The sequence below is a fragment of the Eublepharis macularius genome, chromosome 16 (assembly GCF_028583425.1).
Source record: "Eublepharis macularius isolate TG4126 chromosome 16, MPM_Emac_v1.0, whole genome shotgun sequence".
Taxonomy (NCBI): domain Eukaryota; kingdom Metazoa; phylum Chordata; class Lepidosauria; order Squamata; family Eublepharidae; genus Eublepharis; species Eublepharis macularius.
The window spans coordinates 9,564,844-9,636,482 of record NC_072805.1 but is presented as its reverse complement, the minus strand read 5'-3'; the positions used below and the strand labels follow the sequence as shown (position 1 = coordinate 9,636,482).

The following is a 71,639-nucleotide window of genomic DNA, read 5'->3' as shown; positions in this document are numbered from 1 at the left end:
CTTTCGAGAACCACAGCTTGAGCAGGTGGCACGATGCATCTGACAAAGAGAGCTGTGGTTCTCAAAAGCTGATGATGCATCTGATGAAGAGAGCTGTGGTTCTCGAAAGCTGATCATGCATCTGACAAAGAGAGCTGTGTTTCTCGAAAGCTGACAATGCATCTGATGAAGAGAGCTGTGGTTCTCAAAAGCTGATCATGCATCTGATGAAGAGAGCTGTGGTTCTCAAAATCTGATGATGCATCTGACAAAGAGAGCTGTGGCTCTTGAAAGCTTATGCTACAATAAAGTTGGTTAGTCTTAAAGGTGCTACTGGACTCTTTACTATTTTGCTACTACAGCTAACTTCTCTGGATCAATTGCTTATATAACCCCCTACACAATTTCTTGACAGCTCTTGATTTGTTATATATATGATTAAGAAATAAAAAGTAAAAAGTGCACTTTTGAAACTGTCCTGTTACTGATTTCCAGATGATGTTGCTCATTAAGGCATCACCCCACTGTGATCCTTGCAAATATCCTTCATGAAGGGGGAATTTATCCAGCATTCCTCCTTGGTAATTGATTCTTAAGTGCCCAGATATCATCTGAGATCTGTGTTTCATGAAGGATATAATATTTTACCCAACAAGTGCCCACAAATAATGGCCTGAGAAAGAATGTACTAAGAGTCAAGGGAGTTCTTGCCATTTTATGCCAGTGTCAACAATGCCATCAATGGTCTGGAAGGATGCTTTTGCCTTGAACCAGTTATTTACAGCTGTTTTGTTGTGCCAGGTTTTGCTCTCAGGCCCACCTGTGTACATGTTGCGCAGGTCCTGTGACATCCACTGTTTTGTTCTAGAAGTGCACCTGTGTAAACAAGAACACAACTCTCTGCCCAGAATTATCAAGAACATGGGGGACAAATGTAGGTCACACTCTTATGAAGGCCCACCTGGAAACAGGTCCCACTGAAATGGGGTTGCCAACTAGACTAACAAATGCAGGATTGGTGGGAATTCAGCTGCTGTGGTCTCTTCTCGCATCAAGGTGCACTAGGCTCAGGTGGCATCCCATGTGCTTGCTTTGTGAACTACCCTGATTTCTGAGAAAACGGGCTTGATCCAGAGTCTTTCTACATGAGACCTCTTACACGAGGATGCTCAAGTGAAGGGAGATGCAATGTTAGCTGGGAGACGTAGTTTAAAAAGACAGAGCCAAAGGCTCTGTCAATTTCCCCTCTCTTCAGAGAAGGCAAAGATTGCTGCTTAGAGGGTTTGTTAATTTTAGCTTTGCCTCCCCAAAGGCTCTGCAAATTTCACCTCCCCAAAGAGGAGGCGAAGAAAAAATTAACAAACCCTCTGAGCAGCTATCTTTGCTGGCTCTGTAGAGAGGAGAAATTGTTTTTTAATCTACACTTCCCAGTTAATATTGCATCTCCCTTCACTTGAGTGTTCTCATGTAAGAGGTCTCATTCAGAGAGACTCTTAGTTAAAGTACAGAGAAGGTTAAAGAAGTGCACTGAGTCTAGATTGCATTTAGCATTGATTCTTCTTGGACTAAAATAGGAAGGTACACAATTGAGTTACCACCCAAGACACATGTACCTGGCTAGGGCAGAAGATGATTTCAAACGAGGCTTTTTAAGTACATCTCTGCCTTGAGCTATTGATATTAATCCTGCTATATAAAAGGCTAACTATGTTCCAGACAACTCACTTTCTACCCTGGTGCGCCACCAGAGGGTGCTGCCATAGAGGGAAGCCCAGAAGAGGCAGTCTGTCCCTCCAGGGAGCATGTGGTGGTGGAAACCCCAGGCTGGAATCAGGTGTGGAGCAGGTGGCAGTGCCCTCCCCTTGCCTTCACCCAGCTGGGATCAGGAGTGGAACAGGGGGCAATGCCTTTTCCCCCACCTTCACCCAACTGGGATCAGGACCAGAGCAGGTGGCAATTCCCACCCACCACCCAGCCGGGATCAGGCGTGGAGCAGGGGGCGATGCCCACCCCCACCTTCATGCAGCTGGGATCAGGATTGGAATAGGTGGTGATTCCCACCACCGGTCATCACCCAGATGGGATCAGGAGCGGAGCAGGTGGCAATGCTCGCCCCTCGACTTCACCCAACTGAGATCAGTCATGGAGGAGGAGGCAATGCCTGCCTGCCTGCCCTCCCCTGCCTGCCCTCCCCTCTATATTTAGCCTGTTGTATTTTTTCCCACAATGGGCTTTGTTACTAGTTGATTATATTTATTAACTATTGTCATATTATTGCATTGTCTAGAATTACTGTGTAATAACTATGCTTGACCACATGGCCGAAACATGTTTGGTCAGGGTCGCCTAAGGTTCTTGTTTGGATGGGGGGGGTGTTACATGATTTTAATCTGAATTGAGGCTATATTTAGGCCTGTAATACTTTTTACGTGATCCTGTAATAAATACGTGTATTTGTGTATATTGATATATTTATTTATGTTCTATATTTAGTAATTTTAATATTTGGCCCATGGATTGGTTCTTAATTCAATTTTGTTTGGGTTATGTTCCCTCCCACCCACCCTCTTTTTGTCCTTTTCCAGTTGAAGTATGGCCCACTGGTTTTAATGGGAAAGGTATAAACAAATGCTCAACTACCCAACTGAAATAAAGAGCCCTTAATTCTGACCCTGTGAATAATCCTTCAGCAAAATCCAAAGGCCAGTCATGCCCAGTTTTTGTGATCCTTTCACATCAACAGCACCGACAATCTCTTTAGGGCCAATTGCCTCTAGTAAAGGTTAGTCCACGGTAGATCACAACCGGAATCATGAAGTGCACAAATGAAAACGTTATCTTCATCTGATAATCTCTCAATTTCAGAAGAAATACAATTTCAAAAGGAATTTTGTTCTTCCTTAGGCAAAACAGTTTTTCTTATTCCAAGAGAAGCTTAGAGTTTTGAGGTGGGTAGCCACGGTACCCTGTCACAGCAAAACAAAACTGGAGTCCAGTGGCACCTTAGAGACTAACAAAATTTATTCCAACATGAACTTCTGTGAGACACACACTTCTTCAAATACATAGAGTGTTCATGTGTTCAGCATATGTATTTATACTCAAAGCTGCAGAAGACAGAAAGGGGAGAATTACAAAGAAAGGCCAGTTGAAAACAATATCCAGTCTACCAGATATGAAACTGGCTTCTTTTTGTACTCTCTCTCTCTCTCTCTCTCTCTCTCTCTCACACACACACACACACACACACACACACACACACACACACTGTTGCCTGCAATTTGGCATATAAATACTTCACCTTTACATATTAACGCTTCTGTTATATTTTGAAGAGTTTTGGTTACACTAATACATTTCTCAAAGTGCAGGGTGGGGGTCACATTCTCATACAGGACTATTTAAATTGTGAAAATAGTGTGGAGGGAAGAGTTAGCCCCCCCCTTTCTTCAGCACTACAACCTTGAACCAAATTGTGTGCCACTGCTGCTTGTAAGCATTTTAAAAACTGTGGGAGATGCAAACATCAATCTCCTGCCATCTTAGTTGAGTCCCAGGTTCGGCTCACTTTAAGCCGAAGTTGTTAAACAACAGAGAAAATCATAAACACTATCATAATTGAGTTGTAGAGACAAAGAGTTAATTCTTGAAGAATTCATTCCTTGTCTGTTTGGTGAGTGTGGATGGGGGTGGGTGGGGGATCACTAACCATCCCTGGCTCTTCTGGCTCAGAAGTAAAGAGCCCCCCCCGCATCACTACAGGCATTTTGGAAACAGTTTCTGCCGGATCAGTACTACGGGACCCGTCTTTGCTAAGCCATGTTTGCTTAAGTTGCAAAGCTAAAGTAAATTTGTTTAAAGCATGTGCTGTCGAACTGTGGTTATAAAAGTTGTTTTTTAAATTCCCCCTCCCTTTTCTTCTGCTTTTCAAGCATTTTTTCTAGTAAAAAGTAGAACATATGTTATTTGGGATTAATAAATTTTTCTCCTTTCCTGGCTTCAATACCTTGCAAGTTTAGGTTTTAATAATCTTTTTAGAGTCTTCAAATCGCTCACTGTACATCACCTCAGTGTCTCTTACAACAGTTCAATACTTTTACCAGCATATTGAAAAGTGTAGGTTTTGCTTCTGGGTTTTGGGTTCAGAAGATTAGAACTTAATTAAAGAGGAACTAACTACCCCTTCAGTTTCCAGTTATGAAGTCTGGTTTGGTGTAAAAAAAAACACTGTCTTTTGGAAACTTGCCAGTGGAACACTGACTGATTCAGTGGCATGACCTGTGCAGCTTGGCTGGTTGGTAAACAAGCTTGTCAGTTACATTTCTGGTCCCACCATGCATCCCACCTGGGATAACCAAAAGTTACAAAATTCAGCCAGCAAGAAGAATTTGAAGTTGATGCACCTTCCTCCTCAACCTGAGTTGACAACATTCACTGTGTTCACCGGACCAGAGCGTGTCAGCCCAACGGTCCTCTTCTCCCCACAGGGCCAAAACATTTAGCAAAGGCTAATTCAGCTAGTGCCATAGGAGACCAATAACTCTCAAGGAAGTTTTTTTTTTCTTTGTACCAAACTAAGTTGCAGAACAAGCCCAGGATTTCTTGTTTGCTCCCATTGGCAAGGATAAAATTGCATGCTCAGAGCCATGCTCCATTCACACATGCTAGGAGATCTAGAGGGAACACAATGGCATGGTTGATTCTATGGCACGCGGGTGTCATCAGCTGGCAAGTCAGGTCCTGCTTAAGAGCATCAGCTTCCCAGGCCTGAGTGCAGTTCAGTCATTTGTGATGTGTAGGTTCGAGGTGCCACTTCCTGGACTGGGACCCCAAGGAGGCTCAGGCCTTCTGCTGGACATGGTGGTGTATTTGGGGGGACGAGAGTGAGACCTCTGACGGCCTGCAGTAGCAAGAGGCTGAGCTGATTCAGATACAGTCAGTGGGAAGCGTTCTGAGGTCAGAGTTTTTTCAGATAACATTTGAACATATTATTAGTTTCCCAAAGCCGACTTGGGAAACCGCACACACCTCCCTGAGAAACCTACATGCATCCCTTGGGCTGTCAAGGTCTCAGGACATTCCTAAAATATTGCCATGATGAAATGAAAAGGATGTGTTTCTCTTTTGTTGTTGTTTTTTTACTTACATGATGTCATGCAACTGCCCTTTATAAAGCTGCTGCAAAAATTGTAGGGATCCCATCTGAGGATTCAAACTCTGAAGTAAAGGGAGCTACGCAGGGAGGGGAAAAGAGAAAGTGTCAAGTTTCAGGGTCCTGCCAACAGCCACTAAGGAAGGAGCACCATGTCCCGGGCCTCTCAGTGTGGCTTCCTGGAGTTTATGCTGTTTGCAATGTGCAGCTGGGAGGGAATTGCTGCTTTTCCAAATGCCTCGCCTCTGCTCAGCCCCAACTGGGGGAACACGGACAGCATGCTGCACCTGTACACATCCTCGACACGGAACAGTTTCCACCTGCAAATCCACTCCAGTGGTCTTGTGGATGGAAGTCCTCACCAAACAGCATATAGTAAGTAACAAGGGAGCTGGTGGGGAGCTTTCCAGGGTTACTATCAGCTCTGAACAGCATGGAGAAACACTGGCACATTTCCCTCTTCCTCTTTCATAATGCCAGAACTTTGGATCAACCAGCAGAAGCGTTAGGAAAGGGAAAGGAATGCATGACAGAATTTTGGAATTTTCTGTCACCCTTTTGGGTGGCTCAAGCCCTTTCCAGAGGACAAAACTCATGTACATCAAGGGTAGCAGCCAGCTCCTTGTTCATTCATTTGAAGGTCTGCAGAGAACTTCTGCACTTACAACAGTTTGCATGTTGGGCTGTCTCAGCAATTTTGCTTTTTCAGGGTTCTCAGTTCTGCAGAGAACTCTTAAATGTGAACAATGCTGCAGAGATTACCACTCCAGTGTGTGTTCATTCTACATCTATTGCTATTTGAAAAGCACTGTAGATAGCTTTAAAGAGGGTTAGACTATTCATTTGCTTTATTATTTTAGTTCTTGAAATCATGAACTGTTTTTACCTAAAGAAACAAAAACATTTATTAAGATTAGGGTGGCCAACAGCTACTAGCAATGACAAATGAGAGTCTCGCTACACGAGAAACCTCAGAGCATGTTCATCAAGTGTAGGGAGAGGCAATGTTAGCCAGAAAGCGTAGTTTAAAAAGATAGAGCCAGGGGAAATCATTCCTCAGAAGGTTTGTTAATTTCATCTTTGTCTCCCTGAAGGCTTTGTTAATTTCATCTCTCCAGTTTAAAACTGTGTGGGATGACAACCAGAGAGCAACGAGGAATGGAAACAGGCTGGAGCTGCCTTCCAGAGGTAGGCTTGGACCTGGAGAGGTTATAATGGACTGAAGTTTCCCTTCTGGCATTTCACAGCCCCTTCACACAGCTCCAGGGTATAGAAAAGCCTTTGCCTTACTGCCAGCTCTGTCTTTTTAAACTACCCTTCCCGGCTAACATTGCGTCTCCTGACACGTTTTTCATGTCTCATGTAGAGAGACTCTCCATGGAACCTTTATTGAGGAGAAAATATACCTGTGATTAATGGAGGCAGGTCTTGCTGATTCTGGACATTCAAGAGGGAGCTGGTTGGTCACTGCTGCAAAGCAAATACTGTCTATATGAACCTTGGTCTGATCTGCTAGAGCTTTATATATTCTTATGTGCTCTGGTTACTAGGGAATTAATGAAGCAGAACAAATGAAGCTCAATCTGCTCATTTAAGAATAATTGTAAAAATCATATTACCTGTCAATGTCCCACCCAAAACAATGGAACTTGGTCCAGAGTAAACAGGTTCAGAACTATGGGAAATAAAAACCTGAGAGCCAAGCTACAAGTGACGAATTACACTTGCCTGGCAAGTAAACATGATCAAGTGGAGAGCAAGTGAATGGCAAGTGAACAGGGAGGAATACACGTGAGTCTGTTCACTTGCCAGGCAAGTGTAATTCGTCACATGTATCTTGGCTCTCAGTTCTCACTCACACTTTTTTTAGAAACGATTTGCTCATTGCTAGGACTTGGTCTGCGTGGTTTAGAGTGCTGTGCCATTTGGGGAGAAATCCTAAGCAGGTCTACTTATAAGTAAGTCCCATGTCATTCAGAAGGGTTTATTCCCAGGAAAGTGTCCTCAGCCTTAGCACCGCAGGATTTCGGTACCTTTCAGTGTTTAGTAGTAGCAAAGGGAATCTGGCTATTTATCATGCAAAGGTGACCTGCTGGAATTTTCTGCACAACTCTGACAGGTACAGCCTTCTCTCCTTGTGGCTGGGATTATGAACAAACTCCTCATTTTCTATTTGCCAAGAACAAGCAGTTCCAGCATGCTCATGGTCCATGGAAGATCCATTCTCAAGTTTAGGCTTGACAGAGATGACAAAGAGCACAAAGCCGGCTTATTTGTTAGAGGGGCTTTATATAGCATCTTAAAGGTCCAGGGGATGATAAATACTGTCCTATATTAAAGGGCTGTTGCAAAGGACCACAACGAGAAAATGGACGTGAACACTATATAAATGCCAAGTATTATTATCCTTGCAAAAACCATAGCAATAATGCCCATTTTACAGATGGGGAAAACTAGTGTAACTTGCTGTAAAGCAGTCAGCAAGAATTAGAATCTCTAGTTAGAATTTTTATGGAGTGTTCATTGTTCCAGACTTCTGTCTGTAAAAAACAAGAAATGTATTGTGAATATTACTTGCCCATATTTGATATTCTGTCGCTAAGAGAAAATGGAAACTAGTTGGTTAACATTAAGGACGCGAGTCAAATAGCTAAAACATTTTCAAAGTCCCAACAGCCTCAACTGTGACTTTAAAAAGTGTTTAATGTTAGCCACATTGTGCTTTAAAAATGAATTGCAGGTGGCACGGTCTCCCCTTTTGTCGAGTGAGTCAATGGTACAATCTGCATCACTGGAGTCACTTTGATGCAGGATATGGCCATTTGCCTCAGCACCCCATCTGTTTTTCATCACAGCATGAAGAAGGGTTAAAAAGATTATTCAAGGCCACATACAAGCATGGCTTTATCCAGAATATAAAATACCATGCTTGGGAGAATTATCTAATATTTCAGAATGATTTCTTGATTTTTTAAAAAGTTCCTAAAAAGGTTGGCATTTGTACAGGACGGAAGTGCCATGTGACCACAAACTTAACAGTACAGTCCTAAACAGAGTTATGTCCTTCTAAGCCATTGACATTAATGGATACAAAAGGGTTTAACTCTTTTTAGGATTGCACTAAAATGCTTCTGGGGGTTGTGAAGCTTTGCTTGTCTCTATGTCTTGTTGCAGAATTTAGGTGTGTGTGTTTTAAAATTTGTAACAAAGCATACCATCAACTATCCAGAGAACAGGGACTTGTCTAGAATTCCACCGTGTGCACTTTGTGGATTTAAATTGTGTGCCTACATGAATCCTGCAGGTATAAGTAGGGTTGCTATCAACCTGGAGAAAAGAATCCTGTCCTTTAAGAGAGGCTTAATGTGTGGAAATTGGCAGCCAAAGCTTTTCGTGGCATGGAAATAAGTAACAGTGCATGCTAAATAACATCCCATTAAACCTCTAGTAAAGAGAGAGTGCAATTTTTCTCCAGGTAGTTGGCAACCCAAGGCTAGCAAACGAGACAGCAATCCAAAACATGTTGGGAGAGATGGCACAGCTATGGTGCAAGCCAGCTTTTGACCCATGTTCTTCGTAGACTGCATTCAGATGTGCTGTTTAACCAGTGTTAAATAAAAATGTGTGCAAACTAGCTTTGTGAGCATGCTTGAAACTTTCCTCTTCTGCCTTCCCTTCTCATGAGAAGCAGAACAAAGAATCGTGGCTTAAATCTAACTCCAGTTATTGCAATGTATGAATGCAGGCAGGTGGCTTAATTTGGAGTCACTCTTCCTTCCACTTACCAGGATTTAATCTTAAGGGGTGGGGAAGGAGAAGCCTGATGTGACCCCCACCCCACCCAAGAGATCATGCATATCTTTATTTAACAGTCATTCAATTAGATATCTGATGCAGCCTTCTTTTCTTTATTTATTTCCTGTCAGGCTATGGATGACAGGATATAGTAGACAGATCCCTGGTCCATTTGCAGTAAGACACAGGTACTTAGTCAAATGGATTTTATTCAGATATCAGATCATTTCTATATTCAGGTCCATAGGTCTACTTAGGAGCCAGACAAGCATCTAAGCAGCTTGAGTAGAAAATTGATAGGAATGACAACATGGGAAAAATAGATCTCTTTTCTAGTTCACTTTTCCTCCCCAAAAACTATTTTTCCTCCTCAAAACTATCTTTTGCCACTCTTCCTTTGTGAGAACATTTTACATATTTGTGATATCACGATGCGTTGCTAGGAAGAAAGACATATAGTCTGAGAGAAAGTACAAGGTCGCAAACAGATAACCACCTGTGAAAGCCGGAGAAACAATTAGAGCACTAGCAAAAGGAAATTGAGTTACATCAGGATCATGTTTACAATAACTGGATTAAGCATCAGAATCAGAATTAAAATTGGCATGGATGAATGGGTACAGACATACATGACATTCTGCCTCCCTAAAGATAGCCCTTCCTCCTAAGGGCCTGGTTTGTCAGGATAGCGTCTATGGAAGCTAGAAATAAGTCTAGGTGCATTCATGTGGGATTTCTCTACCCATTCTTTGTACGAATCATCAAAGTCCTTCCACCTGACCAGGTAAAAGAGTTTGTTGTGTTTAATCTTGGAGTCTAGAATCTCTTCCACTTCATAGTGAATATCTCCATCCACTAACATGGGGTGAGGGGGTCCCTTTTCAGGATGCCAATGATCTCAGGTGGGGGGGAGCCCTCTTTAAAAGACTGAAGTAGAATACAGGATGGATTTGTTTTAAGTTCTTTGGAAGTTCAATGTCTACAGTCACATTATTTATTACTTTCTTTACAGCGAAAGGACCTAGGTATTTCCATCCAAGTTTCTTATTAGGTTGTTCCCCTTTTATGTTCTTGGTAGAGATGTATACAAAATCTCCTGGCTTCAGCTCCCACTGCTCTGAGTGATTTCTATCAGCAAACTTTTTGTAATCCTCTTTGGCTTTGTCCAAGGTCTTTTGAATGATTCCCCATTGGGAAATTAATTTAGTCCACCATTCCTCCAGGTCTCCTCCCTGTGCAGATTCAGGGGCTGTAGCGAAAGGCAGAGTGTTTCCTTCATATCCATGTACTATTTTAAATGGTGTAGCTCCTGTTGAGGAATGTACAGAGTTGTTATACGCATATTCGGCGAAATCAAGAAAATCCAACCAATCATCTTGTTGGTAGTTAATGTAGCACCTTAAGAAATGTTCAAGCACCTGATTTGTGCGTTCGGATTGTCCATCAGATTGTGGATGGCAGGCGAAGCTAAGCCCTTGTTCAATTCCCGCGAGTTGAAGAAGCTCCCGCCAGAAGTTGGCAACGAACTGTGGACCCGTCAGAGATCACCTTATTAGGAAACGAATGCAATTTCACTATATGCTTCAGGAACAGGCTGGCTAGTTTCTTGGCTGTAGGTATTGTAGTACAAGGAATAAAATGAGCCTGTTTTGAAAAGAGATCCACCACTACTAGAATGACTGTGTGTCCTTTGGAGGGGGGAAGATCAGTAATAAAGTCCATTGAAATTACAGCCCACGGTCTAGGGGGAGTTTCTAATGGTTGTAATAGTCCAGGGGGCTTCCCCCTCCTTGATTTTCCCATTATACACACTGGGCAGGAGGATATGTATTGAGATATGTCCTTTCTCATTGCTGGCCATCAAAACTGTCTTTGTACTAAGTGTAACGTTTTTAGATATCCAAAATGTCCAGCAGTTTTTGCATCATGACATTGGTGCAAGATTTCCTTTCTTAAGCTGATTGGGATATAAAGTTTGCTTCCCCTGTACCAGTGGCCATCCTCCGCCTGTTTTAATTCAGCTTTGGGCACATTTTCCCCCTCCTTTGCAGTTTCTGCTTTTACTCTCCCCACTCTGAGAGATCAGGTTTCGGGTTGCTTTGCATTTTTGCTGCCTGGCTACGTGTTGTCACTGCTCCTCCCAATTGAGCTGGTGAAAAAACTGTATCAATTATCTCCTCCCTCTGGCTGTCATGTTGGGGCATGAATGAAAGGGCATCCGCTAAGAAGTTCAATTGACCCGGGAGGTATTTCAACGTGAAGTTGAATTTGGAGAAGAATTCCACGCACCTTCAATGGTTGGCATTCAGTTTCTGGGGGGTGCATAGCACCTCTAAATGTTTGTGATCAGTCCATACTTCAAAAGGCACTTTAGCACCCTCTAGCCAATGCCTCCAGGTTTCAAGGGCTAGTTTCACTGCAAAAGATTCTTTCTCCCACACTCTCCAATTGCATTCAGTCTCAGAGAATTTCTTGGAAATGTATGCACAGGGGTGCAATTTTCCCTCATCATTTAGCTGTAAGACCACCCCACCCACTGCCATGTAGCTCGCATCTACTTGCACTACAAATTTTCGGTTCTCATCAGGGTGCTGTAGAACCGGTTCAGAAACAAACAACTTTTTAAGGTTCTCAAAAGCCTCTTGGCAGTCTGCCGTCCAATTCAACTTAGCACTAAGTTTTTTCCCTTGTAGCCCTTTTCCCTTTGTTATTAATAAGTCTGTCAAGGGGAGGGAGATTTGAGCAAAGTTCTTTATGAAGGAGCTGTAAAAATTAGCAAACCCTAGAAATGACTGCAATTGTCTCCTTGTTCTGGGGGGCCTCCCACCCCACTACAGCCTGGATTTTCACCGGGTCCATTTTCAGTCCTTGGTGAGAGACTCGGTACCCCAAAAAATCCAGCTCCTCTTTATGAAATTCACATTTAGACAATTTCACTGGCAGTTTGTGTTTCTTCAGAGAGGTCCGTACCTTTCTGACCAATTCTACACGCAATTCTTTATCAGAAGAATAAATCAACACGTCATCAAATTAAACAACTACACCTATGTACAGGTACTCATGTAGTACCTCATTGATTAAGTTCATGAACACACCTGGCGCCCCCTGTAGCCCAAAAGGCATGACAAGGTACTCGAACTGGCCTAGGGGTGTATTGAATGCAGTTTTCCATTCATCCCCCTCCCTTATCCTCACTCGGAAATAAGCATCTTTTAAGTCCAGTTTTGAAAAAATTCTCCCTTGCGCCACTACACTGAGCAAGTCTCTAATCAAAGGAATAGGGTATGCATTTGACATCAAGACAGCATTTATTCCTCAGTAGTCTGTACACAGTCTTAAACCCCCCCCCCATCTTTCTTTTTTCGAAACAACATTGGCGCCACATAGGCGGAGCTAGTGGGGCGGATGAATCCCCGTTCTAAATTTTTATCAATGAACTCCCTCAGTTCCCTCCTCTTGGCTGGGCTCATTGAATACAATTTACCTTTAGGCAACTTTTCCCCCAGAATAAGTTCAATAGCACAGTCCATTTTTCTATTGGGGGGGGGGTAGCTCATCCACTTCTTTTTCATCAAACACTTGTTTTAAATCTTGATACTTAGAATAAATGACTCCTCTTCTGTGGTTAACAGTACAGTTTCTAACGGGGAGGGTGCCTCCTTTCCCTACACTTTAGTCCATGCATGCTTTGCACAACGATCACCTTTAAAGACCACCATCCGAGTGGACCATTTGATGTTAGGATCATGATCCTATAGCCATCGACTTCCCAGAACAAAGGGGTATTTGGCTACATCACTCACTATATATGTCTGATTCTCCCAATGATCTCCCATGCCCGTAATAGTAAGTGCTGTTTGATGCTGCACAGGGTGCATACTAGACCCATCCATTTGTTCAAATACTATAGGGTCTTTAAGTTTGGCTGTTTCTAAGCCTAATCCACTAACCAAAGCTGGTGTTATTAAATCCCGTGAACATCCAGATTCTATTAACACTTGCACCCGCACATGAGTCCCTCTTTCTGGATTTAGCAATGTTACTGGCATAAACAGTATGGCCCCTCTGTCTCTCACCTTTGAGGTTGTGGGGGTTTTAGAGACCTGCCGTCAGGACCCTTTTATGGCAGGTCTGCTTTGTTTCCCACCAGTGGGGTGAGACTTTCTTCGACTTCCGTTGGTGTGGGTGTTTCATTAACTTCGGGGTTCTCTTTGGCATCCAAACTGGTCTCCGATTTCCCCCGTTTAGGACGCGATTTCCAGTTTGGCGGTTTGGGGGGATCTGTGGGTTTAGGTACACTTTGGCGTCCCCCCCCCCCGTACCGGCCTGACAGGGCATTGTGCAGCAAAATGTCCTCTGCCTCCACAGTTTAGACATAGTCCTTGCCTCCATAATGCTTCTATCCCCGAGGTGGAGGTAGGGGCTTTTGGACCCAGCGCAGCCTATCCTCTGTCTGTAGCAGTTGGCCTCCGCACCCCCGCCTGCTGCTGCATTCTCACCAGTTTTACTATTTGTTCTATTTTCGACCTCGCAGGCCAATTGGATCCAATCTAGTAGAGTTTGTGGATCATCCTGCATTAATACTCTATCCAGTAAGTCCGCATTTAATCCATTACGGAAAAGTTCAATTTTTATTTCTTCATGATATCCCGGTACTTTGCTGGCTAGTTGCCTAAATTCAACAGCATACTCTCTGACGGCCCTCAATCCCTGCTTGATGGTTCTAACCTTTGTTCTGGCCCTTTCCCCATCCAACGGGTCATCAAATTGAGCTTTGAGCGCATTTGCAAAAGCGTTTAAATCATGTAGCTTGGGTGCTCCCATGTTGTACAGAGTTATGTACCATTCTGCTGCTGCTCCTACTATTCGGGACCCCAAGTGACTCACCCAACTTTGCTCCAAAGGAAATAAATGTCCCCAGTCGTGGAAAAATTCCATGGCTTGTACCAAAAAGAACCCAAGGTTTCTGTGGTTCCCATCAAACGTGGCTTCCAATTTGAACCATCCTTGCGGCAATCTCGGTGCAAGAGCTCCTGCTCCTTGGCCTCCCATTGCCTGTTGAATCGGAGCCCCCCCCAAAGGGGGGGTGGTTGCAAATGTCCGTGTACCACATAAGATATCTGGAAGGCTCCATTTGCTCCCAAGTTCATTGGAGCCATTTGTGGAACCCCTCCATATTGCGGTTGCACCACATGTGCAAAATCCCTTGGAGCCACTTGCGGAATCCCTCCATATTGTGGCTGAAAAACTTGTGCCTGGATTCCTTGGGCTCCCGGCAGGATATTCACTGGGGGATCCCCTCCTTGTACCTATCCCGTCTGTATCCCTGGAGGAACATTTACCTGAGGACCCCCCGCTTAGGTACGTCCTCCTTGAATTCCTGCCCCCACTGGGACAATGACGGGGGATCTTTGTGGTTGGCCTGGTTGGGGCATCCTCATCCCACTGGTTGCAACCGATACTCCTGTGCTGGCTTGCACTTGAACAGGTGGGCTCCTTGACACTCTCATCCCCATTGTGGTACTGGACGCCCCCGCACCTCTCCCGATCGGAGGTATGGTTAAAGATTGCGGAGCCCCCTTGCTTGGGTTCCCCCTTGTTGAATCCTCACTCCCCCTTGGGGTGGTGAAGTGAAGCTTATAGGTACAGTTGGCAGAGGCTGGCTCCATGAGTTTGTTGGCACTCTCATCCTCATTGTAGTACTTGGTGCCCCGGCGCCACTTGAGATCAGGGGAATGGACGATGATTGTGCTCTCCCATATGGTACAGCTTCAACTCCCTGGGGCAGTGTGCTTGGTGCTATTACTAGCAGGGAACAGGGGAGAATACTCCTTCCCTCGGTTCCTGTTACTCCTTGCGCGGAAATGAGAACTCTTTGGTCATCTGTGAACTGCTTGGGAGTCAGCAAATCCGCCCCTCTCCTTCCCCACAGTACAGTCCATGCAAGGTCCCCCATGGCAAGATAGGGGGCCATTCTGACTCCTCGTTTGTTCCAGTTATCGACCTTGCCGGTGCCTCTGGTGTGCTTACATTTCCTCATTCATTGAGGAGGTGCCATTTCCATTCCTGTTGTCTCCTCACAGCCCGAGTGAATTCCTCTCGAGTTGGATGTATCCCATAGCTCTCAATCTGCAGCGTCTGGCCCCCGACAGGGTTTCCTGGCCCAGCTGCTCCTGCTAAGTCGCTTGATTCTAGGGGCCCCGCTTCGTCCTCGACGGAGTAACATCCCCCCCAGCATATCTGTTTTCAGGGGTTAATCCATGGTCCCCTGGCCTTTGTACATCTGGCAACACCAATTGTGTTGCTTTATCCTGCAGCTCCGGTAACCATGGCGTCTGGCCCCAATCCTGGTGTGTTGGTCCGTCCGCAGCCCCCAGCTCACAGGTATCCAAAGGATCTGTTCCTTGGTTGATAGCTTTCCCTGGATATTCCACGGTGTTACCAGGGGATAATCCAGGGTCCCCTGTATTTTTACACACACACCCAACACCTATTGTGTTGTCGCCTCCTGTAGCATAGGTAGCTGTGGCTTCTGGCCCCATTCCTGGTTGCTTGGCCCTACCACAGCTCCCATTTCCCACCGATTTAGTGGGTAAACTGTAGATCCACCACCCTCTGCAGCGCTACTACAGGGTAATCCAGGGTCCCCCAATAGTTGTAATCCTTCTGAAGTCTATTGTAGGAAGTGGGACCCTTCAGCCCCTTCCATTTGCAGTGGCCTCAAGCTCCATCCCGCATAGTTTGCTGAAGCGGTGGCCATCCTTGCCGTCACCTCTCCAACATAAGTTTCAAGTTCAAGGGAATGCCAAAAGAATATCGTTCCCTGGTGTTGTATCCCTCCTTCTGCCATTGTGGATCTGCAAGGGTTCCACTCACGCATGGTTGGAAGATGCCATTGATAGTAGGTAGACCCAGCTTTGGGTATTGCTCCCAATTCCGAATACATCGGGAGAGTTCCCACTGCGTTCAGTCCCCTCATGGCAGAAATGTTCTGGTCCATAACAAAGTCCAAATGGGTGTGGCTCACAGGTACCAGCTCCCCAGAAGTCCCTTCCAAGGTTGCACCCGGTCCCAGTTGATTTGAGGGCTGATAGCCCCAGGTCTGGCTCTGACGATGAAAAGACGGTAGCCATTGTCCCAGGGTTGCAGGTACAAAGGAAAAGGAGGATTCCTATCAAAATGTCAGGCTATGGATGACAAGATATAGCACACAGATCCCTGGTCCATTTGCAGTAAGACACAGGTACTTAGTCAAATGGATTTTATTCAGAAATCAGATCATTTCTATATTCAGGTCCATAGGTCTACTTAGGAGCCAGACAAGCATCTAAGCAGCTTGAGTAGATAATTGATAGGAATGACAACATGGGAAAAATACATCTCTTTTCTAGTTCACTTTTCCTCCCCCTCCCAATTCAAAACTATCTTTTGCTGCTCTTTCTTTGTGAGAACATTTTACATATTTGTGATATCATGATGCGTTGCTAGGAAGAAAGTCATATCATAATCTGAAAGTACAAGGTCGCAAACAGATAACCACCTATGAAAGCCAGAGAAACAATTAGAGCACTAGCAAAAGGAAACTGAGTTACATCAGGATCATATTTACAATAACTGGATTAAGCATCAGAATCAGAATTAAAATTGGCATGGATGAATGGGTACAGACATACATGACATTTCCCTGCGCATTTAATTTTAAAAAATCACATGGATGACAACAGTTCAGCAATAAAATACCAAAAATGCAGTAGATATTGAAACATTAAATTTACATTAATATCATAGAATCAAAGCAACTTTACAGCATAGATTTTTACAAGACCCTTAAAAGCATCCAGTATATAATATCACTTACACTCTACACAGATAATAGTCAAACTAACAGATGAAAGCAGCAAAACTCAAAACTGAAGTCTAAAATCCTTATCAAGGTTGATCAAATTAATAAAATAAAAATTGAGGAGCCACTGTCAAAAAAACCCTGCCCCTCATAGCTACCAGCCTCATTTCACAGGGCAGAACAATTCTGGGACAGGTTGTGAAGATGCTTGAACTCGGTGGGGCGGAACCTATGGCATCGGACTGTCCTTTGAAAGTCCTGCTTCTATGCCATTTAAGGTTTTGAAATTCATAGCCAACATTTTGAACTGGGCCTGGAAGCAGACACCCAGGAGAGCCAGGAAGAGTACACAATACCAACCTTGTAAAAGGCAACTTTGCGGGTCTGATCTAGACCGGTCCCCTCTTGCCCAGAAGCAGTGTTTCATGGAGATCAATGGACTGCTGTGGGAGGCAAAAAGGCAGGCAAGTCCATTTTTTGCCACCTGAAAATTTGATTGGGGTCCAAACCCCATGAGTTCAACTAAACTTTGGGGAGTGCTAATGATCGCTAGGCAATGATGCTAGAACTGACGTGTGGGCTGCTGTTGGCCATGTCTGACCTTAAGGTGTCAAATGATCCCCTAATATTTTACCACTTCGTTTCCCTTATCCAGGTGCGCTGGTGATCAAATCTGAAGGGGCAGGTTTTGTGGCGATCAGTGGTGTGAAAAGTGGGCGCTATCTCTGCATGGACCTCAATGGGGATATCTTTGGATCAGTAAGTCCCCCTCTCAGTACTTCAGTTGGGTGGTAGTGGAGAGTGCCCTCAAGTCAGAGTTGACTTATGGCAACTCCTGGTGGGGTTTTCATGGCAATTGACTAACAGAGGTGGTTTGCCATTGCCTGCCTCTGCAATCCTGGTCTTCCTTGGTGGTCTCCCGTCCAATTACTAATCAAGGCCAACCCTGCTTAGCTTCTGAGATTTGACGAAATCAGGCTCACCTGAGCTATCTCAGTCAGGGCTCTTCAGTTGACATATACTCTGGTTCTTTGCTGAGGAAGTGGAGACTGGCTGGCATAGTTTTGTCCGGGGCTTAGGGGCTCTTATGTGTGCCTCCAGCTTCCTTCTGCCAAGGCTTCCCTAAAACCCTTAGCATACCATAGCTGTGCCATTGAGAACATGGGAAAGTATGCAACTTGTACATACACACACACATGCCACAACAGCACTAGGGGTTTAGATTTGCTCATGCAAGTCCTGGATTTGACACAATTATGAATTTGTTGATTATGGGGAGTTAAAGACAGGCAAGTATTTGCAAAATGGAGTGTGCCACAGAGTACATGCAGCCTCTTAGGGAACAGGTGCTTGCTGCTACCTGCTCTCCTCCCTTCACAACAGGAAGGAGAATGTTGTCATTTCCTGCCAGGTTTCCCATTTTCATGCAACACAATTTACATCTTTACAATTATCTTTTCTTGATAGAATTTGGGATTTTGTTTCCAAGGGTTTTGTGCATGTGTGTGTGTTACGAAGAATGAAGTGCTGGCACTTGTGCAACTGCCATAGCTGGGAGAACAGACACAAGACTAGGGATAAAGGCAGGGCTTTTTTCTGGGAAAAGAGATGGTGGAACTCAAGATCGCACAATGATGTCACTTTTGGTCAGCTGGAATGGGGGGGGGCGTTAAAGTTTGAATTGCCCTCAGCAAAAATGGTCACATGGCCACTGGCCATGTGACCATTTTTAAGAGGTGCTGGAACTCCGTTCCCGCTGAAAAAAAGCCCTGGATTAAAGGGAAAGGTTAATTGTCAACTGACAGTGCCATCCTAAGCAGAGGCACTCCTTTTAAGTCCATTGCAATTGGGGATGTAACTCTGCTTAGGATAGCGCTATCTGTCTTTCTTGAGCACTTCTGCTATCAGATACAGACAAATGCTAATTGCATGTTGACTATTGAATAAGGTTGAAATGTCATTGTGTATCAATTATCAGTTATTATCAGGAGGGGCCATGGCTCTGCGATGGAGCATCTGCTTAGCATGCAAAAGGTCCCAGGCACCTCTAACTAAAGGGATCAAGTAATAGATGATGTGAAAACCTCTATCTGGGACCAAGGATCAGCCCTCCACCTGAGACCTGGAAAGCCACTGCCAGTTTGAGTCCTGACTTCCATGGACCAATAGTCTGACTCAGTATATAGCAGCTTCATGTGTTCATGTTATCAAACATAAACTTTTTGAAATCCATTATCACAAAAGGGCAAAAAGATATTAAGAGAATATTCAGCATCAGAATTTGCAGCTGAGAATCTTGATAGGATTTGGGTTTCTTTTTCTTTTTTTTGGCTGACCAGCTTAGTTTTAGATGAGTAGCCGTGTAGTCTGTCCATAGCAGTAGAAAAGAGCAAGAAACCAGTAGCACCTATAAGACTCACAAAATTTGTGGTAGGACTACATGAACTCACATTCTAGCTGTATCTGAGTAAGTGAGCTGTGTCTTGTGAAAGCTCATACCCTACAATTAAATTTTGTGAGTCTTATAGGTGCTACGCGTCTCTTGCACTTTTCTACAGCGTTGTGTTGCTTGGGTTGGTTGCTTTAAATTGACTTTTGTTTTATGTTGTAAACCACCGCAATCAGTTATCTAGAGAGGCAGTTATATAACTTTTCTAAATCACAGAATCAGAGTTGGAAGGGGCCATACAGACCTCCTAGTCCAACCCCCTGCCCAATGCAGGATGATCCTAAAGCATCCCTGACAAAGATTCATCCAGCCTCTTCTTGAAAACTGCCAGTGAAGGGGAGCTCACCACCTCCCTAGGCAGCTGATTCCACCTTTGAACTATTCTGACCGTGAAAAAGTTCTACCTAAGATCCAGCCAGTACCATTCTGCATGTAATTTAAGCCCATTGCTTCGGGTCCTATCCTCTGCTGCCAACCTGAACAGCTCCTTGCCCTCCTCCAAATGACAGCCTTTCAAATATTTAAAGAAAGCAATCATGTCCCCCCTCAATCTCCTTTTCTCCAAACTAAACATTCCCAAGGCCCTCAGCCTTTCCTCGTAGGGCTCAGTCTCCAGACCCCTGATCATTCTCGTCGCTCTCTTCTGCACCCTCTCAATTTTCTCCACATCCTTTTTGAAGTGAGGCCTCCAGAACTGCACACAGTACTCCAGGTGTGGTCTGACCAAGGCAGTATAGAGAGGGACTATGACTTCCTGTGATTTCGATGCAATGGTCCTTCTGAAACAACCCAAGACTGAGTTTGCCTTTTTTGCCACTGCATCACACTGACTGCTCATATTTAGTTTACAGTCCACTCTTACCCCAAGATCTCTTTCGCATACGCTACTACCCAGAAGTGTATCCCCCATCCTGTATTTGTGCTTCATATTTTTGTGGCCCAGATGCACTTATCTATGTTGAATAAGCATGTTGCACATTGCAACTCTAGTTCTAATATTGTCCTGATTTTTTTCTTCAGCACTACTTTCGTTATGAAGACTGCACTTTCAAACATTGGACCCTGGAAAATGGTTACGATGTCTACCAGTCTCCCAAGTACCACTATCTAGTCAGTCTTGGCAAAGTGAAGCAGCCTCTGTTCCCTGGTATGAATCCACCACTGTTTTCCCAGTTCTTGTCCCGACGAAATGAAATTCCTTTGGCCCAGTTCAACACTCCAGAGCCTCGCAGGCTGACCAGACATGCCAACGCAGATCCATTTGATAGCATCATCGCAGCACCAAACAGCCTAACAAATTCCCAGCGGTTACAAAATCCTAGTGTACAGTCACCCCATTCTGCTGGGGACAAAGACAGAGACCCACTTCGAGCAATTATCTCCAGAAATGGTCCTCATGGTTAAATCAGAACAGTGCAGCACTTTGATTTCTGCACTGACCCAGAATGTAACCTGAAGAATTATTTTGATAGTCCCTGCTGAACTGTTATAGAACCTGAAAACATCTTTTTACGTGATCTGTTCCAGATAAGACTTCAATTTAAACCCACCCCCCCAATGATGTGGCAGTATACTGAGTCACAAGCCCTAACCAGAATTATTGAACACTTAAAAAAAAAAGTCTTCCTTACACTGGATGGAAGGAGGCCTGATGTTTTAAGGCCTGGGCAGGACGGGTAGCTTCTCTGCATACAGCAGCGTGTCTTCCCCTGGATGGTCAGCCTTCCTCTGTACCTGACATTGCTAAAACCTTCCCATTCTTATCTTTGACTAGATTTTTAGCTCAAATTTAAGAGCACTTAAGGAGTGGCTTATTTATTAATGGCCAAAATCCTGCAGAGCAGCTGTTTAGTGGGAAACTGTGGCCGGCACCACAGGAGTCCCCTTGGCCAGTTTGTTCCAGGGTTTTTGAAATGTCTGAATTCACCCCTGCAATTAACTATTAGAAACAAACCGTAAACCCTAATCTACAGCATGAGACCCATTTTTTTAACCATGCATGTTTTTCTTCCCCTTTCCCCTCTTCTTTCTCCATTTCTTATACAAAAAGTCTTACATAACACACACACACGCAAAAAGAAAATGGTGCTGTGGTTGCAACCAACTTTTGGTCCAGGCGTTTCCCAACTCTGGATCCTCACCAACCCATTAAAGAGCAATGTACTAGACAGCACACACTGGTAAGCAACTTGGCAGGAGGGACTTGAGTAATACTTGAAAAGAAGGGCAAGAGTTGCAAAGCATGAATGCGAAATATACTCAGCCCATGAGTCTCCTGTTGCCTTGTACACCCAGGTTAAATCATTGTCCTTAAAAAGAGTGCTAATTGAGTACTAGATACCAATATTCTTATATATCATAGAGCAGAAAGTCTCATCACAAATCATTCTGCTGGCACCAATGAGAGCCAACCTCGACGGACAGAATTGTATGATTTCACTCTGAAGAAACTGAACCACTTCAGACTGCAGAGTGCTCACAGCTTTAAAAAAAAGTCCTATAGAAAGCTAACATGTTGGGGGAAAGGGTTTCACCTATTCCTTGCCTTGACCTGCTAATCGTTTTTATCTTGGAGTACAATCAAACATACCTTCCACAAGCAGTCAAAATGACAGAAAACTGGTCTCACGCTCTAACAGATTAATCTTTTACTTCTCTTGGTTAGCACCAGCATTTCCCTCCTCAAACCGCAGGAACCCAGAATGAAACAACTCTACACATCGTTGCAGTCTTCACGCTTTTATTCAGCACACTATAAAAAATTGTAGTGTATTTCAGTTTGCTTTCTGCTGCACTAAACTCTTCTAAAGGCTAAGCTTCATTGAGACAGCCAACCAGTCCATTCTGGCCAGAAAACATGGGCTGCTCTTGGCTCAGTCAACCTGGGCCATCTTCAGAGACAGAAAATTAGAGACTCATGATTAGCTCCTGCCTGAAGGGAGGAATCAGGTTTTGTGTTTTAGAAATTTTAAAGAATCTCTGTTCTGAACTGGCATTCCCCCCAATAGTAAGACCACAGGCTGGCCTATTTTTATTTATTGTTGTATTTTTAAAAAATTCTCTGCCTTTCCTATTAGACCAAGGTAGCTGATAAGTTGCCTACTTAGATGTACTGGACTATACCACTGGAAAATGTAGAATGGCTTTCTCAAAAAAACTAATTTTTAAAGAAAATCAAGCTTAAAAAAGTGGGTGTTTTAGAATGAAGCGTTCAAAAGGAAGATAACACCGGCTAATAAGACACATGGTTAATGCATTTTTATATTACTGTATTTATTTATTTATTTGAATGATTTACAGTTATTGCAGGCATATTTATGAATATTTATGATGCATCCCCGTTTCCATTTTTTAAAATAAAGATCTAAATAAAAGTTTTTTCTCAGAAAAAAATTATGCCTTATACTGTGGTTTTTGAATTCCTTTCCCTAAACATCTAATGCAGAGTCCAAATTGTCTGCTGTGAGAAAATCAAGGGCCTTTGAGTAAGCTGAAATAATTGTACTGTAGATTTCCACATATTTAAGAATTTTGCTTCTTTGTTATGATAGGCAGCTATCACCCATCATCACATTTCCCACTCTTCTATTTCCATCTCAAGATCTCCCTTAGCGTTCTTGTCTAGAGTTCAACAGGACATCCCTAAGTGTTAAGGTACTTTTAAAAGTCTGGGATCTCCATTTATAAAGATTCTGTAGAGTCTAATTATCTTACGTTTTCTAGCTTTCTTGACTGTCTCACTAGTGATGCATGAGCTTAGCTCATATCTGGGTGGGCAAGGAGTAGCATGACAGCTGCAGCAACAGAGTTCTTTATATATATAATTCTAATGAAATGTACAGAGGGAACTATGGAATGTACAACACTGTATTCTAAGAGATACTCTGTGCTGTGTCTTGAGCACATTTTAAAAGGATTCAATAGCTTTCACAGTACAAGCAGACAGTAAGGAGTAATTTTAGCATTTCAACTTAACACAGGGATGTGGAAATCCTGTCAGATCCAACTCTATCCCCTCTTTGACACACAAAGCAACACCACACTTGCTTTACTTTACTGCTCATACAGCCAATTTGGCTCTGAACAGCGTCATACTAAAATTAAAATAAGAAAAAAAAATTAGTGCATGAGTTTATATGATAAAAGATTTAATAGTTTTTAATCTTAATCGACTGATTTGACGTACAAATCAACACCACTCTTGCATGCCCTTGGAGTTCACATATCAGAATAATTGCATTCCATGGCTTTTTCACATTCCAGAAGTTTTCACTTTAGCTATACTCTCATTTAGCACCAAGTACTCTAGCTTCCCAATCATGGTTTGCAGGCTTCTAGTATTTGCATATAAACATGCTCAAGGAATGCTTGAGCATCACTTTAGATACAATTTACTTTTTGCTGTCTGGTATTGCTCTTGAGAAAGCCTTACAAAACAGGATTTCAGCTTGCGACCTGTTGAGCGTGTTGATAGCTGTGATCTACATTGCACTTCCAGTATCTACATCTGGGATTCTCCAGTCTGGGAGGTGGCTTCTGCCTTCCCCAGGCACTTGGACCTCAGCCGACACAAGGAAAAGAAGGAAGAGAGAATTCTCTGTTGCACTGCTTATGAGGACTGTTTGGAGCTCTGGGACATTGTGCGGTGTTGCTCATGTTAATTACATTTCTACAACTTGTATATTGTTCTGAATTTACTGCTTCACTGTGATTTATATTAAGCACCTTGCACTTTATATGTCAAAAGAAAAATAGGAGTTTTCTGTTTGTTAAGAGTTAAGAGTGTTTCTTTGACTGCACGGTGCCTTCTAAGCTATTTTTGGTTTGTTGGGTCAATAAGTTGAGCTGAATACTTTTATTTTTTTTACAAATAGTCATTTCCACAAATGAAACCAATCTGGAGACACTACTGGCTCTGCCGTTACATATTTGCAGGCAGCTTCAGTATCCTGAAGACAGAGGAACACAAAGGTGAGAGGGAGGGAAATCCCATACACTGAAGGAACAAAAGCTCACAATTTTGTATGCCAGTAGTTTCTTGAAGGACACATGTATTTTTGGCTACATGCAAAATTTATATTTTACATATGGAGGAAAGATAGAAGAGTTTGTATCTGTACCATGCTTATTCCTGGAACAGCATCAAAGTGCTTCATGAAACTTCATCTTCTCTAAACTGCCTATATATATATATATATTTAGATATATATAAAACCTTCACTACTGTCTGGGGAAACTGAGGTATCCATCAGAAGTTTTAGTTAATCCAGCGACTTTCTCCAAGCCTTTCACACAACCCTCTCTAAGCTTTCACACAACACACCACTTGGCCCTACCCTACACATGATGCAACATGTGAGAAGGGTGGCCCCATGGCTGATAGATGATTGCACAGAGACCCCGTTTGCACCATTTCCCCTATCTCAAAAAGGGGAAAGACAGGGAAATTTCTTGTGGGATTGCTGCCCTAGAAGGTCACCAGCAGTGACAAAGAAGCCAAGCCAAGCCCCACCAACTCTGCCAGTATTTCAAGGGCCATTTTGCTCTGACCCTTAGTTGGCAATGGTAATCAGTGCCACCTCATCAGTTGCCTTCTCTGGCAGTCTGCAGGAGGAAACAATGGGTGAACCAATGCCTGTTGTCGATGCCATGGGTCTAGTCTGAGTTGCGTGGTTCCTGCACCACCAGCACATACAGAAACAAGGACTGTTCAGCCTGGCTTGCTCCAGGGCCATTTTAACTTCCCACTCTGCCCCTGAGAAGAAACTATGTACGTATAAATGTTTGAGGTCCACAGACAGGCAGAGATGTATTTTAGACCATTTATATCTATTTGACATGGAGTGTTTTATAAATAAAATTGAATGGGCAATGCATAGAAGTGACCAGCTTTACAGATAGGCCATTCTGAGGGCAGGGGACTTGCCTCTCGCCACTTAAGCACAAAACCGATAGCTCACAGATTCCATTTCCACCATCCCTCCCACTATTCCATACCCACTCCCTCCAAACACCCCTTTTTGCTAATGGATTGCAGTTAGGGCAGGGAACTGGAGGGGTCTCATTGGGTCTTTGGGCCTCCATATACCCTGCAGACAACATGAAGAATCATCTTCTACATACTTGATATGATGCTAGCCCCGAGGAGCAACACTCCACCTTAATTCCTACAAGTACTACACTAGGCCATAATAGAGCTTGTCCAGTCCCAAAGGCTAACGAAGACACTGTGCACACATATGAGTGTTCCAAAGACAAGAAATTAAGAGTCACAACCAAGTGACGAACTGCTGAGATTTTGCAGATACTCTTATTCAGCTACTTTAAAAAAAAGTTTTTAGACTAAGAAAGGAGTATGAGCTGGATGTGGTAGTTCAACTTCCTGCTTGTTTATGCTCTCTCTGCTGCATATAAAAGCCCCAAAGCCAGTTTTAGAAGGAGGCAACTGGCTGCAAGGAACGGGGAAAAAAATGATATCCAAATAACTACGCCACTGAAATGAAGTAGTAGTGTTGGGCTAAGAAACTTTCATACCTCAAATCCCCCATCCTCCACTAATTAACATGACGTAAAACTCGCTGAGAAATTCTCCCCACAAGCCCCACCCAAATGAACACTCCAGCTGCACATGCTCAGTGAGCCAGACCTGCCTTCTGCGGCTGCCCTTAAAAAGTGCTCAAAGCCTGCAGTCGGAGATGCCCGACTCCCCTCTCCTCACTGAAGGGCTGACTCTTCCAATTGCTTATTAAAGTGCTAAGACACAGAAACTCACAACACATAAGGGAGCCACATATATGATCTGGGGTTAATACTGCAGTATGCATTAAAATGCCTGGGCAATTTCAGTCATGCAAGGGATTAACACCACCTATAACCAGTTGCTAAAAAGTTAATTTTTGCAACAGGATATGAATTTACTCTATTTTTCCCCTTTTCATACAGCCAATACAATAATGTAAAAGAAAATATGCTTTCATGCACTGCATAAATACACATTACATTTTTTTAGTCTGAGCTATAAATTTTCAGCTGCCACATCACCTAAATGATCAACTCTGTTCAGAAAAATGCACTGGATTTTAGGCTTAATGTTATCTCTGTTCTCAAGTTTTATAAGAAACTGACTAATACCAGTATTGGGACTCACAGAAGAGAGCTCAGTCTTTGTCAAAGTGGCTGGCAAAGTACATTCTAGGTCTGATACAAAATAGCTCATCCAGTTCCTCATGTATGCCCCGTGACTCACAACCAGTACATTGGCAGCCAGCTCTTCAGGACATTCCGTGGGACTGGAATGAAATTCCAGGCACCTGTGGTGGTTTGTCAACCAGGTATTAGAACTTTCTCCTGCTCTTTCTGTGTCCTTTTCTGTTGTCTTTTCCGTAGCTTGTTTTTCCTGACACGCTTCCCCAACAATAAGATGACAAAGATCTGCAAAAAAATCCTTGCTGCGTGCTTTTACCTGCAGTGAAGTGGAACAACAAAATTATGAGGCATTGAAACCGCTTGCCCAAAGAACTCACACAAACAAACCCTGCTTCGGCCTCCTGTCCCCTCCTGTATACAGCATGAACTCCTTGTCCTTTACCTTCTAAGCTCTCAGTGGACTTGACTGACATACTGTTTCGGTCCTAATAATAATAATTAAGTGCCATCAAGTTACAACCAACTTATGGTGATTCCACATGGTGTTTTCATGAACAGAGATAGTTAGCTATTACCTTTCTTTGCATAGCAACATTTGTCTTCCTTGGTGGTCTCCCATCCAATGACTAACCAGGGCAGGCCCTGCTATCTTCCAAGTTCTGATGGTCTTGGGCTAGTCTGGGCTCTTCAGGTTGATCTCATTTCTACTGAGCCCACATGTCAGGAGAGCAGAACATTTCCTCAACATTTGGTACTTCTTTCTTCCCTTCCTTTGCCTTTCCTTCACTACTAAGAATTAGACTGTGGGCTCCTTGGGGGAAGGATGAGTCTTTGCCTATATGTCTTAATCAAGGACTCTGGTCTGTATCTGTCATTAATGTTGATGGTGGTAGTAACAACAACAACAATACAAGGTAGACTGGACAAATTATGAAGCAAAGCAATACTGTACTTCTTCTAGAGTTTCTCCTCCAGGAGGTGTGAATGATGGACACTGCTCCCCAGCAGCTTTTGCCATGATCCTGAGGTCACTCAGCGGCCTCCCTTCTGCCACTCCATATTTCTGTTTTAAAAATAATGGTACATTGACAGTGATACAAATCAAATGCAGAATGTATTAAGTATCCCAAAAAAAACCTAGGTCAACCTCTGTGTTCCTTTGCTTAGAGAGAGAGAGAGGTTAAGCATCAAATGTTTGGAAAACACTGCCTTAAAACTTAAACAGTAGTCCAGGAAGGCTGGTTTGAGACAATAACCGATTAACAAGAAATCAATTCATTCAGACTGATCCATTATGTGATTGGCTATTGTTCCAAACAGACCGTGTTACAATTGCATTTTTAAAAATCCGATCAGAAAAAAAGACATTAAAACTACCACACAATAGTCTTAACTAAAACTGAGCAAATGAATCAAGCAAACTCCAGACTAGGTAGCTAGTCTGGTGAGGACCCTGCTCTCTGGAGAAAGTTTATTATTTTTTATCTTGTCTCTTAAATGCAATAGTACAAGATTTTTAAGAGAATAAAAATCATAAATCTCAAGGTGCATGATAAAATTTCACAAGGGAAGGGTCTGAAGTGCTGGAGACAATTAGAATCTCTTCTACTGCGAGGCAAAAGGGGGACTCTGGGACACACAGCTAAGGTGGCCACGTATTAAAAAGAGATGAGCAATTAATTTGCTCTTGCTCCATCCCAACCAGGATTTGTTGTCCCTGGAGGGTTCACTCCAACAATCTCCCACTGAATTTCATGGAACCCTGAGGGACAGAATTCAAGGAGTAAAGTGAAAATGTTCTTCCATGTGTCCCTAGAGACCATGAACAAAAGTGATGAGAAAATTTTCCATGGGTGAACAGTTTTGCAACCTTGAGAATCAGGAAATGTGGGAGAAGGGGCCCCTTCATGTCTTGTAACCTAAAAACATCAAAATAATAGAAGAAACCCCTGTAAACTAGCCCTTGGTGGTGGAAAGTGCTATCAAGTAGCAGGAGACTTATGGCAATCCCATAGGAAAGCCAAGAGACTAACAGAGGTGGTTTGTCATTGCCTGTCTGCATAGTGACTCTGGATTACCATGGCAGTCTCTCATCCAAGTCCTAACTAAGGCCAATCCTGCTTAGCGTCTGAGATCTGACGAGACTGAGTTAGCCTGGGCCATCCAGGTCAGGGCAATACTAGCCCCCAGCCTGCCAAAAATAACTTAAGCGGGCTTATGAAGGCCTCAGCAAGCTGCCGGAGATGGCTGGTGGGTTGCCTTCAGCTTAGAGGCTACCAAGGTGTGCGGGCTTGAAGTGAAGCTGGTTTTTCCTTTTCCATTTTGATTTGTTTAAACTACGGGGGTTTATCACAAATCCTTCCATGTAGAATTTCATTCTGCAACACATTTGGCTTCCAAACCAGCTATGCAACATACAGCTGTTCCCTTCCTATAGCGGCGCTGAAGAGCCTGCCTCTTTTTGCCCCTCTTAACCTTTTAACAGCAAATCTAGTATGAAAAGGATGAGAGGTTTTTAACCCTCTGTATTTCCTTCCAGTCTGCAGTTCATTTCCCAGCATCAGAGTGTCTCATACATTTGTTATCCCTTGAGATAAAAGCCTTCCTGAATCCTGACGGAACATGTTCAGGAAAAAGGGGTGTGTGTGTCAAAATCCTTACTGTTGCACTCTTATCTGTTAGCATTCCTATTTAGGAGTTATTCAAGTCCTCCCCTCCCTTATGCTTAAGTTCAAAGAACCAGTTTCAAGTCGCATTCCACAACAATGTTAAAATGGTACACTGCATTAAAACAGGTTCTTCCGATTTTACACATTAGTGTACAAACACAACTGGGACCATCACCCAGTGCTTAAAAGGGGCATACTAAAAACACAGGGGGACTTGATTCTGACTAAACACAATTGGGTCGCATGGCTAATATGCTTAATGCGCCTAATTGAAACATCTACTGAAGTCTTCAGATCTATTAGAGAGTCCAGTAGGACCTTTAAGACTAACCAACTTATTTGTAGCATAAGCCTGGAACCATCAGTACACGTTTGTTGTCTGATCTCAGCACTCTCTAGGGCACATATAGTGAGAGGTGGTTCCATAGGTATGCCAGTTCCTGTCCGCTAAGGGCTTTAGAGATTAAAACCAACACACTGAATTTTATCTGGAACTCCACGGGGAGCCAGTGCATCTGCTGCAAGATGGGATTAATATGCGTCCAAAATGGAACACCAGCGAGGACACGCGCAGCAGTATTCTGGACCCATTGTCATTTCCAGGTCAAACCAAAGGGAAACCCTGCGTAGAGCAAGTTACAGTAGTCCAACCTGGAGGTGACCGTTGCATGGATCACTGTCGTTATGTCCTAGGTCAAAAGGCAAGGGGCAAGCTGCCTGGCCTGTCAAAGATGGAAAAAACCAGACCTGGGCCTCCATTGACAAGGAGGCATCCAGTATCACTCCCAGACTCCTGACCACTGGAGCAGGCAACAATGGCGCCCCATCGAATGACCAAGTATAAGATAATTGTAATCAATGCATGAACTATTTGCATAGGTGACTTCCCCCCTTCAGAATGTTTACATTAAACAAGAACACACCATCCAGCCTCAGGCAGGCCTACACTGCATATTTCCATTATCCTGTTTAGGGATCCCTTGCACACATGAGAGCTCTGAACAAGACACAGCACCTGCAAAGACCCACTTTGCGGACTCTGAACTGCATGGAAAGATGGTGTTGAAATGTTTTAAACAAACAAACGCACACTTTCTCTGGCATTGCAGAGAATTGAGGGGGGGGGGGGAGTTGCTGCAAGCTCCATGTGTGCACACTGAAGAATCTACAAACCTTTGGCTCAGGGGTTCTGTAAGTGGTAAATGGGGTTTCATAATTTTGTAGAAAAATGTAACACCAAAAACGTTTTTGATGCTTACCCGCTCTCTGAGTCTTGCGTCATATTTTACAGCCACTTCTTTGCAAAAATGACTCTTTCCAAGAATTGAGGCTGCAGTCTGAAATTAAGCAAGTCCCACACACAAATTATAAATGATAAATGAGTATCTCAGGGGAAAAAAATTAAAAGCAGATGCTTATAAAGTAAACTTACAACTTAAAAGATAAAAATGCATGCTATCTGGCTTTCCTTTGTTTTCTTCCAAGAATGTCGGAAATGGAATAAAAATAACCTGCATTTTCTGGAATAAAGGGTGCTGCTTCCTCACTATCTGTAGTCTCATATTTCAGTTTTATGACATGAGTAAGTCTACACCCCCACCCCCAAAAGGAACATGATGTTAACTGATGCAAGCACATGATCTGTCAGGTCAAAAATGATCAAAAGTCTGACTTCAAATAAAAGAATTACAAATTCAAAAGTCTGACTTCAAATAGAAGAATTACAAAAGAAGTAAAAATCATCATAACCTTACCATAAGACAAAATCAGTAATTGCTTTTGTTCGGCAATATGTGGGACCAATATTATTTTTACAAGGACATCAAGCTTGGAAACCTACTTTCATGTCATGAAAGTGCTATCTTAAGCAGTTACACCACACCACCAACTCTCGTGTGTGTGTGTGTGTGTGTGTGTGTGTGTGTGTGTGTGTGTGTGTGTGTGTGTGTGTCTCTCTCTCATCCTCCCTCATTCCATGCACAGATGGTTGTGCTCTATCCAAGTCTTCTTGGACTTGTTGGAATACACGTGAGTCTGTTCACTTTCCAGGCAAGTGTAATTCGTTACTTGTGGCTTGGTTCAGAGGTGCATTTAAAAGTGAAAGAGTAGCAGTGCAGACAGTCCTAAACAGGGTTTCACTGCTGTACACTGTATAATTCTGTTTCAGATTCAACTGTAAGAGATTTTTTAATCGTTGCCTTTTTAGCCCAAGCCACAATGAAGTTCTCTTGTGTGTGATGTGAATAGAACATGCCCAAGGGCATTATTGCATCAGAAGTCAAATTGTCTTGAGTAGGGTTATCAACTCCAGCTTCATAAATTCCTGGAAATTTTAGAGTGATGCCCAAGGAGGGCAGAAACTCGGGAAGGAAGGGATCTCAGCAGAGATGTGATGTCATTCTGTTCTCCATGGTATACAGCAGGGCTTTTTTTCTGGGAAAAGAGGTGGTGGAACTCTCTATCATCTCATGTGCGCGCACACTGCCGGAAACAAGCAATGACGTCACTTCTGGGAAGTGACATCGCTTCCGAAAGTGACATCCCTCCCCAGAAGATTGAAAATCTTGTCTGTCTCTAAGGAGCCACTGGACTCCAATCCTGCTGTTCTACTGAACACTAAGATGGCTACCCACCTAAAATGTAGAGAAGTTTTAGCTTGCATTTGAATTAATCAGGCACACTCAATAGCAGCTATGTTTATATATCTCATATGAGCCTGAAATTCAGAAGGGAACCATCATATTAGGTGAGAGGTCTTTTTACTGAATATTGCATTGTTCACAAGACCACAGAGTTAGCATGTTCTTGGCAAATTTCTTTCCACTTGGAATGCAAAATAAAATATAGGGTGTGCTAAGACATCCATTCTAGTTGACCAGCTTAGAGTAATTTATATTCTTTAGAAATTTTATAGAACACTTCAAAAAGCTGAAGTTTAAAGAAACAAGTATAAATAATTATTAGAGACTCTCAAGCACTTGCTGCCATGGGGAAATTATAGGCATCCGATTGTCCTGTCATGACTTTTCACCCCCATATAACTGATCCTAGGCAAGCAGAACCTGCAGCCCACAGTCATTGATTGCAGCCCTCCAAGGGTTCAGGACGGAGCCCCTGGCTTTTCTTTTGCCTGGTTGGGACTGCAGAAATAGGAGGATTGCTGTGGCTTGCCAGGTACATAATGGGCTCCACTTGGTGTTGTGACTTGCACAAGCCTGGTATAAACTGTCCTTCCGTGGCTGTTTAAATAGATGTGGTTTCATTAACATTGACACTTAAAAAAGAACCAGCCATAAAAAGCCTTTCTGCCTACACAGTCACCCAACTGGCATCCATGGCAAAGTAGGAATACAAACTGGGTTCTCCTGGTTTGACACTTTAACCAGTACATTACACTGGCTCTCTTATTATTCAGTGCAAGGTCAAGTTGATAAGGGAAACATATTAATGTTCAACAAGAACTTCCCAGGGGAATAGTCAATATCACATACACAGTCTGTTGATACAAGGGCAGCCCTACCATCACCATTCTATTTTCTCAAGGAATACTTGCTGAATAGGATGTGGTTGGTTTCTGTATTTACCCATGTATCTGTTCTTCAAAGTTTAATGTTTTGGTATTCTGCAATGTTGATAACTAACACGAACATACATACACACAAACACACAACACACACAGAAATTTAATGTAGCATAAAAATGCCCCAAAGCGGCTTACACTGTTCTCTTCTTTCCTCCCCCCGCCCAAATTAATCTAGCATATTTTCTAGCATAAAAAATACCACAAAGCAGTTTACACTGCTTTGAACAGTTTACACTGTTCTCCTCTTCCCCCCAGCCCCTCCAAAATAATCTAGCATTAAAAAATACTCCAAAGCAGCTTCCACTATTCTCCTCTCCCCCCTCCAAAATTAATCTAGCATTAAAAAATACCCCAAAGTTGCCTCCACTGTTCTCCTCTTTCCTTCACCCCCCCAAATTAATCTAACATTAAAAAATGCCAACTTACATTTTTCTCCTCTTTCATGCCCCCCCAAATTAATCTATCTTAAAAAAGCAGTTTTTAATGTTCTCTTCTTCCCCCCAGCCCCTACAAAATAATCTAGCATTAAAAAATACCCCAAAGCAGCTTCCACTGTTCTTCTCTTTTCCTCCCCCTGACAAAATTAATCTAGCAATAAAAAAATACCCCAAAGCAGTTTACAGCGTCCCCACCCCCAAAAATTAATCTAGTATTAAAAAATACCCCAAAGCAGCCTCCACTGTTCTCTTTTCTTCCAGTGCCCTGCCGTCCCCTCACTATCCCCGGCCACGGCAGCTACTTGAGTCCCTGGTTTGGTGCGGCCTATCTCCGCACCAGGTCTCACCAAGCCAGGGACTCACTTAGCTGCTGTGGCCGGTGATAGTGAGGGGATGGCTGGGCAGGCCCTGCCATCCCCTCACAATCCCCGGGAACACGGCTAAGCAAGTTCCCAGCTTGGTGCAGCCTGGTGCGGAGGTGGGGAAGGGGAGCACATGTAAGGAACAAGGAGGAAGAGCGTACTCACAGCTGGGCTGGGGGAATCGAGGCTGCAGTGAATTGAAGCTCGGGGCCTCCAACTTAAGTCACTCCAGCTCTGTGCTGCTAATGCTACTGCTGAACAGAGGGCAGCACTGGAGGCCACCACCCACGTGATCATTTTTTAGAGGTTCTGGAACAGTGTTCCGGTGAGTTCTGGCTGAAAAAAAGGCCTGGTATACAGTATCAGCCACAGCAGCCCTCCAAAGCAGGCATTTCCTCCAGGGGGAACTGATCTCTGGAGATCAGTTGTAGTTGGTAATCCTAGTTATGTGTTTTGATTCCCGCACAGAAATACACATTTACATTCATGAAACTTCTGAAATTCATATTAACTGGCTCTTGCCCTTTCAAAACGGCAGCTACCAACATGGCTCCATCCCTTCCAATCGAATTGTTCATTAGAAGATACATGGTCAGCCAAAGATGGCTTCTGCTAAGAGTTGATCTTCCAACCCACCTTTTCAGTATCTGCTGAAAGGCAACAACAGAAAACATTCCTCGCCTAGAGGAGGAAACTGCACAATAAAAGGAAATGACTGGAACATCTCAGGAGCAATAGATGTTTATATGGGTTTAGCAGCTAAGAAGACATGATAAAACTGAACTCTGAGAAGACAAGTGCAAGGACATGGATGGGCTGATGCTGATGTTATTTGCCAGAGGCCAGGCTCCAAATTCAGCCCAAACATACAGGCCTGTAATTAGCACTTGAACAAGTTTAAGAATGTATGTGGACCTTTTAAGGCACTGCGGCTAAAATTCCAAGTTCTTGATTGGTCGAGTGTTGCCCTTGCTCAGAAATGATTGAGCACCCACACACACATGCACACCACATGCTGCTGCTGTGTCCTATGTGTCCCTTGCCCATTAACATTAAAAAACTGAGCGCATTCTCAGAGGTGCTCTCAGGTGTAGAGTTGCAGATGCCTCAACTAATTGTTCTGATTGACTTCAACAACCATGCTGAATGTTCTGCATCAGGGTGGGCCCAGGAATTTGTAGTAGACATGGGCACAAACAGCATTACAAAAAAAAAAACCCACTAACAGCCCAATCTGCTGTTCACAAGCAAGCTGTTCGTGAGGCTCCATCCTAAACGAACAGGTGGTCGTTAAAAGCCTTGTTTGTTGCCTTTGGCAGCTGTTTGACAAGCCAGACAGTCTGGCACCTGCTGCAATGAATCCCCTCAGCAACCGGCAGGAGGGAGGGACTAAACTCTGTCTGAACTCCTTCTGGCTTCCCTTCTGGCTTTAACCCTTCAAAGTACTTCCAGCAGAGTCTCATTTTTGCCACTGTTAAGAGAAAATGACAACAAAGGGGGAGACCCATGCATCATGCCTTTCCTGGGGTGCAATCTCTCTGAAACTTGGGGGGTCTTCGGAGGACAGTGAGAACTATGTCCCCTGCAAATCTGGTGGGTATTGGACATTGGGAAGGTCAGTTTGTAACCCCTCAAAGTGGCTGCCTTCCAACAGGCAGTTCCGTTTTTGCCACTGTGAACAGAAACTGACAGCAAAGGGGGATGCCTTTCCTGGGGTGTAATCTCTCTGAAACTGGGAGCGTCTTCAGAGGACAGTGAGGACTAAAGGGGGAGAGCCATGGATCATGCCTTCCCTGGGGTGCAATCTCTCTGAAACTGGGGGGGGGGTGCTTCAGAGGACAGTAACAACTATATCCCCTGCAAATTTGGAGGGGATCGGACATTGGGAAGGTTCTCCCGGGTGTGAGAGGGACAGGAAGAATCTCCCCACCTCTCTCGCACTGGGCAGGCAGCCTAGCTGTGCGACTGTTCTTCCGGCCCTTTAAACTAGCAGCTGGCAGTCAGCAGGGGGAATTCCCCCCCTGCAGCCTGCCAGCTTATAGTTTAAAGGCATCTTTAAAGGGCCAAGTAAGTGGGTTTGAAGGGAGGGAGGCTAAGTGCGGTTTTGGGGGTGGGGGTGGTTCTGGCCCTCACAAACAACGAACAATGAACATGTCCAGGAACAGTTCGTGTTCGTTGTTCATTATTTGTGAACGGCACCAAACGTCACACAGGGTGTTCAGGGTTTTTTTTCCGTTCGTGCCCATGTCTAATTTACAGCTTCCCTGGCCTCTCTCAAATAATGACATGCTCCACGTGTGAAAAAGGCCACATTTTGGACTTACTATTTTGCACTGAGCTTTTGAAGGAAGGTCTTGTTTCAGGCTTGCAGATTCAGCCTGACTATTATCTGCTAAAGGATATATATGGCCCCAACACCCCTCAAAAGGGGAGAACCCATTAAAATGGTTCACCCACAAAGGCTCATGGATCCTTCTAGATTCCAAAATGCCCCAGGGGATTTTAGGATTCCAAACTATTTAGGCTGCAATAAGAAGTTCCTTGAAGCAATTGATAACATTGCTCCTCGATTCGGTTTCGTTTTCTCAGCCATGCCGGACGCTCCTCTCGGCTGGTCCGGGAGGAAACGACCGGGCACCCTGACCGGGCAGCTGATCCGCAAGGATTAGCCCCCAGGACTCCCAGGGAGGGAGCCAGGGTCCGGGACGCGGCGGGAAGAACTCCCCGAAATCAATGCGGGGGGGGAATTGCCCGTTTGTCCCTATGGAGGCCGGCAGACGTGCGCGGCGCCTCGAGTGCCGCCGGGCAACGAGAAACGGTAAGTAAAAGAAACAGGCGGAAGCCTGTAAACAAGCGAATCCCTTCTGTTCTACAAGCGTTTGTGAAGGAGAGGTTGATCTGAAGAAGACTCGCTCTTCCCCTTCGTTGAGTTCCAGAATTTAGTTGGCGCCCCCCCCCAAAATGGCAGCAAAGAAGCAAAGTTCCGCTCTCGGTAAGTCAATCTCGGCTACCTTGCAGAAGGGGGAGTCGCTCGAAGAGTTGGTGCGCAGGGCGGTGGTGGAAGCTATAAAACCCTTTGTTGACAAGCTGAACGAAACTGATCAAAGGGTGGGCTTAATTGAAAGCGAGGTGAAAACCATTAAGGCAGCAGCGGGGGGGGCAGAAAAGTCTGCTCTGGAAAGTGCGTCACTTGTGAAGGCTACAAAAAAGGAGCTGAAGTTGGTGGAGAACCAGCTGATCGGGCTACAGGTGGAACGAACGCAGACAATTTTGCGTCTCCAAAACGTGAAAGAGGAGGAAAAAGAGGATCTGTGGGAGGTGGTCTCGGAACTATTGGCGATACCCGCGAGGACGACTAAAGAAGAGGTTAAAAGCGCCATTTTGGAGGTCCGTCGGGCTTCTTCAAAATATGCAACAAAGCGACAGTTGCCTCGTGAGATCATTATTGACTTTTCATCTAAAAAGATTCGGGACACCATCCTATATAACTCATACAATGCGGATTTGGACTTTATGGGTTTGAAAGTCAAGATTTTGAAGGACGTTCCATTTCTAGTCCGGAAACGGCGTTTTAAATATAAAAAGTTTGCAGCTCTTCTGAGGGACCATGGAATAAAGTACAAATGGTTATTCCCGGAAGGAATATGGTTCAGATATAAAGATCAGGCCTATAAGATATTATCAGAAGATCAACTAAAGGATTTTGAGAATAAAAACCCAGAACTCTGCTGCACCAAGAACGAAGAAAAGGAGGAGCCGGAGGGGGGGGAGGAGGAGGAGAGCACCGCAACAGCAGTTGCACAGAGAGAACTGCGTCCGGGACCTAGAAGGGGGAGGAAAGTTTAATCAGAATTTGAAATGTTTATTCTCTGTATGATTAACCACTCCATCATTATCCTATGGAGCTATTTTTGTATTATGACAGTATGAAGGGAAACACTGAAGTGTAGTGTTTAGTGTTTGTAGTTCATTCCCCTCCCCTTTTCTTTTTCCACCCCCCTTTGTTCCTTCCCTCTCCCCTTTCCTTGTGATAGTCTTGTGTAGTGTTTTGTAGTTATGAAAAATAAAAAAAATTATAAAAAAAAAGATAACATTGCTCCTCGACACCCTCACCAACCTTTGGGAGAGAAGCTGGCCTGTGGTTTATGACAGGGTGATCTAAAGAGGACAGAAAGACATCTAGAAAGATGCTGGTGGAAAACTCTCACTGAATTTGACAGAGCATGCTACAGAGCTCACTGAAAGACTTATGAATTTGCAATGAGAGCAGCAAAGAAATGCTACGTCTCTGCAACCATTGCATCAGCTAGTTCAAGGTATCTCAATATCTTCTAACTCCTAATCTAAACCTTTACAAACTCAAAAACAGACAATTAGTTGTGATGCTTCTGCAACGTTTTTTGCCAATAAAATAGCATAAATGCACTCTGATCTGGATGCCAGCTCTAATACAGGCGAGGTGGAGGAAATGCTTCATACACCGGCTAGCTCATGTATGGATCACTTTGACTCAGTTACAATGAAGAATGTTGACAAGATCCTGGTATCTGTGAAGGCCACTACTTGTATGCTGAATCCTTTCCCTTCTTGACTGTTAAATCATGTAAGACCACATAAATGAACCCTTGAGATCTACCATAAATCAGTCACCAACTCAGGGCACCCTCCCTCAGCCTGCTACTTAACAAACCATCCCTAGACAAAAATGACGTGGCCAATTATCGCCCAATCTCCAATCTGCCCTTTCTGGGCAAAGTGATTGAAAGAGCAGTAGCTGACCAACTCCAGGGATTCTTGGTTAACTCTGGTGCTCTGAACCCATTTCAGTTTGGATTCAGGTAAGGCTATGGGACATAGATGACTCTTGTGGCTTCAAGTTGATGATCTCTGCTTGAATGTAGACTGTCCGAGGAGTGACCCCACGCCCTCGGACTGGCCCTGCCCCCACCCGCCCCCGCCGGGAGCAGCCCACCACCCTGCACTCACCCCGGTACGGGGGCCGATGACGACGACGACGCAGCCGTGGCCACACCCCGCAGCCCAGCTACAGGCCCGACGCCGCAGCGAGAGCTTGCTGACCACGCCGCACCGTTGCTGCGGGCCGCAGGGAGACGGACGAGCGGCCAGATAGTGAGGCGGCAACCCGACCCACAGATCCGCTGGCAGGGCCATGGCCAGGACGGAGGCTGCGGGGAGGGCGAAGAAAGGCCACCTGCGGCAGCGCAGCACAGCAGAACACCGGCGCAGGCACCCCCGGGCAACAGGTGCATCGCCTGCGGGAGACGGGGCAAGGAGGACGGAGCCAGCACGGATTGGCCGGCCGTTCGACCAGAGGCCGCCCCGCCCAGGAGGGGTTGGCCCAGCTGCTTGTCTGGGAGGGGGCGGGCAGCAGCAGCAGGTAGGAGGAGAGGAGGCCCAGGCCAGCTAACCAATGGCCTGGAGGCCGGTGGGGCCAGCAGGCGTGGCCACACCTGGCACAGGTGGTGGGAATGACCCTGGGGGCAGGGACATGGGAGAAGGGGTGGAGCTGAGCCAGCTGGGGCAATGGATGGCCGAGCAACAGGTACGGCTCCTCCATGACCTGACAGCACAGCAACTGGAGTCCCCGGCGACGCTCCTCCGAGGGCTGGCCCATGCCCAAGGCGGGGGCCCAAGGGTGCCTCCACACGCCCCCCCCCCCGCGGGGCTCCCTTTCAGCTGACAAAACTGGGCGAGAGTGATGAAATCGATGCCTACCTGAAGGCCTTCGAGCAGACAGCCGTAGCCGCCCAGTGGCCCCAGGCCCAGTGAGCCTTCATCCTCGGGCCCTATCTGAAGGAGGAGGCACAAGCTGCCCTGAAGGCCCTACCGAAAGAGGAGAGCGTGGACTACTGGTTGTTGACAGCGGCCATCCTCGACCGCTATGAGGTCACTCCGGACTCCTACCAGCAGAAGTTTCGAGCCATCCCCTACCGGAAGGCCGATCGGCCCAGGACCCTGGTCAACGCTCTGCGCGACGCCACCTATCGCTGGCTGCGGCCCACAATGAAGGGAGAGAAGGGGATCGTCGATCAGGTGGTCCTGGAGCAACTGCTTAGCGTCCTCCCCCCTAAGGCCCGCCAGTGGGTAGCTTGCAGCCGGCCCGCAGGCCCGAAGAAAGCCACAGCGATACTCAAGAACTTCGCCACAACTGCAGAGCTGCGGGACCAGGCACGGGAGCCCAGCCCCAGTGCCCGGGGGACCGACTCTGCGTCCCCCTGAAACTTCACGGTCAGAACAAGCCAGGATCTGAGACAGGGATGGCACGGGCCCGCACTTCGGGCCCGCTCGGGGTCCCACACCCGCAACAGCCCAGGAGGGAGCATGGGGCTGCCCCGTCCCGGGGCCCAGTCAGGAGGTGGCCCCGAAGAGCCCCCGCGGGGGCAAAGACCGAGGGCCCTGCTTCAAGTGCGGACAATGAGGGCACTATTCGCGACTGTCCCTTGATGGAATGTGACACCAGCTGGGAGGAGGCGTTCCCCGTGACGGCCCGCCCCCCCGACCGCCGCCGCCGCTGATGCTGGGGGAGGTAGCCGGCCGACGGCTCTCAGCCTTCTTGGATAGTGGTAGCTCGGTGTCAACGATACGTACCCGGCTGCTCCCGCTGTCCCTGCCGATCGTCCGCACCACGACGGTGGCCTGTTTCCATGGCCACTCTGAAACCTACCCGGTGGTCAAGGTCCCCCTGACGTGCCAAGGATAAACCTGGGAGGTGGAGCTGGCACGGGTCGCAGCCCTCCCCTACCCCGTCCTCTTGGGACGGGATGTACCTGGCTTCCACCGCCACCTGCAGGCCGCTCAAGCACCAGTGGAAGCCCTGCCCGTGGAGGTATGAGACGACGACGCCTCACCTGGGCCCGGCACGGGAGCCGACCTACCCGACTGGCCCACGGATCCAGAGTTCGTCGCCCACCAGACGTCAGATCCCACCCTCGAGAGGCTCCGGGACACAGTGGCGGTGAGTAAGGGAACCATGAGGGATGAGAGGAGGGCCGGGAGGTGGCCCCAGGTAATCCAGGAAGGGCGCGTGTGGTACTGCATCACGACGGCACGAGGGAAAGAGGTCCGACAGCTCTTGGTCCCCCAGGAATATCGCGGAACAGTCCTCAGGCACGCCGATGACCACAACTGGGCTGGACACCAAGGACCGAACAACACCCTCGCCCGGGTGCTGGCCCGGTTCTTTTGGCCGTCGGTGGACCAGGACGTGAAGACCCACTGCCGGACCTGCGGAACCTGTCAACGGATATTGGGGCGTCCGCCCCCACGGGCCCCGCTGGCCCCCTCGCTGGTGATTCACACGCCCTTCGAGAGGGTGGCCATGGACTTCGTGGGGCCCCTGCCCCGAACAGCTCGGGGGTGCCAGTTCCTCCTGGTCCTTATGGATTATGCCACGCGGTACCCCATGCAGGCGCCAGGAGTGACCTGGGCCCTGATCAGGTTTTTTGCACAAGTGGGGCTACCCCACGAGATAGTCACAGACTGCGGCACACCCTTCACGGCCACGATCACCCGCCACCTGTGTCAGACGATGGGGATACGGCAGATCTTCACATCAATCTACCACCCTCAGACCAACAGCCTAGTGGAGCGGTTCAACCAAACCCTCAAGCAGATGCTACGAAGGCTAGCCCATGACCACCCCACCCAATGGGATTTATTCATCGATCCCCTGCTCTTCGCTGTGAGGGAGTCCCCCCAGGCGTCGACAGGATTTTCCCCCTTCGAACTGGTCTACGGCCGCAACCCCCGTGGGATCTTGGTGATAGTGGAAGGTCAGTGGACCCCGTGCCAGCCTCAACAAGGGCAGCCGGCACCCAAATACGTCCGAGACCTCCGCGAGCGGATGGAGACAGCACGCACGCTGGCGGGGCGGAATCTAGAGAAAGCCCAGACCGCCCAGAAGGCCTGTTATGACCAAGGGACCCGACTGCAGTCCTTCCAGGAGGGAGACCGTGTCGTGGTCAGCCGGCGAGTCTTTGGACCCACCAGACAGGGGGACCCGTGGCAGGGCCCCTTTCGGATCAGCCGAGTATTGGGGACCCACTCGTACAAAGTCCAGTGTGGGCCCACCCCCCGGCAGGCCAAGTGCTTACATATCAATGATTTGAAGGAATGACAGGAGCGACCCGGGTGGGAGTGCCGGCTGGCCAATGACCCCCTAGAACCCAGGGAGGGCGAGCTCCCCTGGTTGACCCGGCAGCCGGCTGAAACCTCCCTGGGGATCGATGGGGCCTTGGATCCCCAGCAACAACAGCAACTTTGGGACTTGTTGGCTGATATGCCCAGCTGCTTCTCTACCCGACCTGGCTGCACCACCCTAGCTGAACACGCCATTCCCGTGGCACCCGGGCAGGTCACCCGAGCGACTTGGAGGCCGCTCCCCCGGAAGCAGTGGGAGACCGTGACCCGCGATGTAGACAAGATGTTGCGGCTGGGAGTGATCCAGCCCTCTAACAGTGAGTGGCAAAGCCCTATCGTCCTAGTCCTCAAACTGGATGGCTCGGTGCGGTTCTGGGTCAACTACAGAGAAGTCAACAAGGTGGCGAAATTCGACGCCTACCCCATGCCCCGAGCCGAGGTGCTCATCGATCAACTCGGAACCACCCGTTACCTGTCCGCGCTGGACCTCACGAAGGGGTACTGGCAGGTCCCCATGGCCCCGGAGGACCAGGAGAAGACCGCGTTCGCCACCCCCCAAGGCCTGTTTGAGTTCCAGGTCATGCCATTTGGGCTGCACGGCGCCGCAGCCACCTTCCAGCAGTTGGCCGACCGGGCCCTAATGCAGTGCCGGGGGTTTGCCACGGCCTACATTGATGATATCCTCAGCTACAGCCCCGACTGGCGGTCGCACCTGGGTCACATCCAGCAAGTACTCCAGGCCCTACGGGACGCGGGCCTGAAGGCCAACCCCACGAAAAGCCGCCTTGGATTCCAAGAACTGAAATACCTTGGCGTTCTAGTGGGGTGGGGCCAGCTGAAACCCCCCCTGGATAAATTCGCCACCCTCGAGGCCTGCCCGCAGCCAAGGACAAAGAAACAGCTGCGGGGCTTCCTGGGACTGGTGGGCTACTACAGTAAGTTCTTCGCCCAATACGCCAGTACGCCAGCTAGACCAGCCCACTAACCGACTGCTTGCGCAAAGACCAGCCCAACCAGGTGCTGTGGGGCGCCCCACGGCCCAGCCAGGTGCTGTGGGGCGCCCCACGGCCCAGCAACAGCGTACTTTTATGGACCACAAGGCTGCCCTTTCGGAAGCCCCAGTCCTCCGCAACCCAGACTTCTATCGGCCCTTCATACTTCAAACCGACGTGTCGGACACCGGCCTCGGAGCCGTGCTGTCACAGGACTACGAGGCACAGGAGCATCCCGTCCTCTTCATCAGCCGGAAATTGCAGCGCACCGAGAAAAAGTATGCTGTCGTCGAGAAAGAAGCCCTGGCCATGAAGTGGGCCGTTGGGGCACTCCAGTATTACCTTGTCAACAATCCCTTCACCCACGTGACGGACCACGTTCCCCTCCTCTGGATGTCCCGGCTGAAGGATCATAATGTGAAGGTCCTAAGGTGGTACCGGTCACTTCTACCTTTCAGCTTTACAATACGCCACCAGCCAGGGAAGCTGCACGCCAACGCCGACTTCCTCTCCCATATTCGCCAGCGACCCCAGCCCAGACGCAACGCCAAGGGGAGGGGTGTGTCCGAGGAGCAGCCCCACGCCCTCGGACTGGCCCTGCCCCCACCCGCCCCTCGCCGGGAGCAGCCCACCGCCCTGCACTCACCCCGGTCCGGGGGCCGACAACGACGCCGAGGCTGCGCCCCACGGCCCAGCTACAGGCCCGCCGCCGCGAGAGCTTGCCGCCACCGTGCCGTTGCCACGGGCTGCAGGGAGACGGGTGGGCGGCCAGACGGCGAGGCAGCGACCGCAGCAGCAGCCCGACCCACGGATCCGCTGGCAGGGCCATGGCCAGGACAGAGGCTCCGGGGAGGGCGAAGAAAGGCCACCCGCAGCAGCGGGGCGCGGCAGAACGCTCGCACAGGCACCCCCCGGCCAACAGGGGCGTCGCTTGCAGGAGACGGGGCAAGGAGGGTGGAGCCAGCGTGGATCGGCCGGCCGCCCGGCCAGAGGCCGCCCCGCCCAGCCTCGCCCAGGAGGGGCTGGCCCAGCTACTTGTCTGGGAGGGGACGGGCGGCAGCAGGTAGGAGGGGAGGAGGCCCAGGCCGGCTAACCAATGGCCTGGGGGCTGGTGGGGCCAGTGGGTGTGGCCACACCTGGCACAGGTGGTGGAGATGACCCTGGGGGCATGGACATGGGAGAAGGGGTGGAGCTGGCCCTGATGGGAGAGGGTATTTAGGAGGGCTCCAGATGCCAGCCGAGGAGGAGGATGGCCAGTCTGCCCTGACATTGAAGGAGCAGCTGGCCAGGTGGAGCCGATTGCTGACTGGCCGTGCCAGCTCAGATGCAGGCCGCCGACTCTGAGGCCTAAGGGGCAGAGCCCTCCACCAGCCGCCGGCACCCCAGGCCCCAGCCGACCCCGCAGCTGGCTTAGGCCCCAGGACGGACCCGTTGCAGACGCCCCGCACAGACCCGTCACCTCCGTCGCCGCCAGGGGGCACCTCCACGCCTGACATAGACAAAGGCCCTGCTTTTTTGTTGCACCTCCTGGAACTATCTGCCGCCTTTGATACAGTAGCCCATGCCATCTTGCTGAGCCATTTGGAGGTATGAGTAGATATTGAAGGATATGTTTTGTAGTGGTTTAAATTGTTTCTCATGGAACAGACTCAAAGGGTTGCTGTTGGAGACCAGCTATCTCCAGAGTGGGAATAACCTTACAGGGTTCCCATAGGGAGCAATCTTAGCCCATGTGTTATTCAACCAAGAGGTTATTCAACCTCTATGACCATCAGTCAAATGCTGATTGCGGTACATAACCAGCACAATAACAACTTAAATGAATCTACAAAGTACGTAAAAGAATGGTATGTAAAGTTGTTAGGAGAACTTATTCATAGCTATAGAATTGGATGCTATCAATATACAGACGACACCCAGCTCTATATCTCTCTATCCAAATCCCCTGGTGATGCAGTAGAGGTCCTGAGTTGCTGCTTGACAGAAGTTGTCAAACGACTGAAAGCTAACAAACTGAAACTGAACCTAGACAAAACAGAAGTGATGCTGACTGGGAAGGCAGAGATCTTGAAGGATACTGTCCTCCCCACTTTCAAAGGAAATCGTCTGACCCTTGCTACTAATAAAAAGCAAGTTAAGGCAGCTGCAAACTCAGTCTAGCCTGGAAGATTGCCCCCCACCTCAATATGGCTGATCTGGCCACTTGGATCGATGCTATGGTAACATTGAGAATTGTACATAGGTTTTCACTCTTTAAGTTAACTCAGAGACTACAGCTAGTGCTAGGAGAAGCATGAATATCACTCCCATTGTACAATAACTCCATTGGCTACCTATCAGTTACTAGGCTCAATTCCAAATATTGGCTTCAAAGCCCTTCAAGCCTTGGTCCTTCATATCTACAGGACCACCTCTCTCCCTATGCTCCATCATGGCAGCTTCGCTAATCTGAACAGGGTCTTCTGCAGGTGCCACCTTGCACATGGGCAAAATCAACAACTGCTCATACTTGTGCATTCTCTGTGGTGGCCTACACTTTATGGAATGGCCTACCTGAAGAGGTATAAAAAGCTCCCATTCTCCTGGCTTTCCACAAACTATACAAAACCAAATTATTCAAGAGGGATTTGGGGGGGCTGTACCATAAGGAAGTCGTCTCAAAGATGCATCAGTAAAGAGATAGGGACTATAGACTTTACTACTATGATCCTACTGGATACTTTTTATGTATTGGGCGGAATTGGGACATTTTGGATAAGGGTAAGGGCATAAACTTCAAGTAAAAACCATAGAGAAAAGACGCCCGACATTTTGGACACTAGGACCGCTAATTTTTAAAAGATTTCATTAAAACTTGACATTTATACTGAGAAAAGTAAATCAGCCACGCCACGGAGCTAAGGAAAAGAGCAGACTCGTGGGAGCGAGGCAAAGCAAGCCCCATGATGTCGAAGAAAGAATGGCAAACGGCGCTGGACAGTCTTGATAAAAAAGTTGCAGAGGGGAATAGGGAGATCAAAGATATGATGCAAGAGATTGTGAAGGACATTAAGGAGCTCAAAGAGACTTTTAAATCAGAGATGGTGCAGCTGGTCAAAAATATTGATGAGGTCAAGAAAGAATTACAATCGACACAGCAGAAAGTTAAAACAGTGGAAGATGAAACTGACAAATTGGCTGTATCACACAAGACAAACCAAAGGTATGAAAGGAAGAATGGCCGTGGTGGAATGTAAACATATGGAAAAACAACTTAGATTTCATGGAGTCCTGGAAGTGGAAGGGAAATCAACCCAAGAGCAGATTTCAGAAATACCAACAGAAATTTTGAACAAAGAAGTGGACGAGGTGGCAGCCTTTCTAGATGTGACATACAGAATCAACTCAAAATATGCAGCACAAAAAAGTTTACCAAGAGATATAATAGTCCAATTTACAACAAAGAGAATAAGAGAAGAGATTGTGAGTAAGCAATTTCAAAACCCTCTGGAAATTGATGGAAAAAGAGTGAGAATAATGAAGGAACTGCCTAGGGGGGGGCGTTGTTGGAGAAGAAGAAATACAGAGAACTAGTACAAATGTTGAAAGAATTTAACATTAGATATAAATGGGAAATACCAGAAGGATTGAGTTTTGAATTTTGTGAGGTTAAAAGAACACTCAGATCTGAACATGAGATGGAAATGTTCATAAAGGGTTATGAAAAAGACTTACCCAAAAGATCTAAAATTTGACTATGGAGTGTAAAATCGTATCTTGGAATGTAAATGGGACTAAACTCACCTTCTAAACGTAAAACCACTTTCCACTGGCTATCTAAACAACATTGTAATATAATTTGTCTGCAGGAGACATATATTAGGAAACAAGATGTGAAATATTTAAAATTTGCTAAATTGGGGAAAGAACTTGCAGCTGCGTCAAATCAGAAAAAAAGAGGAGTTGTTTTATATATTAAAGATGAGCTGCAACCAAAAATGATTTTAAATGATGCGGAAGCTAGATATATAGCAGTGGAAATAATTTGGAATACAAAGAAAATACTTTTGATTGGGATTTATGCACCTAATGGTGCTAAAGAGAACTTTTTTAAAGATTTACAGAACCAACTGGACATACGCTCAAATAATTCTGGCAGGTGACTTTAATGGAGTAACAAATTTGGACGATGATAAAAAAAACGAAGGGTGCTCACAAAAAAAGAGGACTTTTGCCAAAATCCTTTTTTGAAATTAAATATCAGGAAAATTTGGAAGATGTATGGAGAAGAAGTAATTCTAAAACAAAACAATACACGTTCTATTCTGCGAGACACTCGACATTATCAAGAATAGATATGATCTGGGCCTCCAAAGATTTGGCGGTATGGACTAAAGATGTGGAAATAATGCCTCTAAAGTAGGCTCAGATCATAATCCAGTAATGTGGAAATTTGGGAAAGGCACCAAAAGACGAGGATGGAGAATAAATGAAGATTTGCTGCAATTAGAAGATAATATAGTGCTACTACAGAGAGAGACCAAATTCTTTATACAATATAATCTAAATAAAGATGTTTCAATTGACAAAGTTTCGGACACCTACAAAGCAGTGATTAGAGGAACTTTAATGGATTTAAATGCAAGAGAAAAGAGGAGAAAAGAAGAAAAAAGGCAAGAAATTATGGAAAAGATAAAGGCCAAAGAGTTACAATTAAAGAAAAGACCAGGGAAGAAGAAGCTGTATCAAGAAATAAAAATTTTGCAAGAACAGTTGAGAGTAATGAATAATAAAGAATTAGAGTGGGAACTGAAAAAATTGAATCAAAAGTCATTTGAAGGTGCGAATAAACCTGGGAAATATTTAGCGTGGCAGCTGAAAAAGAAAAGGGAGAAAAAAGTAATAACTAAGATTCAAGAAGATGGTAAGACATTAACAGATCAATTGGCTATTAGTAGAGCTTTTTTTAAGTATTATGCAAAACTGTATCAAAGAAAAGAAGTGAATTTGGACACTATTGATCAATATTTGAACAAGATCAATTTACCAATATTAATCAGGAAAATGGAAGGAAAAGCTGAATGCAGAAATAAGAGAGATGGAAATAAAAGAGGCTATTCGGACGACTAAGTTAGGGAAGGCACCAGGCCCAGATGGAATTACGGCTAGGTTCTACAAATTATTGGAAAATGAACTGGCACCTTTTTTGAAAGTGGTAATGAATGAAATTTTAAAAGGACAAAAGATACCAGAGTCTTGGAATGAGGCCAACATATCATTGATACCAAAAGAAAATCAAGATTTAAGCAATGTCAAGAACTATTGTCCTATTTCACTGTTAAATAATGATTACAAAATTTTTGCAAAAATTTTGGCGGAGAGATTAAAGTCGAGTTTATTGCAGAAGAGCAGGCAGGGTTCCTTCCAAACAGGCAAATTAGAGACAATTTGAGAACTGTAGTAAATGCTATAGAATATTACGATAAACACTGTGAAAAGGAAGTTGGTTTCTTCTTTGCGGATGCAGAAAAAGCTTTTGATAATTTGAACTGGAATTTTATGTTTGCCACAATGGAGAGGCTGCAAATGGGAAAAGATTTTATTCAAGCAGTAAAAGCAATATACAGAGACCAATGTGCGGCAATTGTAGTAAATGACGATTTAACAAAAAAATTTGAAATAAGAAAGGGTACAAGACAGGGGTGCCCATTATCTCCATTGTTGTTCATTTTGATTTTGGAACTGCTATTGATTCAAATATGAGAAGATGATACTATAAGAGGCATAAAGATTAAAGAATTTACCTACAAGGTTAGAGCTTTTGCGGATGATGTGATGGTTATAGTGGAAGATCCAATACAAAACATGCCGAAGTTGCTTGATAAGATAAAAGAGTTCGGAGATCTGGCTGGATTTTATGTTAATAAGAAATCAAAGATACTATGCAAGAATATGACTAAACAAAAGCAACAAGAGTTAATGGAACTTATTGATTGTGAAGTAACACATAAAGTTAAATATCTTAGAATTGAGCTAACTGCGAAAAATATCGATTTATTCTAGAATAACTATGAAAAGCTATGGCAACAGATTGATAGAGACTTGATTAAATGGAATAAATTAAATCTGTCATGGCTGGGAAGAACAGCGGCAGTTAAGATGAATGTGTTACCACGGATTATGTTCCTATTACAAACAATTCCAATTATTAGAGATACCAAACAATTTGAAAAATGGCAGAGGAAGATCTCTGACTTTGTGTGGGCAGGCAAGAAACCTCGAGTAAAAATGAAAGTTCTGTGTGACGCTAAAGAAAGAGGTGGACTGCAGTTGCCGAATATTAGATTATATCATGAAGCAATATGTTTGGTTTGGCTAAAAGAGTGGATGTCACTGGAAGACCGCAAACTCTTAACATTGGAAGGTTATAAGAAGTTGTTTGGATGGCATGCCTATTTGTGGCGGGATAAAATAAAAGCTTTTTGCACCATTATATTAGAAGGAGCCTCTTCATGGTCTGGAAAAAATATAAAAAATATCTGGGTGAAGGTATCCCCTCTTGGGTGGTACCGTTTGAAGTGATCGATCTGAGAGCTATCTATAATGAAGAACAATGTTTACCATATAAAGAGATATTGATTATGGAACAAAAAATGATAAGAATCAAAACGGAGGAAGAGTTATCCTCCTGTTATGGATGGTTCCAATATAGACAGATTAGAGACCTTTACAACTCAGATTGTTCAAAAGGAGTAATCAAATGGAAAAACTCAGAGTTGGAAGAGACTATACTACAAGAAAGTAAAAAGAAGGTATCTAAAATTTATAAAATACTTTTGAAGTGGTATACAGAGGATGAGACAGTTAAAGTACAGATGGTGAAGTGGGCAATTAACTGTCACAAAGAAATGACAATGGAGTCATGGGAATATTTACGGAAAACTACATTGAAGATTTCAACTTGTACCAGTATTAAAGAGAATGTCTATAAGATGATTTATAGATGGTATTTAAAACCTAAGAAAATTGCGCTTGGAAATGCAAATATGTCAGATAAATGCTGGAAATGTAAAAAGCATGAAGGATCATTGTATCATATGTGGTGGACGTGTGATGTAGCTAGACAGTACTGGGGAGATGATTTAGAAGTAATAAATGAGATTTTGCAGACCCAAATAAAGAAGAACCCAGAGCTATTGCTACTGAATTTAAGTATGGAAGATGTTCCTATGCAATACAGAACATTACTATTCTACATGATGACGGCAGCAAGACTTTTATATGCGCAGAAATGGAAGGTGCAAGAAATACCAACTATTGAAGACTGGATGTATAAATTGCTGTACATGGCAGAAATGGATAAAATGACAAGAAAGCTGAGAGATCAAAATCTGGCAGAATTCTTTACTGATTGGGGAAGACTGAAAACATAAGAAGTGGGACGTGAAAGGGGAACTATGGCAATTCGAAAATTATTAGAATGGGTTTCTTTTTATTGGAAGAGATGGAATCTTTACCATATGGAGTAAAGTATTAGCTAATTGTTAGCTTAAATTTAAGTGGATTTGGAGTTAATAGATTGATAAAATTAATAAAGTAGATATTTTATTTAATTGTTAGCTTAAATTTAAATATATCTGAAGTTAACAGATGGTAATAGATAACAGATTTTAAGTTAATAATAATATATCTGAAGCTAACAGATAGAGCTTATCTTAACAAAGCAGAATGTAAACATGATATAATGAGTTATAGAAAAAGGGGATAGATTAGGAATAGATTAAGATATAGGGTTGGAAAGCTGTTGGATGTCCTGAAAAAGGGAGGAGGGAAAGGGTGGGGGGAAATGATATCGAGATGTTATTTGAAAGTTGCATGTATTAATATTCTCACCTAATAAAATTTTTTCAAAAAAATAAAAGAGAGCGCTCTGAGAGAGCTGTGGCTGGCCCAAGGTCACCCAGCTGGCTTCAAGAGGAGGAGTGCAGAATCAAACCTGGTCTCTAGATCTTAACCTGGACTCCCACTCTTAACCACCACACCAAACTGGCTCAGTTTATAGAAACTTATTTTTTTCAGCATCTCCTAATTTGTTTTGGCCAACAGGAATGTTTTGGCTGTAAACAGGAATTTCGGATTGCCTCTAGGAGCAACTGTATAAAGCTGCAAAATTTGCAGTGTAGCTATAACTGCTACCTGGAACCAAAGTCTAATGTATGTATGTTACAAGGGAAACAAATGTGTATGTGTTGCATGTGAAAGAAGCTGCCACACTAGAAAAAAAACCCTGTTAGAATTTATTAGTAACAGATTTACAGCACAGTCTTTTGCAGAATTACTCTAGTCAAAATCTGTTCTTTTCAATGGACTCAGACTGGAATAATTTTACATAAGACTGTGTTGCAATCCTTAAAAAATAAATAATAGAACATCAGATTTCTCTTTTAATTTTATTTACACTCTAAAATACTAACCTGCTTTGCTCGAAGCAGATCACTCGAGAACACGTGAGTAAACTTGACATCACTGAGAAACAGACCAGCAGCACTGGCTTGTCGGAAGCCCATCTCAGAGAGAGGCTCATCTACACCCTGCCCTGCAAGAGCCAAAGCAAACGTAGGAGAAACTGAGAATTCAAACCTGATTTGCCTGTGAATACCTGCTAAGATACAGTTATTGCAAGAGCACTAGTGGAATGAACACATGAACAGTATGCCTCCACTGGAATTTATTGTGGCTCCCTTAGCAAGCAAAAGCTCTACCCTTAAAGCCTTTGGGTTTGCCTTTATATCCAAGTGAATGAACATGTAAATGTATGTTTGACAGACAGGACTGATTCCAGTTCTGCCTCTTCTGGGAAACAGCCAATGAGATCTGGTGCAAGGCTGGGATGGGGACAGTTGAAAAAGTCTGTTGGAAAATCAGTTAAGGCATTTACTCAGGAGAAGGGGTTTTGAGGCTACTAAGAGACACTTGTTATAATACATAGTCATCATCCCATCTTTTCCATTAAGTGTCCTGTGTTGTAAATAAGTTATTCTTGTTTTAGTTTTTAGCCCTGGCTTGCTTGAAATTAAAACACTCCGGTCATGAGAAATGGGCCAACTTCTAATTAAATGGTGGCAGCATTTAGGAAAAGTATACAATGAGTTCCCTTTCCCCAGCAGCCCTGGGCAGTAGTTTTAAATACAGGCGGAAGTAAATATATGGACTGAGCTGATTGTCTGGTGGAGCCTCTGGAAAAGAGGACAAAGGTCTTGGTGTGGATTTGGGTCAGGGCTCTTTGCCTGAAAATTAGAGGTTTTACAAGTGGTGTGTTGTGACTGCCGGTAACTGCCTGAGAAGCCCCAAACCTGTGATGGAAGTTTTATGGTGGGTGGCAATGCGTAAAGTAGTCACAACATGTTGCTGAATTCAGCCTTTTTACTCCTCACTGGTCTCTCCCAGTCTAAACATAGATTACAAACTCTTTTTTGTTGTTGTTGTTCTATTATTCTCTTAAACATGTCATTTCTCACCCTTCAGACTGTAAGGGAGGGGGAATCACATGCTTAGGGGCTCGCCACCCCTCGTAAAACAAAACTCCAGGAAATTAAAAATAATGCAGCAGGAACAAAAATGCTATGAATGATTATTTTCCATTCACAAGGAATTGTTAAGGTGGGGGGGGGGGATATAATCCATCCCCGAATTCCAAAGTGATCTAGCCCATCCTACCGCCTCATTCTGCTGCATGTGTACACCAGGCCCCAGATGCATTTGGAAAGAGGGAGTGTTTTCATCACATGTAAACTAACACAGCCACATACGTTAAAACAGGTACTCCAAGTTTTTGTCTTGTTTATAGATGCTATCAGTTACTGAAACTTTACTATATTGATGCCTTCTCTGTATAACTTTCATTCTTATTGCTTTCAACAGGCACAAAGCTTAGAATACTTAGTGGCACAGTTTGTTGCTCCACTTCCAGTACTAGGATTGCGAGCTCCATGTTGGGAAATTCCTGTAGATTCTGATGGGGGGTGGTTGCCGGGGGGGCGGGGAGAGGAGGCAACTCAGTGGGGGATAACACCGTAGAATCTACCCTCCAAAGCAGCCATTTTATCCAGGGGAACTGATCTCTGTCATCTACATATCAGTTGAAACTCCAGGAGATCTCCAGACACCACCATGAGGCCGGCAACACTAAGCACTGTATATATTTGCAATGATGGTTTGAGTAAAACAATTACTTTGCAAATCCATAAATTTTACATTTTATGTTAAAATAAATTTAGACGTAAATCTAATTAGATGTAAATCTAAAAGTCAAATTATATACAGCATATAGCGCAATTATTAAATTGCTGCTGTATCTGAGACACATACCTCCTTTCTTCCATGGTTTCAAAATTCTGGAACTTTTTCATCTATAGTTACAAAAAAGTGATACTAGTGCCCCAAGCTACCAAAGTCTAAGTATATACAGCTGTCCATTTCCATGTGCATATATTAGCTGGCCAAGATATCATCCATACACTAGACTACACAAATGGGTACTTACCTGTTTCCCTGAACTTAAAAATCCACTCCTATAAATCTGGAGTTGATTAAATCCAGTTTTTTGTTTTCCCCTTCACAAACTTGTCTGGGGTACCACTAGCTCCTAGAGTGATCTTTCCAGCATAGGAAAACAACTATGTAGCAGCAGCCAACTGTCAAGTATGGGTACAGCTTGATTAAAACCTGGGCTATTAGAACTCCAAATGATTTTTTTGTAAATAATATTTTGAAAAGACCAGGCCGCTAAAACAGTATTTAGGGACAAAAGTAAAGATGTAAATCTAAAAGCCACTGTGATTAATTAGCAATTAAGGAGTTGTTAGCAGAAAAGGCACAAACCTTGCAGTATCTTCTCTTTATTGTATCTTGTTTCTCCACTGAAAGAGACAAACATATGTTAGAGAAGAAACCACCTTATTACAAAAGATGACAGATGTAATATGCACCTAACTGGAGCCGGTGTGTATGTGAAGCAGCCTCATAGCCTTCAGTTCATCCACTTTTATTCCTCTCTACAGCAAGCTGTGGGAGGGTGGTGCCTCTAAAAAGTAGTAAGTGGTGTATGAATAAAGGGAGATTTTATAAATAAAAAAACCATGCTAGGATATGAAGCAAAGGTGGCTGATGTTTCTGCAGGTGAACTCTTAGTTAACCATTCATCATCCTCAACAGTTACTGCTTTCTAAGCCTACTGAAGTGAAACTACTGCAAGCTACTTCTCTGCAGAGGGATCCAGCGTGGGCTCAAGACATCTTGAACAAAAAAACCCTCTGATGCAATACTTAAAGGAACTCAATTTGCAGTATTATTGACAAAATGTACTTTAACATGTGCATATATTAGCTGGCCAAGATATCATTCAAAGATTCAAAGTTCAATATGGGATGGGGAAAATGTGAAGGTGTGATGTACTATGCTGTGATCTAGAAACAGAAAGAAAAAGCCTTCTCTTCATTTTCATTGCCAAGTTGCACCAAAAACTGATCACTGCAATCAATAACTAAGTGCATTTTCAGTAATGATGTGCAATTTAAAACAGGAAGACAATTGGAATGAAATTATTCACATTATAAAACGCTTTCTATTAACAGCATGTTATTTCCACATAAATATAGAATATGGAATACCGTTATCCAGAAAACAATTAAGCAAAGCAGAAAACTCAAAGCATGTTATCTCAGTTTTGTCAACTCTAATCAAAGAAAAAGGTACATCAAAACAGCCAAATACGTCTGCACTCTTATGCAAGAGGTCTTGTAGGTTTTATTCAGTCAGAAGTGAAAGGGGTATTTCTTTCTCTCACTATAGATGCTGATTTTCTGCTTTTCACAACCTAACTCTATCAAGCCAAGCACAGTATTATTATACCTTACATCCTTACTTTAAATATCCCTCCCAACCTTCTTGCTAGAAAGGCATGCCTAGCGTATGTGGGTATGCGCAAAAGATCACTGCACAAGTACAGACATCACTTTCTCTTGCCATGAAAGCCCCATCAGGGGTCGCCCTAAGTCAGCTATGACTTGAGGGCACTCTCCATCACCAAGAACTTGAACAGCATTCTACACATGCTCAGAGGCTTTTGTCTTTTAGCCCTATGCTGCCCTCTCGATGAAAACGCAGCTACCAAAGGGGCGAACCCAAAGGGATGGAAAGGTGTGCGCGAAGGATCACCGGGGCCGGGTTTCGCCGGTGGGAGGTGCCTTCCTGCCTTGGGCTCCTCGGCGCACCTCCCACCGGCGAAACCCGGCCCCGCCCACCTCGATTTGGGCGCCGGGCTTGGGGCGCTTGACGTCAGAGGTGCGGAGGGGGGGGGGCGATGACTGACAGCTCTCGAGGAGGCCCCCGAGGCCCCGGCTTGGCCCTCCGCCGCTCCCCACGGCCGGCTGTGAAGGGCGGGCAGAGGACGTGAGGGAGGGAGGGAGAGCCGCGCAGAGCAGGGGCAGCCCGCAGTACTTACTGCCGGACGACGGTCAGCCCGAACGTGACCATGGCCCGCCTCGTCCCTCAGCCGCGGCAGGGCGACGGTCCGCCCACTTCTCCCTTGCGCTGCCTCCAGCGCGCGTCACGCATCGCCACTCACGATTCCACCAATCACAGCTTCCATCCTCCCCCCTCTAGGGGCCCAGTTCCCTCGCTGGGGGTGGAGACTTCAGGTTATCTTCAGCCTCGTTTTCCCTTCACAGTTTTAGGCGGGGGGGGGCAGTCCTAGGGTTGCCAACTCTGGTAAGGAGATTCCTGAAGTTTTGGTGTGCGGCCTGGGGAGGGGGGGGCGAGATGAGAGGAGGGGAGAGACCGCTCCCCCCCCTAGGAGCCCAGTTCCCTCGCTGGGGACGAGACTTCAGGTTGTTTTCCACGACGTTTTCTACTCTCAGTCTTTGGCGGGGGGGGGGGGTTCTAGAGCTGGGTGCAGTTTGGAGAGGGGAGGCTCCTCAGCGGGGTGTAATGCCGCAAAGCAGCCATTTCTGCCAGGGGAAATTATCTCTCCCGACTGATCTCAACCCCTCCTATTAGGTCTGCCGCAGCTCCAGGTTGAGAAATTCCTGGAGACTTAGGGTGGAGGAGCCTGGAGAGGGCAGGGTTTGGGGAGGGACTTCATAATGCCATAAAGCCCACATAGAATCATAGAGTTGGAAGGGGCCATACAGACCATCTAGTCCAACCCCCTGCCCAGTGCAGGATCAGCCTAAAACATCTCTGACGAGTATTCATCCAGCCTCTTCTTGAAAACTGCCAGTGAGGGAGAGCTCACCACCTCCCTAGGCAGCTGATTCCACCTTTGAACTTCTCTGACCCTGAAAAAGTTCTTCCTAATATCCAGCTGGTACCTTTGTGCATGTAATTTAAGCCCATTGCTTCAGGTCCTATCCTCTGCTGCCAACTGGAACAGCTCCTTGCCCTCCTCCAAATGACAGCCTTTCAAATATTTAAAGAGAGCATTCATGTCCCCCCCCCCTCAACCTCCTCTTCTCCAAACTAAACATTCCCAAGGCCCTTAGCCTTACCTCATAGGGCTCAGTCTCCAGACCCCTGATCATTCTCATCGCTCTCCTCTGCACCCTCTCGATTTTGGCCACATCCTTTTTGAAGTGAATCCTCCAGAACTGCACACAATACTCTAGGTGTGGCCTGACCAAGGCAGTATAGAGAGGGGCTATGACCTCCTGCGATTTCGACGCTATGGCCCCTTTGATACAACCCAAGATTGAATTAGCCTTTTTTGCGACCGCATCACACTGACTGCTCATATTTAGTTTACAGTCCACTCTTACCCCAAGATTCCTTTCACATATACTACTGCCCAGAAGTGTATCCCCCATCCAGTATTTGTGCTTCCCATTTTTGTGGCCCAGATGTAATACTGTGCACTTGTCTTTGTTGAATTGCATCCTAGGCCGATTCCAGACGACTAACCTGAAGGCGCTTCATGCCGCCATGTTCCGGATCGCGACGGGGAAAACGCGAAATATCGCGTTTTCCCCGTCGCGATCTGGAACATGGCGGCATGAAGCACCTTCAGGTTAGTCATCTGGAATCGGCCCTATTCACAGCTGCCCACTTCTCCAGAGTATTCAGGTCTTGTTGAATTTTAATTCTATCTTCTTGGGTGTTTGCTACTCCTCCCAATTTGGTATCATCAGCAAATTTAATGAGCAGCCCTTCCACTCCTTCATCCAGATCATTGATAAAAATATTGAAAAGTACCGGGCCCAAAACTGAGCCCTACGGCACCCCACTGGACACCTCCAATCTGATGAAATGCCGTTGACCACCACTCTTTGACTGCGGTCCTCTAACCAGTTCCCTGTCCACCGAACTGTCCTATAGTCCACTCCACAGTCTTCCAGTTTGCCCATCAGAATGTCATGGGCGACCTTATCAAAAGCTTTACTGAAATCCAGATAAATCACATCAACAGAGTTCCCCCGAACCAGTAAGCTGGTCACTCGATCAAAGAAGGGAACCAGGTTGGTCTGGCAAGATCTGTTAGGAACAAAACCATGCTGACTTCCCCAGATCACTGAGCGGTCCTTCAGATGCTTACCGATTGATTCCCTTTAAAATCTGTTCTAATATCTTCCCAGCCACAGAAGTCAGACTGACTGGCCTGTATTTTCCCAGGTCATCCTTCTTCCCTTTCTTAAAGATTGGGATAACATTCGCTCTTCTCCAATCTTGTGGCACATCCCCAGTCCTCCAGGAGGCCTTGAAGATGATGGACAGGGGTTCTGCAAGTTCTCTAGAAAGTTCTTTCAGCCCTTTTGGGTGCACCCCATCCGGTCCAGGGGATTTGTATTCATCCAGTGCAGCCAGATGCCTCTCCACAACCTCCCTGTCAATGTCAATTAGCCACTCAGGTGTCCTGCCCCATTTTCTACTATCTCTAGATGTGCCTGAGTTCTTCAGGGAGTAAACAGAGGCAAAAAAGTCATTAAGCCTGTCTGCTTTTTCTCTGTCCTGCATCAGAGTTTCTCCATCTACTCCCAACAGCGGTCCAATTGCCTCTTTTACCTTGCGTTTGCAAGGTAATGCCATAAAGCCCACCTTCCAAAGTAGCCATTTTCTCCAGGGGAACTGATCTCTGTGGCCTGGAGGTCAGTTCTAATTCTGAGAGATCTTCGCATCCCAGTTCCCTGTTGTGAAGATAAAGTAGAAGAGAGCGGAAGAGAAACCATGCATGTCAGTGGGGGATCTTGGGTCAGTTGCTCTTTCACAGCCCACCCTACCCTACAGGATCATTGTGAAGATAAATGGAGGATTGGGCTTTTTCACTCGAATGGTTGCCAACCTCCAGATGGTGGCTGGAGATCTCCCAGAATTATCTACAGTCAACAGAGATCAGTTCGCCTGGAGAAAATAGCTGTTTTGGAGGGTGAACTCTATGATATTATATCCTGCTGCACTCCTCGCTTCCCCAAACCCCACCCTCTCCAGGCTCCACCCACAAAATCTCGAGGAATTTCCCAACACAGAGATGGCAACCTTAGGAGGCGGTCTCAGAGAGATGCTTTCCTGAAGAGATGGTGACCTTAGACTTCACTACTGTGTTCTGCTGTGTACTGTCTGTTGCTTTATGTACTACCTGTTGCTTTAAGTATGATCCTACTAGGTAGTTCTATGTTGTTTAATGTGAGTCATACAATTGTTTATTCTCTTTCAGCATTTCCTCAACTCTGTATTGGATTTTTGCTGCATTTATGTCTTTACAAATTCGCTTTTATTTACCCTATGGCATTGTTTATGAAATTGTCCCTAAATACTGACTGTACAAATCTCCTTGGTGTAGAGGTAAAGAGCACGGGACTCTAATCTGGAGAGCCGAGTTTGATTCCCCACTCCTCCACTTGAAGCCAGCTGGGTGACCTTGGGCTAGTCATGGCTCTCTGGAGCTCTCTCAGCCCCACTCACCTCACATCACTGAGAAACAGACCAGCAGCACTGGCTGAGTGGGCAGTATGTTGTCCTGAAGGGCGGTATATAAATCAAATATTATTATTATTATTATTCACACTATGTAATACGCCCTGAGTACAGCGAAGCATAAATAACAAACAAAATTTAATAAAATACATTTTATTTTATTTAATAAATAAAATCTTAGTGATCATTTCAGGTGGGTAGCCCTGTTGGCCTGCAGTTAAAAGAGCAAGATCCTCATCCAATAGTATCTTAAAGACCAACGAGATTTCAGGACTGGGTAAAGGTCAGATCCAGATTATTTTAAATAGATACTCATCATGAATTCATATAATTTTTGTATGGAAACAAAATAAAGCAACCGTCATGTTATACAGAGACCTTTTCCCCAACATGGGATCACTACAGAACCTATTAATTGAAAATAAATTATCCAAAGGTCTTACCTCCTCTTTGGTGTTCAGGTCCTTTGCATTCATATTAACAGGAATGAAGACTTCTTCCCAGGAATGGACCAAGTGGAAACTCTAAAATGTAAACAAGTTATCCAAAGGTGTTCCCTTCTTTTCTGTAGTGTTAAGATGGACTGGAGCCATTTTTAGTAGCCTTGTTCCAAATATAGGACCATTGCAGAAATTTTTAATTGTAAAGATTTTATCCAAAGGTCTTACTTCCAAGTTTGTAGTGTAGAGTTCCCTGGCATCCATTTTGACAAGATTGAGACCTTCTTCCCATAATGGGACCCTGTGGAAACTTAACAATAACTAGGTTGTCCAAAGGTTTTTGATCCTTTTCTCTGATGTTAAGATCCATTGGAGATGTGTTTAGCGGACAGAGGGCTTCTCCCCAACATGAGACCACTGCGGAAACTATTAATTGTAAAGAAGTTATCCAAACGTCATACCTCCATGTTTGTTGTGTGGAGTTCCCTTTCATCTATCTTGAAAGGATTCAGGCCTTCTTCCCCTGATGGGACCCTGTGGAAACTCATAAGGGTCAAGAAGCTATCCAAAGGTATTTGCTTCTTGTCTGTGATGTAAAAATTTATTGGAGAAGTGTTCAGTGGACAGAAGGGTTGTCCCCAACCTAGGAGCACTGCAGAAACTGTTAATTGCAAAGAAGTTACCCAAAGGTCTTACCTGTTGGTCTTGCATCCCTCTTGAGATAAATGAGGGCTTCTTCCTCATATGGGACCCTGCGGAAACTCTTAATGGTAAAGAACTTATCCAACGGTGTTAGCTCTTTGTTTGTGATGTTAAGATCTATGGAGACATGTTCATCAGGCAGAGGGCTTTTCCCCAAGATGGGACTACTGCGGAAAGAATTAATATAAAGAAGTTATCCAAAGGTCCTACCTCCACATCTGTGGTGGGGAGTACCCTTACATTATTCTTGACAGGATTGAGGCCTTCCTTCCCTGATGGGACCCTGTGGAAACTTCCCTGATGGGACCCTGTGGTAAAGAAGTTATCCAAAGATGTTTGCTCCTTGTCCGTGATGTTAAAATCTATTGGAGATGTGTTTAGTGGATAGGAGACATATCCTGGGAGCACTGCAGAAACTACTAATAGAAAAGAAGTTACCATAGGTCTTACCTCTTGGTCTGTGTCTTTCAGGTCCCTCGTATCCATAGTTACGTGATTGAAGGATTCCTCCCCTAATGGGATCTTGCAGAAACTTTTTATGGTAAAAAAGTTAATCAAAGGTTTTCGTTCCTTGTCTGTGATGTTAAGATGTATGGAGCCATGTTTAACGGATAGAGGGCTTGTCCCCCATAAGATATGTTTAGTACACAGAAGGCATGTCCTGGAAGCACTGTAGAAACTATTAATTGTAAAGAAGTTACAAAAGAGCTTACCTCTTGGACTGTGGCTTTCAGGTTCCTTGCATCCATCTTGAGATAAATGAGAGCTTCTTCCCCCTAATGGGACCCTGCAGAAACTCTTCATGGTGAAGAAGTTATCCAAAGGTGTTTGCTCCTTGTCTGTGGTGCTAAGATCTATGGAGTTGTGTTTATCGGAAAGAGGGCTTGTCCCCAATATGGGACCACGGCAGAAACCATGAATTATTCAGAAGTTGTCCAAAAGTCTTACCTCTTCGTCTGAGGCTTTCAGATCCCTTGCATCCAATTTGACACGATCAAGGGCTTCTTCCCGTGATGGGACCTTGAGGAATCTCTTTATGGAAACAAAGTTATCCAAAGGCCTCTTGTATGTGATGTAAAAATTTATTGAAGATGTGTTTAGCGGACAGAAGGCTTGGCCCCAACCTGGGAGCACTGCAGAAACTATTAATTGTAAAGAAGTTACACCTTACCTCTTCTGTGGCCTTTCAGGTCCCTCACATCCATCTTGCCATGATTGAAGGCTTCCTCCCCTGATGGGATCCTGCGGAAACTCTTAAGTGCAAAGAAGTTATCCAAAGGTGTTGAATGCCTGTCTGTGATATTAAGATCTATTGGAGCTGTGCTTAGCAGACTGATGGCTTCTCCCTAATATGGGACAACTGTGGAAACTATTAATTGTAAAGAAGTCACCCAAAAGTCTTACCTCCACGTCTGTGTTTTAGAGTTCCCTTACATCTACCTTGACTGGATTGAGGCCTTCTTTCCCTGATGGGACCCTGCAAAAGCTCTTAACGATAAAGATATTATCCAAAGGCGTTTGCTCCTTGTCTATGAGGTTCAAATCTATTGGGGATGTGTTTAGTGGACAAAAAGCATTTCTCCAACCTGGGAGCACTGTGAAAACCATTCATTGTAAAAAAGTTACGGAAGGGCTTACCTCTTGGTCTGCGGCTTTCAGGTCCCTCGTATCCATCTTAACATGATTGAGGGCTTCCTCCCCTGATGGGACCCTGCGGAAACTCTTAAGTGCAAAGAAGTTATCCAAAGGTGTTGAATGCCTGTCTGTGATTTTAAGATCTATTGGAGCTGTGCTTAGCCGAGAGAGGGATTCACCCCAATACGGGACCATTGCATCTTCCTTGACAGGATTGAGGCCTTTTTTCCCTGGTGGGACCCTGCAGAAACTCTTTAACAATAAAGATGTTATCCAAAGGTATTTGCTCCTTGTCTGTGAGGTCCAAATCTATTGGGGATGTGTTTAGAGGACAAAAGGCATGTCTCTAACCTGGGAGCACTGCAGAAACTATTAATTGTAAAGACGTTACAAAAGGGCATACTTCTTCCTCTGTGGCTTTCAGGTTCCTTGCATCCATCTTGAGATAAATGAGGGCTTCTTTCCCTGATGAGACCCTACAAAAACTCTTCATAGTAAAAAAGTTATCCAAAGGTGTTTGCTCCTTGTTTGTGATGGTAAAATCTATTGAAGATGTGTTTAGAGAACAGAAAACATGTCCTGGGAGTAGTGTAGAAATTATTCGTTGTAAAGAAGTTACTGAAAGGTCTTAGCTCTTGGTCTGTGGCTTTCAGGTCCCTTGCATCCAGCTTGACATGATGGAGGGCTTCTTCCCCCTCTTTATTTAGGCCCTGCGAAAACTCTTTATGGTAAAGAAGCTATCCAAAGGTTTTGCTCCTTGTTGGTGATATAAAAATCTACTGGACATGTGTTTAGCAAGCAGAAGGCATGTCTTGGGTGCATGGCAGAAACTATTTATTTTAAAGAAGTTACCCAAAGGTCTTACTTCTTCGTCTTTGGCTTTCTGGTCCCTCACATCCATCTTAACATGATTGAGGGCTTCCTCCCTGAATGGGACCCTGTGGAAGCTCTTATGTGTGGACAGATAAAGTCCAAAAGTACTTGTTGGTGATGTTAAGATCTATTGGAGCTGTGTTTAGCGGACAGAGGGCTTTTCCCCAATATGTGATGACTGTGGAAAGTATTGTAAAGAAGTTACCCAAAAATCTTACTTTCATGCCTGTGTTTTAGAGTTCCCTTGCATCTTCCATGACAGGATTGAGGACTTCTTTCTCTGATGGGACCCTGCAGAAACTCTTAATGATAAAGAAGTTATCCAAACTGTTTGCTCCATGTCTGTGAGATCCAAATCTATTGGGGATGTGTTTAGTGGACAAAAGTCCTGTCTCCAAACCGGGAGCACTGCAGAAACTATTAATTGTAAAGAAGTTACGAAAGGTCTTACCTGTTGGTGTGTCGCTTTCAGGTCCCTTGCATCCCTCTTGATATAAATTAGGGCTTCTTTCCCTGATAGGACACTGCAGAAACTCTTAATGGTAAAGAAGTTATCCAAAGGTGTTTGCTCCTTCTCTGTGGTGTTAAGATCTATGGAGCCGTGTTTATCGGACGGAGGGCTTGTCCCCAATATGGGGCCACTGCAGAAAGTATTAATATAAAGATGTTACACAAAGGTCCTACCTCCATGTCTGTGGTGGAGAGTACTCTTTCATCTTTCTTGACAGGATTGAGTCCTTCTTCCCCTGATGGGACTCTCAGGAAGCTGTTTATGTTAAAGAAGTTATCCAAAGGTGTTTGCTCCTTGTCTGTGATGTTAAAATTTATTGGAGATGTGTTTAGCAGACAGAGGGATTCTCCCCTATATGGGATGACTGTGGAAACTATTAATTGTAAAGAAGTTACCCAAAAGTATTACCTCCACATCTGTTTTGTAGAGTTCCCTTGCATCTACCTTGACTAGACTGAGGCCTTCTTCAAGGCCCTGATGGGATCTTGTGGAAACTAAGGTGAAAAGCTTACTACTTGGTCTGTGACTTTCCAGATGAGATCCTGTGGAAAATCTTAATTGTAAACAAGTTACCCAAACATATTATCACCTTGTCCATGTTCTTGAGAGTTATTGCAACCATCTGAGTGGAAATAGGGCTTCTTCCCATAATGCAACCCTTCCTTAGAATTTTAAGGTTTAAAAGAAGTCTACATGTCTCATCTTCTTGTGCTTGGTGATGTCTATGAGAGGGCTGAGGCCTTCTCCCCTGTATGGGGCCTTTTCTTCTCTGTTGACAGCAGTTGAGGGCTTTTGCTCAGTTTTGGTCCCTTACTGTTAGCTTTGGAGAGCTAGAGAGTGCCCTCAAGTCATAGCTGATTTATGGCAACCCCTGGTAGGGTTTTCATGGCAAGAGACTAACAAAGGTGGTTTGCAATTGCTTGCCTCTGCCTTGCAATCCTGGTCTTCTTTGGTGGTCTCCCATCCATTTACTAATCAAGGCCGACCCTGCTTAGCTTCTGAGATCTGATATCAGGCTCACCTGCACTGTCCAGGTCAGGGTGCTGTCAGCCTCAAGTGTCAAGAAATCATTCAAAGGTCTTACCTCCTTTTCCATCATGTTATGGGTCATTTCCACCATGTCAAGAGAATGTGATGGCTTTCCCCAGCTTTGGGCCAGTAGTTTTCCCTCTCCTCTTCATAGTTACAAAGAAATTGATTTTTTCATCAGAATCCAATCTGGGAGGAAGAAGTTGGCTGTCAGCAACTGTTGGATCTTTGGCCAATTCTTGGGTTCTAGCAGGTCTTGTTTTTGCTCGTGTTTTGACGGGGAAAGGGAGCCACCTCCATTCCATTCTTGGTCATGTGCTGGTGGTGAAGTTCCCTACCTTGCTTTTTTCAGCAGCAAATCTAGAATTCTGTGGTCAACTGAAAACAGAAAGAACACCATTTTCCTGTGTTTCCTCAGGAGTAAGCAGAGCTCTAGGAGCTGTGTTCTTCCTTAGTACCACCAGCTATGAACTGTGCAAATGTTTTACTTTGTGCAAATAATTACTAGCCACGGTCCCATTGCAGGGAGTTTTGGGCAGGGAGTTTAGATGTGTTGCTGGGATTGCATGCCCATTTGCCATCATTTCCCTGGAAAAGTTGAGTAATTTCTGCATTATTGTGAATTGTGCTGTTTTTATAATCAACTAGATATTCTAATTCTGTTTATATATATTTTTAGCAACTGGTTTTATTGGTGTTTTGTTATTAAGAATTGTTATTAATGTCTTTCACATGTTTCTTTTAATTCTTGGAATTTGCCCCAGGATCCTTTTTAGGTTTGGGGATAAAAATCAATGAACAAATAAAGTCTCTTCTCAACATTCACCTCTGCTGGAGGAGATATGGCAGCATCCCTCACAGAGATTGTATGGGGGAAGGCACTGGGTAACACTGGACTTAGAAATACTCACCTGCAATATGTCATGTTTGACTGTACCCATTCATCCATGCCAATATTGTGTATGGTCCAGAGTTACCTCAGTGTTGTACCTGGTCTTGTGTCGTAACTGATAAGTGTCAGGTCCAGTATATATGTAAACTGTACTGACTCCATTTTCTAATGCTTTTAGTGCTTAAGTGTTTTCCCCACAGGTGCACCAGTTCCCAGGCCGACTTCTCACCATGCGAGATTGTTATGTCTAACACCGTTCCACCCAGGATTGGCCTTGAGAGAGAGCAACTTTCCTGAGACTGAAAGATGTTGTTTTGAGAACTATGGGGGGAGGCTAGTGCAGCTGGGAACTGTTACCTTGTACCTCATGCTTTGCTCTTCATTGGTAACAATGATCTTGTACCATCCTGAGTCTCCTATTCAGGACAGTGGACTATAATGAACCATTTCTACAGTAAAGTTTCCTTACTCAAACAATGGACTCTTGTTTGCTTGTAAAGGGGAATCTGTGAGAAGGACATTATTTAGCCACAGTCTGACATTTTGTTACCAATCATGTCTGAGTCGGGCCCAGCGGAATCCAAGGCAGTCCCGGACAGGGATCCTTTGTTTGACCCGTATGCGACTCCCGACGAACAACCAGTGCAACCCCAGGAGCCTGTGCCAACGGGGAACGGAGCTTCAGCTACTACCCCGCCTCTCATCGATCTTGGCCGTGGAGGGGAAAGGCCGACGGCCACCACCCTCCCCTTGTTCTCGTTACCCACACCGTCGGAGTGGGGACCCAGACCCCGAGAAACGAGGGAGCGCAGGGCCAGTGGGGTGCACCAACAATTATCCATGGACGGGCGCCGGAGCCTAGAGACAGTCCCTGAATTTGACGGCAGCCAACCGTGGCTGTTTTGGAATAGAACGACCGAGCACACGGAATGGGATACGTCCCGCCGCGGCGTCCTAAGTTGGGATTATTCAGAACTTGCCCAGTGGAAGGAGCCACAGGAGGTTCCTGAATCAAGTTGGGTGCAGATGCAAAATCGCACCCTTGCTGTAGATTCCGGCATTTCGGCAGTGACGGGCCTAGCCAAAGGAATTCTAGCAGCGAGATCGCAAGACGAGCAGGGAGATCCTCCACCCTGGGGGCCGTTTTCCCCGGTAACCGCCGTCGCAGGAGGTGCTACGATGGGACAATCGGGCCCAAGTCGAGTCCAACAGTTGGAAGCTAGATTGATCGATATGGAGGACAGCCTAGCTCATGCCATACATCTGCTCTCGGTGATGGTAGCAGGCGAAAGACCATCACCTGAGGAAATGGCAGTACAAATAGCAACACTACAAAGCGTCATTCCCCATATGAGGGATACCGTCCCGTGGCAGCCGCCGCACTCAAGTTACCCGGCTGAGAGTGAAGAAGGGTCCCGCATCATTGGCGAGAGCCCTATCGACCCTCCCCGAGTGGAAGGAGAGGAGGAAACCTATCCTGAAGATCCGGGAAAAACTCCCTTGGAACTCCCGAGGCTGGATGAAGTTCCACCTCCCGGGGATACTCCAGTTGAGCTGCCTGGAGAAGCTCCAACGGAACCCCCTGGACCAGACGGAGATCCACTTCCCGGGGATACTCCAGCTGAAGGGCCTACCCGTCCGACCACGTCGCCGGTGATACCCCCTCCAGCTTCACCAATAACGGTCCGGCCGGATCAGTCAGAAGAGCCTCCGGCTCCTCCAAGGGAGGGATCGCCATACCAACCGCCCGAAATTGTTCCCATTCAGCAAATCCCAAGGGAAGGTCTACCAGGGCCACAGGAACAGCCCCTACTTCCCAGAGTAATAACGCCGAGAGGGGTAAGCCCGCGCGGTCCAACACCCATCAGGCCTTCGCCGCTGCGGCCCCTCCCGCTTCGACCGCAACTAATACCTCTACAGCAACCGGTACGTTTGCTTCTAGACCAACCAATATTACCACCTCCTAATCAACCGGTGGGGCCTATACCACTACGACCCCGCCGACCCGCCCCTCAGCGGCCGATCATGGCCCAACCTCTACGGCCACCTCCGCCTCAGCCGCTACTGCCTGCGCCTCCGGTGTTGCCACCACCAGCCCGGCCGCGGTTGCCGCCCCCAGCCCGGCCGTTACTACCACCACCAACCCAACCAAGACCACTGCTGCCAGCCCAACCGGTGTTACCGCCGCCTGCGCAGCCAGTGCCGCCGCCACCAGCCCAGCCGGGGCTACCGCCGCCAGCACAGCCGGCACCGCTACCACAACCTTGGCCCCAACAACCCCTCCTTGTGCCGCAAGGGCCCTTGATGGTTCCGATGGACTTTTACCCAGCACCAGCTCCAAGGCAAGACCTCCCCATGGGCTGGGTGAAACTGGAAGCTACTTTTGACGGGGATCCCTCCAAACTGGGATTTTTCCTAGTGCAGGTGGTACAATTCTTCAACCGGTGGGGACACCTCTTTGGTTCCGAGGCCAGCCAAATCGAGCATCTCGGTTCTCGTTTACAAGGCAAGGCAGCAGACTGGTATGTAGGACTGTACAATATTGGGGCCCCGGAACTCAATACTCTCCAGGGGTTGGTGGATGCTATTCGAGCGCAATACGAAGATCCCTTAGAGGAAACTAGGGCCCGAACAGAATTGCAAGCCATTAGACAAGGCAGCATGTCGGCAAGAGACTATGTTACAAAATTCCGACAACTAGCTGCAAAATGCCCTAGGTGTGAGGAATCCACCAAAATTATTCTGTTCAAGCAAGGGCTGAACCCGAAGCTTCTAGATAGAGCCCTTATGCAGGACAACCCGCCTACTCTTTTGGGCTGGATCCAACTCGCGTGCGAAGCTGAAAATCGCATTCTGGAAGTCCGCTTGGTCGAACAACAACAGCAAATGGGACAAAGACGCCCTCTGACTCTACAGAGGGGAGGACGGGGTGTTGGGTACGCAACCCGCGGAGCGAGAGATGCTAGATGGCAGCAGGGGTTGTGTTTGCAATGTGGACAAGCCGGTCACTTTGCAGCGCAATGCCCCTACCGGCCTGTACAAAGACCTCCACTCCAATTACGACGTCCAACCCCTACCCCATTTCCTCCATTCCAACGCCCGACACCGGCTCCCAGAACGGGCAGAGGGCGCGGCGCTCCCCTGCGACCTGCCTCAGACAGGGGGTTAGAGGCGGAAGAAATCATGGAATACGACCCCGCTTCCCCTAATGTGGAGGGGAATCCAGAGAGCCCTCAGTCGGGAAACGAAATGGATCTGTCGTAAAAGGGCCCAAACGACAGATCCACCCCAAACCAGTCCCTAAGCGGGACCGGCCGCCTGGGTCCATTTTATTCATGCCTGTGACTTTGCTTAACCCAGAGAGGAAGATGCACATCCGTGTACAAGCTCTTATCGACTCAGGCTGTTCAAGAGACATCATCGCCCCAGCCCTAGTCAATGGACTGGTTTTACCAGTCCGCGAATTGCAAAACCCGGTGATTTTTGAACAAATGGATGGCACTAACATGAACCCTGTTACCACAGAAACAATTCCAGTAGTCACGGGCATGGGCCAGCACTGGGAGAAAAGATCTTTCGTCATCAGCTCTACGGCCAAATACCCGTTAATTCTAGGCAGCAAGTGGCTTTGTGATCACAACCCCCACATAAATTGGGCTGAAGGGTGCGTCACCTTCAACCACGCCAACTGTAAAACCCACCGATGGGACCAAAATTGGGGCAGTGATCCCACCAACACCGAAAAAGCTCTGCTCACCAGGGAGGATATAAAACAAATACCTGAATATTATTGGCCTTTCTTGAACGCCTTCTCCGAAGAAGAAGCCGATACCTTACCCCCGCACAGAAGGACCGACTGCGCGGTCGAAATATTACCAGGGGCCTCACTACCCAAAGGCCGACTCTACCCTATGAATCCCCGTGAACGGGAGGAACTCAGAAACTTCATCGACACCAACCTCCAAAGGGGATTCATCCGCCCAGCCAATAGTCCCCATGCGGCTCCCGTCCTCTTCGTAAAGAAAAAGGATGGGGGACTCCGGCTATGCACGGACTTTAGAGGACTCAATGCTGTGTCAACCAACAACGCCTATCCCATCCCGCTCATCCGAGACCTCCTCAACGTCGTGGCCCAAGGTAAGATCTTTACGAAATTAGATTTAAAAGATGCTTACTTCCACGTTCGTATCAAGGCAGGGGATGAATGGAAAACTGCATTTAACACGCCCCTCGGACAATTTGAGTACCTAGTTATGCCGTTTGGCTTGGCGGGAGCCCCTTCCGTTTTCATGTCCATGATAAATGAAGTCTTACATGAATTCCTCTATAAAGGGGTTGTGGTGTACCTTGATGATGTGTTAATTTACTCAGACACCGAGGAAGACCACATTCAACTAGTCCAAAAAGTACTGGCTACATTAATGGAAAATAGGCTGCCCATCAAATTGTCCAAATGTGAATTCCATAAAACCGAGCTCACCTACCTTGGTTACTGTATTTCCTCAGAGGGTTTGAAGATGGATCCATCTAAAATACAAGCGATCCGAGAATGGCAAACTCCCACCACCCGTAAAGAACTGCAGTCCTTCCTAGGTTTTGCCAACTTTTACAGAGACTTTATTGCAAATTTCGCGCAGATCACGCTCCCCCTAACAGAACTTTTAAAAACCAAAAATAAAGGGGACCAAGCAAAGAAACCCTCCTCCCGAATACCATGGACATCCGATTGCCAAACAGCCTTTGAATGCCTGAAAGAGCAGTTCATTACAGAACCCGTCCTCTCCCACCCCAACGAAAACTGCCCTTTCGTAGAGCAGGTCGATGCCAGCGATACAGCCATTGGAGCGGTATTATTGCAAAAGGGGGAGGATGAAAGGCTGCGGCCTTGTGCATTCCTATCAAGGAAGTTCTCTGAGGCTGAGAGGAATTGGAATGTGTGGGAGAAGGAGGCCTTCGCTGTCAAAGCGGCTCTCACTAACTGGAGGCATTGGCTAGAAGGAGCGAGGCACCCTTTTGAAGTTTGGACTGATCATAAAAATCTGGAAGCCCTTCGAAGCCCTCGCAGACTAAATGCCAAGCAATTGCGATGGGCGGAATTCTTTTCCAAATTTAATTTCACTTTGAATTACCTACCGGGCAAAACTAACTTTCTTGCAGACGCACTATCGCGCATGCCCCAGCACAAAAGCAAAAGGGAGGAGACTATAGACACAGTCTTCTCGCCTACGCAATTGGGTGGCGTGGTGACTACCCGCAGCCGGACAAGCCAGCCCCTCCCGCACAGCCATGAGTGGAAAACGAAACTCAAAGCTGAAGTAGAAAAGGAGGGGGGTAAAGCACCCAAAGCTAAGCTGATTCAATCCCCACAGGGGGATTGGCTTGCCGGAACCAAATTTTATGTCCCTGACAGCCTCAGGCGGGAGGTCTTACAACGATGTCACGATGCCCCCACGGCCGGTCATTATGGATACCTAAAAACGTTACATTTAATACAACGACAATTCTGGTGGCCGGGCATGCGCAAAGACATTTCCCAATATGTTGGTTCCTGCCCCATTTGCCTCAGCGCCAAAACTCGGAAAGGGAAACCTCCGGGTCTCCTACAACCATTAGAAACACCTAACCGACCTTGGGAAGTAATATCCATGGACTTTATCACTGATTTACCTAATTCGAAGGGACATAATTGCATTTTAGTAGTGGTAGATCTGTTCTCCAAGCAAGCGCATTTTATTCCATGCACTGCTGTGCCCACTGCTCGAAAATTGGCGGATTTATTCTTGAAACACATCGTAAAATTACATTCTTTTCCGTCCAAGGTGATTTCGGATCGCGGCGGACAGTTCGTTGCCAACTTCTGGCGGGAGCTTTTACAAATGTTGAATATTGAACAAGGAATCAGCTCAAGCCACCACCCACAAACCGATGGACAATCCGAAAAAACTAATCAGATCTTAGAGCAATTCCTTCGTTGCTACATTAATTTCCAACAAGATAACTGGGTGGACCTTCTCCCCCTTGCTGAATTCTCATACAACAACAGTGTACACGCTTCCACTGGGGAGGCCCCTTTCAAAGTCGTATATGGAGCTCACTTCAACCCTTTCCCGCTGGACGCTCCCCCTCTTCATTCCCCTAGTTCGCCGGATGTATCTTCATGGTGGGGAGAGGCCGCTCACCAATGGACTCTTATAAAACAACACCTCGAGAAAGCCAAGCAGGATTACAAAAAATACGCAGATCGCCATCGTGCGGCCAATTGGGATTTACATCCTGGAGATCATGTCTACATTTCTACCAAGAATTTGAAACTGGCCCAAACCAGCCGCAAACTAGCATTAAAATTCCTCGGACCTTTTCCTGTGCGCAAGGTAATCAACAAAGTGACTGTTGCCGTAAATTTACCCAAAAATTTGCGCCATGTGCATGATACGTTCCACATCAGTCTCTTAAAAAGAGCCCCAACTGATGACAAATGGCACGTCCAAGCTCCACCCATCCCAACTTTGATTGATGATCAAATACACTATGAAGTACAACAAATTCTGGACTCTAAATTCAAACGTAACCAACTTTTTTACCTCATTAGGTGGAAAGACTTTGATTCTGGTTATGATGAATGGGTGAACTCTGTACATGTTCATGCTCCTAGGTTAACAAAAGCATTTCATACTCGCTACCCATACAAGCCGGGGGGAAGTTTGTTTTAAGGAGGGCAGAATGTCAGGTCCAGTATATATGTAAACTGTACTGACTCCATTTTCTAATGCTTTTAGTGCTTAAGTGTTTTCCCCACAGGTGCACCAGTTCCCAGGCCGACTTCTCACCTTGCGAGATTGTTATGTCTAACACCGTTCCACCCAGGATTGGCCTTGAGAGAGAGCAACTTTCCTGAGACTGAAAGATGTTGTTTTGAGAACTATGGGGGGAGGCTAGTGCAGCTGGGAACTGTTACCTTGTACCTCATGCTTTGCTCTTCATTGGTAACAATGATCTTGTACCATCCTGAGTCTCCTATTCAGGACAGTGGACTATAATGAACCATTTC

General features: G+C 45.6%; 2 protein-coding genes across 3 annotated transcripts; one reads left to right on the top strand and one right to left on the bottom strand.

Moving 5' to 3' along the window:
- The first annotated feature begins 5,196 nt into the window (after positions 1 to 5,196).
- Positions 5,197 to 22,611, top strand: FGF23 (fibroblast growth factor 23). 2 transcript variants are annotated; one of them, XM_055000623.1, is made up of 4 exons: positions 5,197 to 5,506; positions 17,425 to 17,528; positions 20,239 to 20,365; positions 21,884 to 22,611. In XM_055000623.1, exons 1-4 carry the CDS (start codon positions 5,284 to 5,286, stop codon positions 21,922 to 21,924), a joined length of 495 nt encoding a protein of 164 aa, XP_054856598.1. In that variant the 5' UTR covers positions 5,197 to 5,283; the 3' UTR covers positions 21,925 to 22,611. The 2 variants fall into 2 exon arrangements, with proteins under 2 accessions (XP_054856598.1, XP_054856596.1); XM_055000621.1 differs by having other exon boundaries at positions 20,239 to 22,611.
- Positions 22,612 to 26,086: 3,475 nt separating this feature from the next.
- On the bottom strand, positions 26,087 to 55,113 carry TIGAR (TP53 induced glycolysis regulatory phosphatase). The gene is made up of 6 exons (XM_055000620.1): positions 55,049 to 55,113; positions 53,428 to 53,465; positions 51,021 to 51,142; positions 30,293 to 30,370; positions 27,317 to 27,427; positions 26,087 to 26,680 (listed from the first exon to the last, which is right to left on the bottom strand). Exons 1-6 carry the CDS (start codon positions 55,078 to 55,080, stop codon positions 26,234 to 26,236), a joined length of 828 nt encoding a protein of 275 aa, XP_054856595.1. The 5' UTR covers positions 55,081 to 55,113; the 3' UTR covers positions 26,087 to 26,233.
- Positions 55,114 to 71,639: the final 16,526 nt, after the last annotated feature.

Bases quoted from the DNA above. Each gene is read 5' to 3' on its own strand.
- FGF23 (XM_055000621.1), top strand. From the start codon at position 5,284: ATGTCCCGGGCCTCTCAGTGTGGCTTCCTGGAGTTTATGCTGTTTGCA. The intron at 5,507-17,424 runs GTAAGTAACAAG...TCCCTTATCCAG, and splicing joins TCCTCACCAAACAGCATATA to GTGCGCTGGTGATCAAATCT. The intron at 17,529-20,238 runs GTAAGTCCCCCT...TTTTTTCTTCAG, and splicing joins ATGGGGATATCTTTGGATCA to CACTACTTTCGTTATGAAGA.
- TIGAR (XM_055000620.1), bottom strand. From the start codon at position 55,080: ATGGTCACGTTCGGGCTGACCGTCGTCCGGCA. The intron at 53,466-55,048 runs GTAAGTACTGCG...TGTCTCTTTCAG, and splicing joins GGGCTGACCGTCGTCCGGCA to TGGAGAAACAAGATACAATA. The intron at 51,143-53,427 runs GTTTGTGCCTTT...TGGCTCTTGCAG, and splicing joins TAAAGAGAAGATACTGCAAG to GGCAGGGTGTAGATGAGCCT.